This window comes from Hypomesus transpacificus, unplaced genomic scaffold, assembly GCF_021917145.1.
Source record: "Hypomesus transpacificus isolate Combined female unplaced genomic scaffold, fHypTra1 scaffold_88, whole genome shotgun sequence".
Taxonomy (NCBI): Eukaryota; Metazoa; Chordata; class Actinopteri; order Osmeriformes; family Osmeridae; genus Hypomesus; species Hypomesus transpacificus.
Window position 1 is genome coordinate 121959 of NW_025814039.1, and position 72089 is coordinate 194047.

Below are 72089 nucleotides of genomic sequence, written 5' to 3' on the forward strand. Positions count from 1 at the left end.
AAGTATCTTGCCTAAAGTGTTTGAGAGAATTATTTGATTGAAATTGGAAATGTATATTCTGACTGCAGAAAATCAGTTTGGTTTTAAAAGAAAACATGGTACTGATCTCTGTATCTATGCTCTGAAGGAGATTGTCTCAGGTACACAAGTCTTAATTCATCTGTATTTTTATGCTTTATTGATGCTAACAAAGCTTTGGATCGAATTTGTCATGAAAAACTGTTTATGAAGCTAATAGCGAGAGGTGTCCCTAAACCTCTTGTGAGGATTTTGGTGTTCTGGTATGCCAATCAAACTTTTCATGTTCAATGGGACAATGTTGTATCAGCTCCTTTCCATGTTGGTAACGGAGTTCGACAAGGAGGAATTTGATTTCCCTTTTTGTTTAATATGGATATGGACGACTTATCAAGCCAGCTGAATAAGACAAATACAGGCTGTCTTGTTGGTGAATCTATTGTCAATCATCTGATGTACGCAGATGATCTGGTTCCACTCAGCCTGTTGCAACAGATGCTATGGGTGTGCTCTCAGTATGGCTTAGATCATGATATAAAATATAATGCAAAGAAAAGCCACATAATGATAGTCAGAAGTAATCAGGACAGGAAATTAACCTTCCCTACCTTTTATTTATCTGGCAGTCCCCTTGGTGTTTGTGAGGAAATAAAATATCTGGGCCATGTCATTTCTGATGATTGGACAGATGACAACGATATGTATCAACAGCGCTGTAAAATATATTCTCAGGCCAGTATGTTATTAAGGACGTTTTCTATGTGCTCAGATTCAGTTTAATGTTCCCTGTTTAGAACCTACATAACACCATTGTACACTGCTCATTTGTGGTCTATGTACAGGAAAAGGAGTATACAGATACTGAAAGTAGCCTACAATGATGCTTTTAGATTGCTACTTAATGTGCCAAGGTGGCATAGTGCTAGTCAGTTGTTTGTGTCTAAGCACGTACCAACCTGTAAGGCAATCCTGAGACAACTGATGTATGGTTTCAATGATGCTTTTAGATTGCTACTTAATGTGCCTAGGTGGCATAGTGCTGGTCAGTTGTTTCTGTCTAAGCACGTACCAACCTGTAGGGCACTCCTGAGACAACTGATGTATGGTTTCATGTGTCGACTGGACAAGTCTGAGAACTGAATAGTAGAGGCTCTGGTCAACCCTCTAAAGAGCTGCTATCGATTACTTGGAACTTAAGACTACATTGGCACAAAAGTCTTCATACTTTTTATGCACTGTATTATCTATTTTCTATGTTTTTGTTTTACTCTCTTTTTTATAGCTCTATGTCTGTTATTTTATGTGGAACTTGGCATCTGAAATAAAGATTTATATATATAAATACATATATATATATCAATGTTTCAGGATTTGTATAACTTTTTACCATTGCATACAAAATCGGAAATGCAATACCAAAAAGATCATCTTTTGTTAAGAGATCCAAGATTACAAGATCCACAAGGCCTTTGCTAGAGACTAAGGAATGAGTGGGGGCTTGGTCAGCCCACACTCTCCTGAAATGTTGCGTGTGCGTCTTGCCAAGCCCGCGCGTGTGTAAGTTAAGGCTGAGTGTGTGAGGATGTGGAGCACGCGCGGGCAGGAGGAGGGGAGACATTCATTGGAAATTTGGCTAGAAATTAGCCAAGCAAGCATGTTTCAAATATTCACCAAAAATCGACCTTTGATCTTACAGTCAACTTTTTCAAAGATTTGTGTTATAAACATTCTCAAGAGTCTTCATATGAACTTGTGATTGAATCAGAGTATCATTTTTTGACTGGCTGATGTGTAAAGCATTATTTTAGCGTTAGCGATAAGTTCAATTTGCTTTATATCAATCATTTTTGGAGATATGAAGTTGCCTTTGCACACGGTAACATGTTGTAGTGTCTTCCATCGATATACCAAGTTTCGTGTTGATATCTCAAAGATTTGCTGAGACATGACTTCACATCCTGTTTGGCGGCTTTTCTGATGAATTTGATTGGCTGTACCGGACAAACGGTTGCGAGGATCAAAATTATTTTCGATAACTTTTGTGAGGCTTGGTCTGAAGATCATCTCTGGTAACTTTGAAGAAGATATGACAAAAATTGTAGGAGTAGGCTTTCAAAGGTTTTTGATAAAACCGGAAATAGCGGAAAATCTATATAACCGGAAATTGACGCCATGGGGTGCGTTGAACTCGGCTTGATCCAGGGAATCCAATGGTACCTCATTTTTGAAAATGGGTCATACGTTTCAAAAGTTGCGTGTGTAAACACAAGTCCAACTTTGACCCGTTGGTGGCGCTGGAGTGGTCTAATGGGAGACATGAAACTTGGTGTAGGTATAGAATCAACTGTCCTTAATGAGTGTGCCAAATTTCACAAAAAGTTGTCGAAGGGTTCTAGGGGCTGCCATTGACTTCCATGGAACAAGAATAATAATAAAACTAACAATAACAATAGGTTTCCTCCTGACGGAGGAATCCTAATAATAATAATAAGAAGAAGAATACGTAGAAACACTTAAGGTGGCTTCGCGGCTTGGCCACCAATTAATGTGAAGGATATATGTAGGAACAACATTACACATGCAATAATGCAAGTGTCCCCTAGGGTGGTCCTCCTTTCATCCCTTTACTTATCTCCTGCTGGTCTATAATCTCACAATGCATTTGGTTGTGAACTTGTATTTTAATTGAAATCCAACTTATTCTGACATGAACGAGAACATGCTGAAAATGTTGTAGATACCTGTCCAACACTTTGTGAACACAGTCCTTGATGTTCCGCCCACCAACTCTTGGAATTTGCAGCACCTGTTGGAATAAGTCCATAATAAAGTTGACTGACACAAGGGTTGAACGATTATTGGAAAATAATATCATTTCAATTATTTTGACTAATATTGCAATTGCGATTTAATATGCGATTATTATATGATTTGTTATGAATATATTTATATATAATGAAAACCAAACAAACAATGCATGGTTTTAACCTTAAACAAATTAAACGAAGGAAGGCATCACAAGTATATATATATGTATTTATGCTGCCTTCCTTCGTTTAGTTTGTTTTAGGTTGAAACCATACATTGTTTGGTTTACATTGACTTACATTGTGTGTGTCGCCCCCTATGGGATATATTTGGTACCTAGGATGCACAGGCGGATTTCTGATCCTGTGTCAGTAGCCTGCACAGTATGTTGCACACTAATACTGTTTGAGTCATTTTGTACATGACTATTTAGTTAGGCTTTGAAACATTTCGATCAGTGATCCTTGACACACTGGGGGCTTATTTGACACACTGGTGTTCAGCATTTTAGCTATGCATCGTACATGGCTTTGTGGTGTTTTTTTCAGGGCCGAATTAGGTTGGTGGTGTTGCCCCGTGCTATCCATTACTTCCAGACTTGTACAACCTACTAGAGTATCAAAGGCCTGTGCATCAGAGAGGTGTTGCTCCTTTAACTCAAAGTCCTCCATGGTCTCAATCCTCTATATGGACGGCTGAAGAGGCAGGCTGCGTTTCCTTCAGGAAATGACGGATGTCGACCAGTAGGCTCAGGACCTTTTTCTGGAACACTGAAATAACACATTTGTTGATGATTCCAATGCTCCAATTAGAATAGCAAGGTTAGCTAGCTTACAATTGGTGTTGTAATCAGCTTCAGTGTTTGTTATTAGTACAGCAGTGTTGGAGAAAAAAACAAAAGTCCAAAGAAATATCATCATCTGACATGCCAACGCTATAATTGAAAAGCAGTTTCTGCAGACAGAGAGAAAAGTACAGGAAGAGAGAAGGTGGTACTATAGTAAAAAAAAATCTCCACTGCCAATAGATCAATACTTGCCACCACAAGGCAATGGGAAGGCCCATCTCCCAGTCTCTGCATCACAAAAATATGTTTTAGAAGTTATAATGGGTGAACCACCTGCTGCAATAAGGTATTTTAAATTACTTGGTTTCTTTCTCAAAGCAGGGGGGCTGCTGAGATCACTGTGCCGTGATCGGGCATCATGTCTGGACCTGGCCTGGGGACTGGGAGCCTCCCGGGATCGGGCATCATGTCTGGACCTGGCCTGGGGACTGGGGTCCTCATGTCTGGACCTCGCCTGGGGACTGGGGGCCTCCCGGGATCGGGCATCATGTCTGGACCTGGCCTGGGGACTGGGGGCCTCCCGGGATCGGGCATTATGTCTGGACCTGAAGGTGTGCCTCGAAAATTCACTGTGCCAGGACCTGATACTGGATCCACTGCTGGAACTACTGCTGGACCTAGTAACATTTAAATAGATTCACTTAGCCACTTGGCCATAACATGCCATATTTTAACACTGAAACAGTCTAACTCTACTGGTTGACCAAAAATAAGGGCTGGAGACCAACCAATAGAAGCCAGCCACTACTGATGCTGTGCCCTGTTCTGCTACTTTACCTGGAGCGATAGCCATCCCTCGCATGACTTCTTGCTGCATGACGAGATCCTGAAAAACACAGAATATTTTTACATTTCACAACGCCTGACAAAATACAAAAGTGACGGTTTCAAGTCTGATGCAATGAATACTCACTGGGTGTCGACAGGTCCCTGCTCCGAGGTGCTGTGCTTGCATCTTGAGAGCAAAGAAAACAAAGAATATTCAAAGATTTACAATTATTGAAATGAAATAAAAGTAATTGGCCCTCCGCTCTTCTAAGCTAGACAAGTCTGAAACATTTCATTAAGCCTGTAAAATTAATAATGACCAAATTTGATTCTCAAGCAGTGAGTAACACCTTGTCCTGAATAGACCTTTGGTTGGTGCAATGGATAAAGTGAATACTCAATTGACATTTCCTTGCGCTGAGATCTGGCAGCACATTTCTCTGGGCCAGAGAAGGCTTCCACAAGGCCATACAAGGTTTGACTTACGGAGTCTGAAACACATGAGCCTGTAAGTACGGCCATTTCGCATATACTAAATTAATAATGAAATACTTGAGTCATAACAACGCATAATTCACAAGCAGGGAAAAACTACTCGTCTTGAATTAGGGAGGACAAACGTTCTGCTCTCAATGTAATCACAACGGAGAGTTCCAAGCGTCAACAAATGCCAAACTGAACTTACTCCTCATTTAACATTGTGATAAAAAACACAATTGTGATATTTAATGTACAGTACGATGTACGCTGATATTATCAGTACATTTACTTTCGAAAACAGTAGTCAATTTTCGTTTGATGACTGAGTCGTTAGCGTAATTAGCCTCTGTTTAACGACATATACGATAGCGGTCTGTGATACATCCGTTTTCGATCGTTAAAATAATAAACATGCCTCACATATCGATGAACCTTTTATGATTTATTATGACATTATATTACTAGTAAACAATTCATGGGTACAATTGTCCTTATATACCTGTAGTTTTAAACCAGTGTAGCTCACTGTAATGCTGTACGCGACGCGGTTTAGAAAAACTTGTAATTCTACTGCTGTTTAGGAAGCCAAACGGCGACAGTAAAATCTCGGCACTCCCCTTACAAAAATCAAAATTCCCAGATGAGTTTTTCAATTGGTGAATCAACCTGTCACTCAAATTAGAGCCAATCCCTGTGTGAATACCATCCCGTATGTGGCACAGAGGTTTTCCCATTTTAAGAGGTCTGTAAATGGCTGAGAGCACTTTGAGCCATTGCCTACTAACCTGAACTTCAATGCCACAGCCTCAATTTGATGTCATTGTGTTCATGAAGGTCTCCTCTACAGGACTGTGAAAACCGCGAACATTTCCCAGCTGGGGGATTTTTTATAATCGAGCTTATGTCCTAGGAGTGCCCCTGTTTAAGAGCTACATTTTGAGTGCTAACAAACTCCCTATCGCTCTACCCAGCCAGTTAGCTTGCCACGAGCATTCCTCTCCCTGCTTCACTAACAAAATATGGACAGATGTGCCTTGTTTTCGCTCATTTAATCCGATCGCCCTTAAAATCGGTTAACATATAGTGGAAACGTACATCTACGAATCTGTGGTCTCAAATATACATAAAGATGAACATTTTTTTATTCCAGCGCGTTCAAACAGTCCCCTCAGTAAAGGTTGGCTAGCAACTTACAGCAGCAGCCTGGCCCAGACAGGTGGGGGGAGGGGCGCAAAGGGCACACTTAATAGTGGTATTTTGTTCCAACTCATTTTTTAGACAACTCATTCATTTGTAGCAGATAAACATCTAAAAACATTCGAGCTAGTAGGCCCGAAAACTAGGATTGATCCAATGCCTGTGTGAATACCGTCCCGAATGTGGCACTGGCGTTTTAACAGTTTAAGACGTCTGTAATTAGCCGAGTGGTCTTTACACCCTTGGCTACTAACCTGAACTTTAATGCCACAACCTTAACTTGATGTCAATCTGTTCAGAAAAATGTCCTCTACAGGACTGTGAAACCGCAACATTTTTCCAGTTGGGACATTTGAGTTATTTGAGTTTAAGTCCGATGAGTGCCTGCAACCATTCACTGCAACGCTTCATGGAACTCGACTCGGAATCTGAGCTTCAGGGACGCTTGTCAAAAAAAGACAACATTTGGCGTGTCAAGCATTTTAGAATTGTTAATGTGATGTGTTCCCTTCGTATTTAAGACAAAATACTTCACAAGCAAGAGGTTTGTTAATGTAACTGTATACATATCTCACTCATATTGGCTAATCAGCTAACATGTTAAAGTAGTTTACATTCAAAGTCGCTGTTGTAAAACTAGCCTCTTTTTCACAAACTGCTGATTAACGGAAGTAGCTTCGAGGTAAAATTCAAAACCTTTAAAAACGTCTACATTTAGCAAATATTGTTGATATTATTGTGCACACGTATTTTAATATCGTAAATATGTCATTTAATTCCATAATTTCACCAGGAATAACTAATAAAAACGTATTTCAGGAAAAACGCTCAAACGGGTTTGTCCTCCCTACTTGAATGGACAATGACAATGATGGTTGGTGCGAGGAGAAAATCAAATACTCACAAGGAGTGGACATTTCATTGCCCCCGGGACTCTCTGCACACTCCACTTGGCCAGACATGGCTCCATCTTCATGGGCTAAAACACATGAATGAGCCTCGTCAGTAACATCGTTACTGATGTTACATCGTAGTTACAACTGGCCCTTTGACGGCAACCATAATGCTGATGTGGCCCTCGGTGAAAATGAGTTTGACACCCCTGCTATATACAGTACACGTTAGCATTGCTAATAACTGTTAGCACAACATCATACTGTCCTTATAGCTTGCGGTTGCAATGAGCATACGGTCGGAACAGCACCTCTTTCCAGGTTCAGCTTCCTAGCAAATCCTGCGTGAAATTTTCCAAGGTTGTCCAAACTGTCTTGGGTGAAATGTTTCGAGCGAATGAATGATTGAGCGTCGAACTTCGCAGAGATCTTCTCATAGACAACAGCAGCCATGCCTGTCGAATGTTTGGCTCCTTGGGAAGACTGAGTGTTAGCCTTCCCTGTACAGCCTGGAACACAGCATTTACGACCGTGGTCCATTTTCAATATCCTTGTTATAATTCAAAACGTTCTTCTTTGTAATTCCTTATAAGTAGCCTACACAGAGCAGCGCGCAGCTAAACTAGTATCGGAGATAGACGCTACCTCGGGCTGGTCTGGATGTACATTTTGGGGCGTGACAAAGATACAGACCAGAGCCAAAAAGGGCGGTCCTACGTCAAACCGGTGGCTTTGTTGAAAAGCTAGCGTTTTACAGCCACATTTTTCTTTTTGAGATTTGCATAGGAAAGAGGTGTCCATGGACTTTGATATTCACTGCATGTTCATTTTACCCACCGAACTGTCGTTATTCAACTATGACAAGGTAAAATCGGTTTCGCAATCAATCGCCCCTTTAACTTAATGTCTGCACCTGTCTGTCGCCAACTGTCTCTGGAGTGGGGGGGGGGGGGGGGGGGGGGGGGGGGGGGGGGGGGGGGGGGGGGGGGGGGGGGGGGCTTCACAGGGTGTCTACAGGTGTTAACAAGTTACATGTAAGACTTTTTAAGACCTTTAATACCACTTCCAAATGAATTTAAAGACCAAACTTACGATGGAAATACAAATCAAAAGTGGAAATATACAGTAATCTTCCCAAACACTGATGTCTGTTCAATATGAACGATAAAGTGACAACAATCAGTTGAGTTTAAGAACATTGACTGAATGTGTGTAATGCGAAAGGATAACACAAAAATATAATTGCTGTCTTAAATTATATTTTTTATTACACAATGGTGGAGCAGAAACTAGCAATTCCATGAATCCCATATTCAGATGACTAATCATTGGATTCAGGTCAAAAGTTTATCACTTGAACTAGTTTCATCACTTATGACACTAAAAGTCAGCAGCATGGCATGCTGGGACATGGAAAGGATTAAACATGTTGACTTTCATCAAAGTAAAAAATGCTGGCTTTTTGATCAATGTCCTCAAAAAAGCAGTCTGCAGAACTACTGTGTCTGTGGGGTGACTGTCTGTCTCTGGAGGGCTGGCAGGCAGGGGCAAGCAGGGCCTGCAGGCAGTCAGTCAGGGCAGGCCAGCTGGATGTCGCTGTCCTGGGGTCAGGGCTGAAGAGAAGCTGTCCAGTAAAGAATATATTGTGCTTATTAAAGTTGTGCATTGTGCTTATTAAAGTTATGTCTTATGAACTTAGAAGTTTGCTTAAGCTTAAACATTGTGTATCACACAGGTTGTGGGGAACAGGCTGTATTTTGTGTCTTAATCTCTTCATTTCAGAAGCAACCTTGAAACCGGGCTAAGACGGCACCCGAGCAGGTGGGACGCGCCAGCAAGAACAACTCCCTGATGCATGAGAAAGCTCAACCCTCATTTCATCTTTTTATCTTACTGCACTGTATAATACATATGCTGGGGCAGGGGCGTCTTAATAGCACTTGAGGCCCCGCCGGCTAATCGCAAGTGTCAAAAGTTTCGTCTTGGTGGCGATTGAGTTGCTTGTATTTTTATTTACGTTCCGTTGCACGGTTTAGGCTGAAATTATGTTTCTGTGGCAAAAAGTGCCTTGTGTCATCAAAGGGAACTGTGCTAGCCTACGTCACAAAGTCAGCACACGTTAGCAACGAAGCATGGATACAACGTGCATTGCTGTTGCACTCACAGCAAGTAGTGTATCGTGCGTGACATGGTGTAGCAGCATTATACATTTAAGCAATTCAAGACTTGCATGTACAGTAAGTTATGTCACATTAAATAATGTATTTAAACTCAAGCGTGTGTGGTGTGTCACTGTCTTCAATGCCACAGTCTAAAATATATTTCAAAAGAAACGTTTTTAATTTCCAGCGCGTTCCAAAAATCCCCTTAGTGTAGTTTGGTTAGCTACAGCAGCTAGGCTAGCTTGCTCGTAGCACAATTCAGCTTCTCCACGCAGGGCTCTAGACTGACTGAGACCAAATAGTCGCGTTTAGGGGCATATTTTCAGTTAACAGATGGTAGCTACTGTTTGAAATGCGTGTCCATCTGAAAAATACTGCCGGTGGTGACAATGTTGTTAAAATAGCTTCAGGGCTCTCAAGTGTTGAAGACAGGCAAGAGTGACATTCCCCCGTCAGGGGATCAAAATAAATAAATAACTTATTACCTGACATCTTTGAAAGGTAGCAATGGTTAACGCATCCATGGCCAGGATATCATTATAAAATATGACATTTTTAAAGTGACCTATAACATCGACTATGCAAAACACTTAAATGTATTTAGTGCTATTAAAATGATTATGCCTATTTGGAAAGAGATGTTTATAATGTGACAAGTTGTCAGTCATCGTGTGCTAACGAAAATATGACTAGGCCTGTTACATACCTGAGGAGTGAGTTTCACCAATACACACCAGCAACATCTATGAACTACTTGTTCTGAGCAGGTGTAAAACTGTTGGTTAAGTTACAGACACTCATGAAAAACTGATGCTAATTATCTGGGATTTTTTTTTAACAGCAGTCAAGTTGTTATCGTTTGTGTCAAACAAGTTGTGAAGTTGTTGTATCATTAAACCAGGAGATCATGACTTAGCCTACTCTGTGCGCAAAGTGTAGCTCAAACTCCAGTGGTTTGCTCTGTAGGTGAACGAAACTTTCGGAAGACGTTGCAGAATCACGTGAAAAATTACAGGATATGCTTTTTTTCTATTGGTTGTTGAATTAAATCTTACCCAGATACAATGGTGCTACTTTCCGATTGGCTATTGTGTACATCCTTTTTTTTGATAGGCTGATAAGTGACTTAGAACTCCAGGGGAGACGATTGATTCCTGCCGGTTCCATAGTGAGAGTGGCGCGGCCAGAGGAATTTTGGTTGGGTGCTGCGGCATATTAGATATATTATATATTTTTTCGGCGTGAGAAATACAATGTGTGGCGGGAGGCCGTGACAAAAGACCGAAATGAGTGACTGTCACGCTCAATGCGTGACACTTGAGAGCCCTGTATCTTGTCTCAAAGGGGTTTCAGCTCGTTTCATAAATAGACCCATTTGCAACCGACGCAAGCAAGCACACTCTACCCTCTATAGGTTTTGATACATTCTGTTACATTTTGTTAAGATAAGGGTGAGGGGGGCCTCCCTCCACATCCACCACCGAATGCCACTGTAGAGCAGAGTAATGACACTGCGAATAGGGACGTTTATCATCATTATTATTTTGTATTATTATTAAGAGGCCCCTGATTGGTTGAGGCCCGGGCTTAAGCCCAGGTAAGCCCGTGCATTAATGCGCCACTGGGCAGGGACAGATAGTTAGTTGGACTTCGTGAACCAACCCAAACTCTGTTGCGGGTAGGGAAACTTAGAAAATCCCAGAGGTCTGTACTTGTTGATTTCCAACTGTTGCATTAAAGCTGATATTATCGGACCTCTGCACCTCCAGACCACTCTTTCTAGAACACAGATTTGTGTCAATGCATACCATCATTACATATTGGATTAGACACAACAATTAGAGTCCTTCACCAGCTAGTGGGGGGTAGTCCAGCAAGTGATCTGTTTTTCTCTCAGCATCCTCTGTTGAACTCTGTTGAGCAGGCCTCTGCATGACCCTCCAGACCTGTAAAAGTGAAGTAAGGATCCATGTCAGTTGTGAAAAATTAAGCTTTTTACATCTACACTTGACATAAACTACAGTTTTGACTGTGAAATGCAGTGGCATTACTTGAACTGGAATCCAAATGTGTTGACCTGATAGAGACCCGGCCATGCAAAGTCACTCAAAACATGGGTTCGATTCCAGGCTCTGGCAAGAGTATTTAGCTCTAAACTGGTCAATATACACATCTGACCAAAGACCAGCTCGACCTTTGCCTGTAAACAGTGATTTTGACTGTCATACCCCCTTTCCACCAAAGTGAACCGGGAGCTAGTTCGGAGCTGGTGCTAGAGCCAGTTCGGAGCTGGTTCAAGAACGGAGCTTACTAAGAACCGGTTTGCTTTTCCACGGGCGAGAGCCACCACAGAGCCACGTCATTACGTCACTGTATACGTCTCATATTTCCCAGCAACGCTAGCGCGGTAGTGCCAAACACAACATCAACAATGGCGGACGTTTCGTTGCTGCTCATGGTTTTGCGAACCTACATCGGCATCCAAACACGGCGCATCCGCCGTGTTTGTTCAACTCGCCATTTGTATAGACCAATTATAACCCTACGTCACACAACTGTCCCGCAGTCTCAACTGCGCATGTCGGTTGCAAAAGACGTACTTCGGTGTATTAAAATTGGAGTGTCGATCAGGTCATCATATATCTCTGGCCACTGGATTGCAGGGCTTGATATTAAGTTTTTAAAGTTCTTTGCCTTTGGACAAATACATTTACGTTTCACTTGTCTATACACAAAATTCACTTGACCCCGATACCCTTAAATAGCCTGACCAAGTGATCGGGCAAAACTAGCCTGGCTAACGGAGGTCGCTTTCTCAGGCAAATGACGAATTAAACAGGCTTGGTTAAAGAAATCCGAGATGCTGGCTATCTTCATCAGGCTCATATCTACATTAGGCAGTCCTCCCTGACGTTTCTGGTGTAAAATTGAGTGAATCACAACATTGTGCACACTGCCAGTGAGCGAGTCTGACTGAGGCTATGGTCAAAACAGTGTAACGGGGACGCAGTCTCACTCATGGCCAGTTTGAACAAATCAGAAAAACAATCGGACCAGCTGGCAAAAAGCAGAATTCCCATATCTCTTGAAAGCTGTCCTTCTCGACTTTTAAAATGTAAAATTGACTGTAAAACTGTAAAATTATGAACTTAGTGACATGACGAAGACATGGTTACCACTCGACTATGCGGTCTGTACCGGGCGACATTCTCACTCAAATTTCAAGACTTTCGTGACCCAAATTAAAATTCTGATGCGACAGATCAATGGGTAATCGCTTTCTCTTTTAAAGGCTGTCCTTCTCGACTTTTTTGGTGTTTTTAAATTTAACTATTTGTATTATCCGTGTGGTCCTTTTGCCATTAAAAATTCTATCCTTTCCCGGTTTTCTGCAGCCACATTGCACGCGCATCCCGAATGTTTACGTTACAATCGAGAATAATAAAAGTCAGAGCAAATTTACAAAGTAGCAGTTTCATCAATAAAATAAGAACATTTTCAGCCACTACACTGCCCACTTCTCGATACATTTTCATTCAGATTCTGATTTACAAGTACCGTTTAGCTGAAATATGAATTGTAAAAACTTTGCAATGGCGGCCAAAGCGTTTTGTTGGTCACGGTAACCCCGCCCCAAGCGGTTCTTTGTTGGTTCGTAAACTAGACCAGCTCCGAAGTGGTGCTCGTTAGGAACCACGTACGAACCACTTTTCCGGTTCCCAGTCTGTCGAAAGAGGAAGAACTGGTTCGCGATTAAGCACCGGCTCCGAACCGGCACCCAAAATGCGTTAGTGGAAAAGGGGTATCAGAGACCTTTAAATAGGCTGACGAGTGAAACTAGCTTGGCTAACGTAGGTTGCTTGTTTTGAAAGATCCTATATACTGGCCATCTTCAGCAGGCTCTTGTCTACAAAAAGCAGCCCTACCTGACGTTTTAGGAGTATAATTGAGTGAAATACAGTATTGTTTACACACTGCCAGTGAGCGAGCCGAGTCTGTCTCTGAGGCTAAGTCAAAACAATGTACCCCCGGGACGCAGTCTCACTCCACTTGCAAGTTTTCCACAAATCCCAAAAATAATCGGAGCATCTGGCTGAAATCTGGCTGATTTTTGGTGTCGACCGAACTGTAAAATGGTGAACTTATGAACATGACGCAACCAAAACATGGTTGCCGCCTAAGCCTATGCGGTCTCCCTGGCGCATAGGCTTATTACAAAGACTTTCACGACCCAAATCACAATTCTGAGCCTACAGGTCTGTGGGGAATCGCTTGTTCTCCTAAAAGCTGCCCTCGTCTACCTTTTTGATGAATTCGCCGAGATGCTAAATGATTCACTAATTACACAGAGGGAAAAAGCTAGCTACTTTTCACTTCAAACTCGCGATCTAAAGGTCACACAGTGCTCAAACCTTCACCATAATTCAAGAGTAGTGTACTTTTAAGAACCCAATCATTGATTATAGCTAAATGTGTAAAAATAGGACTTACCGAACGTGGCTGCCTCCAACATGGCTATCAGGCAATTCCAGTTGAAAACAACAATGGCCGCCGAAAAATAATATATATTCTTAACGGCGAGCTGCGATTGGAAGAGAAATGAAACAGGAGCTTAAAACCGAGGGTGGGAGCTGTCAAGTAGGGTGAGCACCTGTCCCGCTTTTTGTCAAGGAGCAGGATGAGCCTCTGAGAATTGAGCGCGTGCTGTGGAGCAATTCAATAGACGAATTTACATTCATGCATTTTTTTGCAGACGCTTTTATCCAAAGCCACTTTACATTACATTTATTCATTTAGCAGACACTTTTATCCAAAGCGACTTCCAAGAGAGAGCTTTACAAAGTGCATAGGTCACTGATAATAACAACAAGATAGCCCCAAAGCATGCGGGTAGCCAAAACAAGCACACATTGTGAACAACCCAAAAATAAGTGCCAAAGGGAAAAACCATCAGAGCATGTAGTTAAGCAAGTTACAATTTAAACAACATGAATCTGTAAGTGCAAGTGTACCTGTAGAAAAAACAAGCAACAGTAAAATAAAATAAAAATATAAGATTAACTAAAAATAGAATACAACAGTTTAAATCAGCTACCACTGAGCAACAAGACTTCCAAGAGAGAGCTTTACAATTGTTTGTAAACATTCGGATGCGTGCACAATGTGGTTGCAGAAACCCGGGAAAGGATAGCATTTAAAACGGCAAAAGGACCACACAGATTATACAAATAGTTTGATTTAAAAAGGCCAAAAAGGTCGAGGAGGACAGCCTTTAAGAGAGAAAGCGATTCCCCATTGATCTGTCACATCAGAATCTTAATTTGGATCACGAAAGTCTTGAAATTTGAGTGAGAATGTCACCCGGTAGACCGCATAGTCGGGCGGCAGCCATATCTTCACGTCATGTCACAAGTTCATAATTTTACAGTTTTACAGTCAATTCTACGTCTAAAAAGTTGAACAGGGCAGTTTTCAAGAGATATGGGAATTCAGCTTTTAGCCAGCTGGTCCGATTAGTTTTGTGATTTGTTTAAAACTGGCAATCTGAGTGAGACTGTGTCCCCGTTTTGACGTTAGCAAAACAGACTCGGGTTGTTCACTGGCAGTGTGCACAATGTTGTATTTCACTCCATTATACACCAGAAACGTCAGGGAGGACTGCCTATTGTAGATACAAGCCTGCTAGCCAGCATTTCGGATTTCTTTAACCAAACCTGTTTCTTTCATCATTTGCCTGTGAAAGCGACCTCCGTTAGCCAGGCTAGTTTTGCCCGAGCCTAGTTTTGCCAGTTCACTCCATTCTACCCCAAAAACGTCGGGGAGGACTGTCTGTTGTAGATACGAGCCTGCTGAAGATAGCCAACATCTCGGATTTCTTTAACCAAGCCTGTTTCATTCGTCATTTGCCTGAGAAAGCGACCTCCGTTAGCCAGGCTAGTTTTGCCCGATCACTTGGTCAGGCTATTTAAAAGTATTGGGGTCAAGTTACTTTTGTGCATAGACAAGTGAAACGTAAATGTACGTGTCCAAAGGACAAGTGCCTCAAAAAGTTTAAGTCAAGCCTTGCAATCCAGTGGGCAGAGATATATGATGACCTGATTGACACTCCAAGTGTAATAGACCCGGGAGAAGTTCGTCTTTTGCAACCGACATGTGCAGTTGAGCCTGCTTGACAGTCGTGTGACGTAGGGTGATAATTGGTCTAATGCCTCAAGACAACCCCAAATAGGCCTAGGTGATTAGCCTACACATTCTGGTATTTTCTGGTGTGCCCACGATAACCAGCTGTTTTCAATGAACCCAGGCCGTCCAAAATGTCGCTTAAATGCCAATAGATTTGTGACTACAAGCTCCTTTCATCCATGAGCCTGAATAGCTTCAACGGACCAACAATCATGTATTTTTGCTCTAGTGCGATCGAATTCCACTTCATGCCAGCTTGCATCTGTTTTATTTTCTTAGCCTACAGCAGCAAATATGGATGCAACATGAAATTCGCCAATAATGTTGAATGTTGTGTGAATTTGTGACAAATCTGGTGATAGAGGCCAATGGCAGCTGCTGCTGTTCGGTGAATGCACAGCTTGCATGCTTACAGAAACCAGGTAGTCTGGAAACCAGGGCGATAATACCGCCAGCACCTGTGCAGAGGGGATTGCTGTAGAGCTACCTGTATGGGGGGGTGACAGTGGCATCGCACTGCCGAAAAGCATACAATGTAGACAAGCTTTGCCCACAATGTCTGTGTCGTCTCTGCCTTTTTATCATTGGTTCCCAATGGGAGTTATGGCGGTGACCTATAGTAACCTACGTGTGAGGACTTTTGTCTTTGATAGCTGCGACGTAGCGCTAAAGTTACCTTTGTAAACATTGCTTTAGCTCGTGTGACGTGTAACTCGTTTGCAAAGCTACAATCACTGCCACCACTACGTCTTCCTAGGTGGTATTTAAGTCTTCAATATCTATGTTCTGTGTAGAGCACTTATCCGCCCAAGTACCTCTACAAAATCTACAATGTGTGCCAAAATAATACATCCTGACAAGCCATGCTGATCAATTTGATCTATAAGGCCAGCATACGATCTCTGACACGACAAATGTCTTCGATAATCTACAGAATCTAGGTGTCCCTGTCTGCCTTCGATCTTAAGTGGAGCTGCATTGGTCTGAAGATAACCACGCCCCTCTCGTTTGCATGTGAGATCGGAAATAAATACAGCACAGAAATAAATGTGGTGTGGAAATATATGTGGAAATAAATGTGGTGTGTAAAAGTCTCAAAAAATAAATAAATGTGGCATTAGGAAATAAAAGTCCCATGAAATAAATAAATGTTGTCTTTACAAAAACGTCATTTTGAAATAAAGAAATGTATTTATTTATTGATGTCGGTAAATGGATTCAGCTATATAATTATATAATGCTATGTTTATATATTTATTGCCATCTTTTTTTTATTTCAGAATTTTTTTCATAGCCATATTTATTTAAGTATGTATTTATCGACCTATTTATTTAATTTTGACTAACTCGGCGATCCATATACATGTACTAGTTGGTTGGATTAAACGTGTGCCATTAGCCTAAGTAAAGTGACCTATTTTGGGACTTTGAATTTTTTCACCCATGCAGACTTACATTTACATTTAGTCATTTAGCAGACGGTCTTATCCAGAGCGACTTACAGTAACTGCAGGGACATTCCCCCGAGGCAAGTAGGGTGAAGTGTCTTGCCCAAGGACACAACGTCATATGACACGGCCGGGAATCTAACTGGCAACCTTCAGATTACTAGCCCGACTCCCTAACCGCTTAGCCACCTGACTCCCTAACGAAAGACTTACAAACAAGTCCCAAGGACTTCATAGTGAAGATGTCCTTGGGACAATTGGGCCCTTCAAAATCTTTCTTTGGAGGCCCTTTTAGACCCATTTGAACTTCCAGATGAGGTTAGATTTATTTTACAAAATTATCCTCTTCCCCTTCTTGGCTATATAACTGTGTCAGTCTTTCACTTCACCTTGACTTTATTGTGATTTATTGCCGTTTATATATATTTATGTATTACTTACCCAGGTAATGGATGCCCAGTTTCTCATTCCTTCCAACAAATTGCAAATGCGTTTGGACATGCATCAATTGCTTTCATACAACTCTCTGCTGTTTTGTAACATTATACTTTGCTCATGTCATGTCAGTCAAAATTAACTATAGTATGGAATAGTCATTCCATATAAAACGAATATTCATTATTTCATTGCTTGAGTCATTATATACAAAAATGTTGTCCCCAGTTTTTTTAAATCTTTTTTTTTCTTTCTGAAAATGTTTCCTAAATTAAACTATTTCTCTCTGGTGAATCTCAGCTTTCACTGATGAGAAGGGGTGTGTGAAGCATCCGTTGCAACCAAAATTAGCCACTTCTCTACAATCATTGTCAGAGTTGAATCCCATAAACCCCCACTTTACAAGCACATATGAACCAAGCAGGACATAGTGTGTACCATTTCTACAATACTGTGACACAGAAATGGAAGGTCAGCCTTGTGAAAGAGGGGTGAGGGGAAGAAGGGGACAAAACAGGGGAAGAGGAAGAAAAGGCCAAGTACAGGCGGATCCCTGATGAAATCAGGGCTACATTTGTGGATCATGTTGTCAATCACGACCTCACAATGGCTGAGGCTGGTTGTAGGGTGCAGCCAAATGTTGGTAGAACCACTGTAAATTCAATTATTCAAACATTTCGTCGGGAGAACAGGTGTGTAAATAAATTGACAGTTATTCACTTCTAAACAATCTACACTGCACTACTGTGATTGTGTCATACATGAAGCTTGCAGTGGGACAATAACTTGTCACTGTACATTTTACATTTAGATGTACAGCTTTACTGTGTCACACATTTAATGTATTGTAGTGTTACAGTAAAGATTTGCCATATTTATTGTAATTTTACTCTGCACCACACAGGATTGCAAGATAACCTTGCAGAGGTGGAAGAGGGTGTATTTTTACTCCGTAACAAGAGGAAGCCATTTGTGCAATGGTGGTTGCAAACAATGCCATAAGGTTGAGAGAGATATAAAGTGCTGCTATAGAGGATGACAACGTCTTTGGGAATATTGAATCAGTTTCAGTCGCTACAATTGACAGAGTGCTCAGGAGGAATGAAATGCGCATGAAAAAATTGTACAATGTGCCATTTGAACGGAACAGCGACAGAGTGAAGGAGATCCGTCACCAGTATGTAAAGGTAAACATGTATGTGTTCTATGCATATTCTAATGTTCAGTGACCTAGGGGAGTCAGATGGCTGAGCGGTGAGGGAGTCGGGCTAGTAGTCAGAAGGTTACCGGATCGATTCCCCGCCGTGTCAAATGATGTTGTGTCTTTGGGCAAGGCACTTCACCCTACTTGTCTCGGGGGGAATGTCCCTGTACTTACTGTAAGTCGCTCTGGTGGGGAGCGTCTGCGAAATGACTAAATGTATACTGTTTACTTTGTGTAGTGTCATGCACTACACTTACATGACAGTTCTGTGTATGTGTATGTGTATTCACAGTGCATACTAGGGGTGAAAAACCGAACCGTTCAACACTAAACTGTTCTACACTGCCAGTATGGTACTAAGGCCGAATCCCAATACTCCCCCTTACCCCTTCCCCCTTCCCCTTAACTTACCCCTTCCCCTTGGCCCTCGAAAGTAAAGGGTAAGGGCTACATAGCCCTAGGAAATGGGACGCCACTTGGTTACAGGTACGTCATCTAGCACGTATCGATATCTTCAAAGCAAGTAGCGTTATGCACTGATATTAAACGAAATTCGCTGCTAATGGAGTTTACTTAGAACTGTAGACATGCTAGTCAAAGAAATGCGGGACTGTTGTGCAATTCAGAACTGTAACATTAACGAACTAGCGATTTTTAGAAACGTTTCAATTAGGAAAATGGTTGCAAATATATATGTTCATGACTGTATATAACACAAAACAAGACTGGCATAATTTTTTTATCAATTAATTAAGCAGATAACATAACATTTATCGGACTCTCTGGATGATTTGGTCGCCATTGTTGCCGGTCGCGCAGTTTTCACATAGCCCTAGGTTTCAAGTAAGCAAGTAAGCTCCCGATCTTACTTGGTTTTAAGGGGTGTATACCCCTTAGTCTTAGCCCTTCCCCTAGCTCCAAAAGAGTATTGGGACACCACTAGCTCTCACGGGAACGCGCAAAACTAAGGGGAAGGGGTAAGGGGAAGGGGGAGTATTGGGATTTGGCCTCAGACTCCGTTAGGGATGGGCGGGCAGCCGGATAGGACGGATTAATTAGCATTTCTGTTGCCTTTATGGTTCTCCGAAGGCTGGGGGTGCTGAAAACAATTTATTTGTCTTGCCCTTACCTCTCCCATTGACTCCCATTAAAAATTGACTTATGTTTAGGCACAGTGCCCGTGCCCCTGGGCATCTTTCTCCCATAGACCAGAGTTCGGGGGGTAATTTTGTTCAGTGTCCATGCTTTGTGTCATAGTGACGTTTCACGTTAGCTCTATCACTTTTGACAAGGGCAACCATCTCATTGCAGATTAAACACATCGGTTTTGTGCTCCCCACCGGCAACTTAAATGCGTTCTTGTCGGTCCATTCTGTCTGAAATTTGCGATTTTTCGGAATCAACTTTTTGCTGGGATTTGTCACGCCATTAATTTTGCTAAGGAAGAACAGGTAGGCTAGCTACCATTAGCAAATCGATTAGCCTGCGTTGTTGCGAGTGACACACATCCTGCGTGACCCACAGAGGTTGTGGCCAACGTTGAGTGAGTGAGTGAGTTTTCATGGTGATTGCTATTACAGCTCCTGATTGGATCTTTGGATTGGACACAGAAGATAGAAACCACATCTAGTAGGAAAACTATAGACATAATAAATAGCGTACAGGCTATAAAAAATGTGCCTGTTAAAATGGAAACGTTCTGTCAAAATGAATCAACTCTATATGCTAATAATATATCGGCTAAAGGTCCGGGTCCGGATAGGAAGCCGCCTGGGTCCGGACTCGGACCGCGGTCCGCCATTTAGTGACCCCTGCACTATAGAAACTATTAAAAAACGATTCCATGAAATGAATTCGTTCTTATTTTCTTGGTATTTTTGTGATTAGCAATGATGATTGCTGGGTAATATGTATGTTGTTGTGCAATGGCAAGTCTCTATTTGATCATGTGACGAGACGATACGATATAGCACAGGTGTCAAACTCAAGGCCCGCGGAAGCTTAATGGGCTATTGAAATAAGTCTACGCTGCTTTACAGCGTGCATTGACCATAAACGACATCTCTCACCATGCATTTTGATTGTGTTACGGCAAAGTGACGAGAACAAAAGGGGGCTCACGTTCAGGAGCCGACCACGAGCACTCGCGGCATATCTGGCATATCCGGGGAGCGACATTTGCAGGTACCATCGTGAATCACGTTCAGGTTTTCTCGGTGCACAGACCTGTTGGACAGGCGTCTGATCGAGTGTGGGGTGTAGGGTTGGACATATCGTGCAAGGACAATGCAATGTGCACGCTTCTCAGTTTACAATAATAGGGGCATTAATGCTTTGCTGCACAAGCCCGCATTCGAAGAAGCAGCCAGAGTTCGATAAGTAGCTGCTAGCCATTAGTAGTGTTACTGTTACTAAGACGCCCTGTTTGTCACTGCTTGACCAAGCCGAACAGAAGTGCTTGCTGAATTTGCGCCGTTTAAATTGATTGTTAGAATCGTGGAGCAGATCCAATCTACTCGCTCGTTTGATGACGTCCTTCAAATCCGTGCAGCGGTATTATGAATACAGCAGAAGCACTGGAGTACATCGTCCTAGTGACATTTTAAGTAACCTAACAATGGAGACAGCAAACGTTGTCGGTTAATAGCTGTAATTTACTAGGATGCGTCCTGTAAAGGAATGAATACACAATGCTAATCCTGCTGCAATTCCATATACTACTAGTTATGTCTCTTACTTATTGAGACGCATATTAAGTCCCATGACATGCTGTTTTGAATGCTTTATGCAGGCCGTAGCGGTCCCCTAATATTGTAGCCTATCTGCATGTTGTCTTGTGACATCCTAAAAGGAACATGTTCATTTGGTGCATTGAGCTGTGTTTTCTCAAGGCAGAGAAGAATACCCTGTCCGGTTACACCTTTAAATATACCAATGTGTACTGACAATGTTGAACATGTTTCTGATGTAACCATTCGTCAGAAAATGAGCAACGATAATGATGAACCGAGAAGCTTGCGAGACGGTCTACATGAAGCCGTATCTGCATGCTGCAGTTAGCCTGCTGCAGGGCCCCGATCTGTGCCCTTGTCAAAGGGCAAGTGAAGGCAACCCCTGCGTAGCTTTGATATTCTTATACATACCATGATGCATTCTCTATGAGCCCTCTGCTTGTAAACATGTCTGTGCTGTGCCCTTTGCAGGGTGCACCATTTTGAGTCCCGCAAGCTACAACCGTGTCCATCAAAGCATTGGTGGCAGGTGTCCAGTTGTACGTTCGGTGTGCAGATCCTTCATCATGCAGCCTTCTGGGGAGCCCGTCTCTCCGTCTTGTAATGAGTGGTGCACGGAAGCAGCGGGCTGAAAGCAGACAAACGTCTTCCTAACACTCCAACTTTACTGCACAAACTACCACTGAGACAGGGGTGCTTCGTGCTAAGTCGACACCCTGCTCGATAGTGTTTCTCGGGTTATGCGGTGTAAAGGTACCCCCACAATGATGGTCCACACTAACTACCTTTTGTCCCCTCGTGTCCCCTCTCCTTCATGCGACACATGATGAGCCCCTGTTTACCAGTGACGCAGCCGGCAAGGCCACGACCAGATGGTGGCTCATGCAACTCCACTAAGTTCTGTGCCAGTGCTATGGCCTGTACCCGGAGCCGTGTACGGCATATTCCTTCCGGATCGGGGCGGCTGCTTCTGGTGTCCACGTCCGCGCTGGACATTGTGGAAGCGCAGAACTCATGAGCGCTTGAGAACAGAGACCGGGACCGTGTCGGGCGATGCTTGCAGCCAGTACACAAGAGGCTTGCATTGGATAGCGCTCTGCGACTATCTACTCTAGGCCGAGCAGCTGAGCAGGCGCTCAAGAAGAAATCGAGCAGGCGCTCAAGAAGAAGCCAAGCAGGCCTCCAAGCTGAGCAGAAGCTCAGGAAGCTGAGCAGGCCCTCAGGAAGCTGAGCAGGCGCTCAGGAAGCTGAGCAGGCCTCCAAGCTGAGCAGGCCTCCAAGCTGAGCAGGCGCTCAGGAAGCTGAGCAGGCGCTCAGGAAGCTAAGCAGGCCTCCAAGCTGAGCAGGCCTCCAAGCTGAGCAGGAGCTCGAGAAGCCGCCGAGCAGGAGCTCGAGAAGCCGCCGAGCAGGAGCTCGAGAAGCCGCCGAGCAGGAGCTCGAGAAGAAGCCGCCGAGCAGGAGCTCGAGAAGAAGCCGCCGAGCAGGAGCTCGAGAAGAAGCAGCCGAGCAGGAGCTCGAGAAGAAGCCGCCGAGCAGGAGCTCGAGAAGAAGCCGAGAAGGAGCTCGAGAAGAAGCCGAGCAGGAGCTCGAGAAGAACCCGAGCAGGAGCTCGAGAAGCAGCCGAGCAGGAGCTCGAGAAGAAGCCGAGCAGGAGCTCGAAAAGTAGCCGAGCAGGAGCTCGAGAAGAAGCCGAGCAGGAGCTCGAGAAGAAGCCGAGCAGGAGCTCGAGAAGAAGCCGCCGAGCAGGAGCTCGAGAAGAAGCCGCCGAGCAGGAGCTCGAGAAGAAGCCGAGAAGGAGCTCGAGAAGAAGCCGAGCAGGAGCTCGAGAAGAAGCCGAGCAGGAGCTCGAGAAGAAGCCGAGCAAGAGCTCGAGAAGAAGCCGAGCAGGAGCTCGAGAAGAAGCCGAGCAGGAGCTCGAGAAGAAGCCGAGCAGGAGCTCGAGAAGTAGCCGAGCAGGAGCTCGAGAAGAAGCCGAGCAGGAGCTCGAGAAGAAGCCGAGCAGGAGCTCGAGAAGAAGCCGAGCAGGAGCTCGAGAAGAAGCCGAGCAGGAGCTCGAGAAGAAGCCGAGCAGGAGCTCGAGAAGAAGCCGAGCAAGGCACTCAGGCTGAGCAGGGCGCTCAGGCTGAGCAGGGCGCTCAAGCTGAGCAGGGCGCTCAAGCTGAGCAGGGCGCTCAAGCTGCGCAGGGCGCTCAAGCTGAGCAGGGCGCTCAAGCTGAGCGGGTCTGAGACCTCCGGTGACCAATGTGGTCCGCATGTATCTTGTGGTTGGGTGGCTTCATACATTGCAATGGTAGTATGTCTACATGGGGACGTCCGTCCAGATGCCCTGGGAACAGCGGATGCACCGCTGATTTGTCTCACACATAGTTTTGTTGCTAGTAACACTGGGATGTCACGTGGTCCTCCTGAGGCTCAGGAGGCGCGACGCTCCGCTCTACACATAGTATAGACTGGTGGAGTGTCTGTGTTTTGGGGATTTAACTTGTTGCTCCCTGCCTCATGTCATGCATGCTGCAGTGAAGGCAGGGAGCGCTTCCCCATGTACATCCATTCCGCCAATGTTAAACCATTTGTCATGTGTATGAATAAATGGTGAAATCAATCACGTGAGTGTCTTGACTGAAATAAGCGGAGCTAGTTCAGGCATGGAACTCGGGCAGCGCGCGCCATATCACCCTTGCCGTGTTCTCAGCCCATAGGCTTAGCTTGATAGGCAGCGCTATAAAGTCGCACACATACACGCACGCGTCCTCGATTACCTTTGTGTTCTGCGCTGCTGCCACCCGCCACCATCCCCTTCGCCCCCATGTGGTCTGTCTGTTTTCCCCGTGGGGGATTTAACTTGTTCCTCCCTACCTCATGTCATGCATGCTGCAGTGAAGGGATGGAGCGCTTCCCCATGTACATCCATTCCGCCAATGTTAAACCATTTGTCATGTGTATGAATAAATGGTGAAATCAATCACGTGAGTGTCTTGACTGAAGTATGTTTTATTATATTTTATTCCATAATCTCCACAGGAATAACTATGAAACTGTATATCAGAAATACACCACTACCAAAGTCACTTTCTACCAAGAAGGTTATCAACTGATCGAGACTGGTTGGGTTTACACTGGTTGGGTTTACACAAAATTCACCCAATAAGATATTCTTTATATAACCAAATTGTTAGGTGTGAGGTTCATTCTCATTTGACTAGGTCAGCTGATGATGCTACCAATGCTATAAAGAAAACAGTTATTTATTGTGCCATCAATCATTGGAATAATTGCCCACTGAATATACGTCAAATGAAGAGCAAACTCTTTCTGGTACCTTATTTCATTTTGAAATAAATAAATACTGAAATAAATGATCAAATATGGACACAAATTATTATATGTTTAACATTATTTAATTATTTAAGGTAACATTTCACTTTTAAATTATTTAATTACTTAATGATATAATTTCGGCACCAATCTTTCTTTATAACCGTAAATAGTGATTAGTCCAAATTATGCAAATAAATTGTTGCATTGATGACAATCTTTCAACAGGGCATAACATGGAAGAAATTGGACTTGTTTCATTCACAACAAAACAAACTACTGAACAAAGCAGACAAGTAGTATTAATTGGAATTTATAAATACTGCTCTTGAAAACCTGTACACAGAAGTTCAAACTAACAACAACTTGTGCAAGTTAGATTTACACCCAATATTCCCTTTCCAACTCCAGAGTGGGACACTTTATGCAATCTTGTTATTGTCCTCATTCTCCACAATCTTGGGCTGTTTTTCTTCCATTTGTGCTTTGAAAATATTTGCTCTGTAGAACTGCAGCTCCTTAATACTTTCTTCAATGTCATCCAGTGCTCTGGAGAAAAAACAAAAACATTCCAGCCTCAAACTGATTCTGTATAAATTAGGAATATTATTATGATATATTTTTTTCTGTGTATATTTGTATTCTTTATGGCACTTGCACTAATGTTTATGGTCTACTTATATGATTATAACCTAACCTTTATTCACCACTTCAAATTTGGCCACAATACATTAGCCTTCCTATGACCTAAATCTTTATCGATTGGTTAAAATAAATTAAAAGGTGTGTGAGGGCACCAACCCGCTGCTCATTCTCCCAAAACAATTGAAAAACAGCAAGGTTGAAATGAGGTGAGCAGTGCTAGCATTACTCTGGGGCTCTGCTCCACACACAGAACTAGAGTTATTTCCATAACCATCTTTCTATATCGTGGAGCTCTGCCCTAAAGGGGAGAAGTAACACTACCGGTTTAAGCTTAATATTCCCACAGCACAGAATAATTAAACTTTAAAAGAGCAGTATAACTGGTTTTTCTTATGCCCAGGAAAATGTAATGTCAAAATTCAGGGTGCAAATAAAGACCTATGTACAATGCCTTTAAAAAGTATTGAAAATCATGGTCAATATAATTTGCTTTTTTATATATATATATATTGACCATGATTTTCAATACTTTTTAAAGGCATTGTACATAGGTCTTTATTTGCACCCTGAATTTTGACATTACATTTTCCTGGGCATAAGAAAAACCAGTTCTACTATATATATATATATATATATATATATATATATATATATATATATATATATATACACACACGTTAATTTGCACACAAAAAAACTTAGAAAGTGAAAAAAGATTTTTACAAAATATTGTCAACTGTCATAAGAAATATATAATCTAAAGTGATTGCATAAATATTCACCCCCTTCAGGTCAGTATTTAGTAGATGCACCTTTGGCTGCAATCACAGCACTAGGGCTGTCCCCACTTGGTCGACTGGTCGATTTTCTGGTCGATATGCTCTTGGTCGACTTGGATTGTTTCAGTCGAGCTGCCATATCAGTGTGAGATCTGATTTCCGCTTGTGTCATCATTGCTGAATTAACGAAATGTTCAACAGAAATTGTAGATAATTTTATTTAGGACAAATAAACCAACTCTAAAAATATATAATTTAAAAGAAAAGGTGTAACTGTTTTCCCTTTCGTTAATTTGCGCTTTGTTTTGGTTAGGTATTTTGCACACGGCACGAGCACAATTGGCTGCAGAACTACAAACTCTGCCATAGCCTACTTTGTCGGTGTTATTAGTAAAAATTGCAAAGACATCTGTGGTATGGCGGCATTTCATCAAAGTACATACATTGTACTTTAGTGGAATTTAATTAAAACTAAAATATATTTAGTACAAAATTAGTTGTTCCAAAATTGCACATTTCAAATGAACTAATCATTCAATAACTTGAAGTATTCTGATGATTAATCAGTCTTTAAGTATACTCAAGTATGCTAACATTTAGTATACTTAGCATTTTTTTTTTTAATTGGGTATGCCCACGTTTACCCTATCTCAGGATCCAATCAATATCCAAAATATTAGACTTTTAGATTTACATTTACATTTTACATTTATTCATTTAGCAGACGCTTTTATCCAAAGCGACTTCCAAGAGAGAACTTTACAAAGTGCATAGGTCACTGATAATAACAACAAGATAGCCCCACAGCATTGCGGGTAGTCAAAAACAAGAAGTACATATTGTGAACAACCAAAAAAAAATTGTGCTAAAGGGAAGAAACCATAAGAGCATGTAGTTAAACAAGTTAAAATAACACAACATTAATCTCTAAGTGCAGGTGTACCTGTAGGAAAGCAATAAAATTGGATTAACTAAAATAGAATACAACAGTTTAAATCAGCTACCACTAACCAACAAGAGCAACAGTCTAAGCAAGAGTCATTGTGATCCTTGAGGAAACTAGCGTTGGGTTCAGCAAACCATTCCTAAGTACCATTGTAATCCCGGAACAAGTGCGTCTTGAGCCTTCTCTTGAAGGTGGAGAGACAGTCCGTGTCTCTGATGGAGGTGGGGAGTTGATTCCACCACTGGGGTGCCAGGCAGGAGAAGAGCTTGTGCTGGGACCGGGCGGTCTTGAGAGGTGGGACCACCAGGCGGTTGTCTGAAGAAGACCGTAGGTGGCGGGTGGGGGTGTAAGGCTGCAGGAGAAACTTGTTGTAGTCGGGCGCAGTCCCGTTCACTGCTCGGAAGGTCAGTACCAGGGTCTTGAATCTGATGCGGGCCGTTATGGGTAGCCAGTGGAGGGAGATGAGGAGCGGGGTAACGTGGGAGCGTCTGGGTAGATTGTAGACCAGGCGGGCCGCTGCGTTCTGAATCCTCTGAAGAGGGCGGGTTGCGCATGCTGGGAGACCGGCGAGCAGCGAGTTGCAGTAGTCCAACTTGGAGAGGACCATTGCTTGGACAAGCAGCTGGGTGGAGTGCTCAGACAGGTATCTCCTGATCTTCCGGATGTTGTAGAGGGTGAATCTACACGACCGGGAGACCGCAGCAATGTGGGCCGTGAGGGAGAGCTCGTCATCCATGGTAACCCCAAGGTTAAAGGAGGAGGATGAGGGGGTCACCGTCGCAGATGCCAGGGTGAGATTTCTTGAATTTCTTTTGGATGTTTCAAACGCAAATGTTTTCACAGTGGAGATGTTGTGTATTGTTTAGGGTCCTTGCCACTACGAGACAAATCGGCATTGCAAATTGAACTTGTAGCTCTACTTGAATCACGTTCTTTTGACTGAAAGTAATGCAAAACAACTTTTTCTGCTCACAAGTTTTATTTTCACTTTCTCTTAGCTTTACGTTGACCGGCGTAGCGCGCCTAGTGCAAGCGTAGGGTCAAAGAATGTCTAATATGGGGAGAACTGTCACTCTCTGGAAACTAACGGGTTCTGAACTGGTTGCAGTTCCACTCTGGTTCCATATGAGGGCACTCACCAGTGAGTGCAGAATGAATGGAGGTCTATGGCGCTATACCCCTCAAAATCCACTTCTCAGGATAAAATATTTTGTCTAGTAATTTGAATGCTGCATTTGAAAGGGAAGGCAAAGAAAATACACACTGCTGGGTGTTAGAAGTCGCTTTTTTGTTCTAAAGAGCCTTTTATAATGTTAGTGACGTCATACAATCAGCATTCATTAGCAAAATGCTAGCATGTTATGGGCAACAACAACTCACCCTGTAAGAAATAGAAATTACATAAATTCTCTTTCATTCAACTTTCGACCTATAATCCATGTTGAACTTGTAAAATCTACAATCAAATCTGAGATTTCTCAACAACAATCAGGTGAAAGAGATACATTTAGCCGTCTAGCTCCATAGACTCCCATTCATTTTGCACTCATGCCAGTGATCACCCCCAGTGGAACTCTGGTGGATCTGCAACCAAATTCGGTACAATTGGGCTAGGGAGTGGACAGGCTCTCCGGAGACAGGCTCTGGTAGGGTTCGGTTCCAAAAAATTCTAAGGTTCGGCAGAAACCGAACCCCATCAAAAAGCCCAATATTTGCCGAATCCGAATCCTGGATCCGGTGCATCCATATTCAAGATAGTTAAGGTTAGGGTTGCTAAGCTGTAACGTTACCCACCTAAGTCGATCCCGTTTGCTTCGACAACAGACGTGGAAACTAACGTTATCATTTCAAATGATATCTAGTAGTGATGTCAATTTAACCGGAAACTAAATAACAGGCCGGGCACGCTGCACACACTTGTTTGGGATTGCGAGCCGGTTAAAGAGTAGTAGGCTAACGTTACGTTTTAAGTGGATGGCGAGCGCGAGACGCCGAAATGGATGCCAACAAAATTCTGATTGGAACATTTACTTTAAAAAAGTTGCCAAATGGTTCCATTGACAAGACCAAAGAGATCTTTGTGTTTTGTCGTTGTGAACTGAGCTATCATCGCAGCACGTCCAGTCTGAAATACCACTTGATGGCCAAGCACACAGCTGATGCAAATTCTCTGCCCCCTCCTCAAAGCCAGGCGATTGCAATGTTGTTTTCAATAAAAAAAAAAAAAGCAGTCTGTTCCACTTTTACATGTTGATAAGAGCATCAAAATGAGAACTAAATTAATGGGACAAAAATAAATCAAAGGACATTTAGAATATATATAACATTTGCGATTTTACATGCACTACGGCCCTTGCGTAACCCGCCATCAACACTTGAAACCGGAGTCCCAATGTTACAGTAATACAATAGCTTACATTAAACCAAAATACACATTCTCAACCAGTTTGATATTATTTCTGACATTATCCACTGTGTCTTGTCATTCCAAAAGTTGTTCAATTGAATAGGCTAAGCATCAACAGGCTAACATCAAGTAAGCCCTATAGCCTAGAATTTCCAAACAATAATACATCTCTCAAATTTTTGCAATACTTGGACCATGTTTTGACAATAAATGAAGGACATCACATGTTTTGCCAGTATAACTGGATCTAATTAGACCATTGAATGTTTATAATGTCCCTGTGCGTTTGTTTATACTTTTGACTGGGGACAACAATGCGATCTTGTCGGCCAACTATAAAATGTTGATATGTTGGGCTACTAGACCAGGGGTGGACAACCCTGGTCCTCGAGAGCCGCTGTCCTGCATGTTTTAGATGTTTCCCTGCTCCAGCACACCTGTTTCAAATTAATGGGTTGTTATCAAGCTCTGTGGAAGCCGGGTAATGACCATTCATTTGAATCAGGTCATCGCCATTTATATATGACAATGTGTTTGATACATAATAGTATTTATTAAGAGCACAAAACTGTTTACTAGACCAAAAAGATTAATGCTTTCAATTTATAATACAATCAAATGTATTCCAGGGGTGTATGTCCCCAGAACCACTAGAGGGTCTGAGATTCACCCCCCATAGTCACACAAAATCTGACGAGCAAACGAGTTTTCCGCTCATATGGACCAGTTTAATAAATGTAATGTCATTTTGATCATAGTTCTCAGACTTGCCTGTGAGATGCTTTCTTCTGTGGTGCAAGCATGTATTCTTCAGGAAACCACCGTCTTTAAGCACAGAAACACATTGTTATCCTACACAGAACTCTGCTGCTATAGATTAGGGTTCACTGAAAAAATTTAAAGTTTGCTACTGTCAGTAAAAAACATTTTTTCACTTGCATCCGAAATCTCCTTTTATTTATTTTTGAAGCAGAGCGCGTCTATCCTTAGAAATACTTAAGTAAAAAACATTGACCAACAGAGCCACTGATACTGACAAGTTCATTAACGACATAACATTAATGATAATCAATGATCATGGCAGATATATGTTAAAAGTCGTGAACACGATAAAAAATGCTTCAAAGCGATGATATAATTTTGCATGCACAGACATTCGCCGCGTTTCCCAGATTCGTTAAGAAGCTCTTAACGCTAAGAGCTTCTTAGGAGCGTTTTAAGAGCAGAACGCTCCTAAAGGCCGATTTATACTTCTGCGTCTCCGTTAACGGACAGACGCATGCACAGAGTCGGACGGAGTCGGACGGATTGGTTGAATTTATACTACTCCGACGGCTCCGCGTGCTGAAAGCAATTCACAGCCTGAACAGTAGATAGGCGCTGCACTGCGATGCTAGCAAGGTTATCGAAAAGTTGGAGCAAATTTACAAATGAACCGTTTCATCAATAAAATAAGCACATTTTCAGCAACTACACTGCCCATTTCTCGTCACATTTTAATTCAGATGTACTGTTTAGCTGAAATAAGAGTTGTAAAAACGTACAACAATGGCGGTCAAAGGATTCTGTTCTCTTGTTGGTCACAGCAACCCTGCCCCCACCCCTGACGCAAGCGGTTCTTAATACGGACCAATTATAGCCAAGGGGTATCCGTAAAAAGACGCACGGACAGACGGATAGTCAGGAAAATCAGGAGGCGCACGCAGAGCTCTGCGAGGGCTCTGCGAGGACATGCAGAGGGCGTTTATTGACGGAGAGGGCGTTCCCCGTGTGCGTAAAAACGCAGAAGTATAAATCGGCCTTAAGAAGCTCTTAGCTTCTTAACGAATCTAGGAAACGCGGCCATTAACTGCAACTCACACAAGTCCTTGGGCACAAATTCAACAACTTGAATGTTGTGCAGGCAGCTGCAAGCAAGAAACAAAGTAAAAAGTCGAAAGTCTCTGTCTGGCGAACACTGGCAAGTTCTCACGTCACTCCGCTTGTGCAATTGATCAAGTCTACATGACTTGGCAATTTAAATTTAGTCATTTAGCAGACGCTCTTATCCAGAGTGACTTACAGTAAGTACAGGGACATTCTCCCCGAGGCAAGTAGGGTGAAGTGCCTTGCCCAAGGACACAACATAAATAACCGGCAACCTTCTGATTAATAGCCCAATTCTCTAACCGCTCAGCCATCTGACCACCAATTTGGGGACGGAAACCAAGGGAGGCACTAGCCCTCTTATGATTGGTCACTTTCAAGGTGATCACACCCACAGGGACCTTGATTGACAGCTTCTGTTACAGGGAGCCCATGACAACTATTATTGTATCGAATACGTGGTAAGAAAGAATAACCAGTCTGGTATTGAGACTTTATACAGTGGGAAATAAACACAAACAAACACACCTGCAGAGCTCCTTGATGGTGCTCACGTCAATTATTCTGTAGTGTAGATGGTGCATGAACTGCGGCATGTATTTATCCAAAAACTTCTTGTCAGCATGCACAGAGTTGCCTATGTGGAGAGAGAAACATCAAAACTGTTCATAGCTAATAGAAAGTTTCTGCAAAATGAATTAATTTTTATAAAAATGATGTTTAAATTCTGACAACCACCAAGTGTCTTTTGTCTTTGCTTTAAAATTCATTGTTGAGTTCAAAAAGAAAGAACAAACATAACGAAAGAACACTGGAGGAGGAAAGAGAGATAAGGTGCTATAAGAATATTTACCAGCAAGGGGACAATGGCCAGGTGGGGTGTGTTGTCTGATGAAGGAGAGGAACTCGTACTCTGCCTGCAGCAGGGAGACCTTACTGTCCCTAACAGCCTGTGTAAGCCCTGACTGGGGGAGACAGAAACACACTGCAATACCTGCAACACATACGTAGGTCAAATTCCATGAGACTCATAAAGAGATTCTATCTCTTCTGAATACAGTCCTTATCCAGCTCTGCAGAAGCCTGTTAACGACCATTCATAAGAATCAGGTGTGTTGGAGCAGGGAAACATCTAAAACATGCAGAACAGGGGGTCCCGGGGACCAGGGTTGGGAACCACTGATTTAGAGGACCACAGTTTTTCCTGCATTATGAGCCGGTCGCCTTCGTCAAATTCTGTGCTGCCTCTAGCTCTCGACAAAACTCTGATGGGTGTCTTTATTTCCTTACAAATGTCGCTATCAGTAAATTTCTGTTGTTTATAACTGCAATTGCGGCACAACGCTGATGTGGTGGAACTGTATCGTAATAAGAACAGTGCACTGGAAAAAGCGCTGTGAAAACTGCCAGAATGTTTCAGGCGGCCCCCTGATATTTTATGGTAGTCCATACAGGTGAATATTGTGTCTTTTGGATCCAAGCCAGTCCGATTTCATAAAAAGGTTTCTGTTGTATCCCATCAGTGTAGTGTATTCAGCTTTGCTTTGTTTAAAAAGGTTAGATAGCTAGCAGCATAAAATGAAAAACATTAGTCCATTGATTTAAAGACGCCAACTAGTTTCATTAACATCTTCCCATCATCAATATTTCTGCACTCAAGATAGTAATGAATGATTGAGAACACTCACAATTAATGTACAGTATGTATCAGAATTCTACAGAGTTTCTTAAGGTATGAATGTTTAAAAAAAGAAAAGGGCAAGACACTTGTTCACAACAGATAGACCTACTTTTTATAAAGATACTTGATGCAATGTGGCCATCGATGGACCAGACCAGGAGGCCTTGGACTACAAGGGTTACAAGAGTTTAGGAAGAGGTTTTACAAAAACGACAAATAAAGTTCAGGAGGCAAAAATGTTCTGCCTCTGGTTGTGAACTGTAGGGGAAAACAATGGTTTTAAAACCAGATAGTGATCCAATGGGCCGCCGGCGGATTGGAGCTTGTTAAGTTGTCTAAATCGTCTATACCAAAATAATATTTTAGACTGCTACACATGCCAAATATTGTTGGAAAGCTACGATTCTTGTGATTCTATTGATATAAACCATTTTCACAATGAAAGTCTTTGTCCACCCACGAGCATGTCAGCAATGTGAAACAAAAAATTGACTTCTTATCTATTACGGCTCAGAGTTGTCCAGTTATGCAAAACATCTTAACAAAAATGGTCTGGTTACATTCCCAAAGGTCCAAACTATCTAAGCCAGTGGTTCTCGAACTTTTTACACCCCGTACCACCTCAGAATTTTTACTCTCCAAGTACCACCATTATGACCAAAGTTAATATACAGTAGCATAGCCTACCCTATTGCAGGGCTCCAGACTAACTTTTTTTACACAGTACAGTAGCAGTACAGAGCACAGTAGCCGCTAACTGAATTATTTTGGAGCGCAAGCAGAACATTTAGGGGTACACCGTATATCACCCTGCAATGCAATTATTAAAGTATAGAGGGTACAATTTCTGGGGACATTTCTGGGGAAATTGTACAATTTCGGGGAAAATTGTGGAGTGTGCTTGCGTCGGTGGCAGATGGGTCAGTTTTTTCACTGACATTTTTACAACTGATATACAGCGACGCACCACAAAAACTTGAGTTTAAATACATTATTTAATGTGACATTACATACTAGGGCTGGGCGATATGGGTAAAAAATGATCAATATAGATATTTATATTTACATTTGATAACAATAATTAAACGATAGACCACAGATCTGTAGTAGAAGCTAAATAAGTTTCCTCCTCAACTGTTTCCCTACACTCGGCATAAAGTTTAGGCAGAGCGGTGTGACAGAAATGTTTGAGGCCAGGGAGCATGTACCTGTGGTCAAGTGACATAAGCTTTTTAAACCTTGCTTTTTATCAATAGCCTACCTATCAATACCTTGGCGCAAACTCACACTTTCTGCATGTTCCAACGAGTGATTTTGCTTCAGGTGGTAAAAAAGGTTTCTTATATATTAGTATTATAATTGAACCAACACGCTGTTCTTATTGGTCCAGAGACGTTCTAAGAAATCCGCAAAACCGTTTGCGGACCTCTCCAGAGGTCCGTAAACGATTTACGGACCTAGCAAGTGGTTCCCTTGGAGATGTTGACAAGATGGCGTCTGCTTCAGATTTGTCGTGTTTGATTTGGGATTTTCCTACGTGTTGTTATATTATATAAAAAAACAAATATGGACTTTGACAGATCTACCAACACCTTTGTAAGCAGAGATTTGTTCAAACATTTGTTTACCAAGACCGTAGGTCGAGGTCAACAAGAAGTCCACATTTGCAGTTTGTCATATTACCAGACTTGGTAGCCACCTGTTTGTTTACTACACCAATTTGCACCGAGCATTGCTCTGCTCTTTGTCGGATTTCAAAAAGCCAAACAACTTCCAAATAACTGAAGAAGACAAACCCTTTTGATCAATAATTTCTTCATTGGAAGTTGCTCCCTCCCCATGGCTATCGCTGGCACTGTTTTCAGCAATAAGACTAATTTTCCGTGGTTAACATTAGCTACATTAGCGAGGTGCTCAGTATATTTTAGTGAGAGTAGGCTACCATTTCTCCGCAACTTCCTGCTGCATCACAAAAATTAAATGGACTGCTGTTCCTAATTATTCTCTAACGACATTATCGATATTATTGAAAATGAATTAATGTTACGATATCTTTATAGAGGGAAGTCATTACTTTGATTTATCGCCCAGCCCTATTACGTAATGTATATGCAAGTCTTAGCTAGCTAAATGATGCGGCACTTTTCGAACAGTCCTCCTACACCACGACATGATACTTGCTGATTATAACAGCGCAAACACAGATACAGTAGCTAACAACATTAATGCTAAATAAGTATTTAGCTGCTCAGCTAGATGAGAAGGGCTCGTGAGACTGCTCACAAAAGAACGAAGGGAAACCCACTAGTTTGGCAAAATAAGACATGTTCTTAAGAACCTAGCAAAAAATTGCCTCAACTTTCCTAGACTTTTAGCTAGGTTTATAGGTACCTATAGAAAAATAGCCTCAACTTTCCAAGACTTTTAGCTACGGTACTTATGCTGAGGGCTTGCTGATATCGCTGTCTTACTTGGATGTCTTATCTATGCGTCGTTGCAAAGGTGTGCTGACATTGTGCACACCCAATAAAATCTAAATTTGTAGGTCGCACTTGCATGAGTGCTTGCATTTGGTCGCAGTCTGGAGCCCTGCCTTATTGAGCAACACATAGTTCACGCAGTAACTATTGTGGATGTTTGCATGCCCAACTTCCCGAGAAACGCCAGGTAGTAGCTTGTGTCAACATTTGTTTGTTTCGAAACAAAAATATTATAGGGAAAGCAAAACTTTTTAAAATCACATTTCAATTATATTATGGCTAAGGTATTTAAATATTTCTGAGATTCCTCCTGCGTACCACTAGAGGGGGCTTGCGTACCACCACTGGTACGCGTACCATAGTTTGAGGACCACTGATCTAAGCATCTAAAGTATTTCGTCCAAAACAATGTATCCCATCCATCAATAGCCATGATCTCTGGTTGCATCATTTCACATTTGCCAACTGAAGCATCCTTTCACTCACATTCATTTGGTCATAGCTCTGGTTCTGGTTCTAATATTTACGATAGCTTGTCAAAAAGGCCACTGCACTCTGACCTTTCGATTGACACTTCATTTGACCCAATAGGAGCTTCCTGCCCTGTCCATAGCCTTCTAAAGCCAACCAGGTGGATCCCAAAATCTGTGTGTCCTGCCCCCCTGCTCCCCCCCTGCACACACACACACACTTTCTTTGTTAACAACTCAAACTGGCTTCAGCTGGCTCTCAAATAAGCTTGTTAGCCTTATAGCCAATGCAATTCTGCAAACGTCAATAGCCAACATTATGGGTATCTTTGGAGTTTTCAAAATAAAAGTCCAGGCGCAATATGGCTGACAAAAGCAAAGTTCTTTCTGCATCAATACTGGTAAATCAGATAAAGCACTCCAATGTGTTCATGCTTCAGTTTTTGTGTTTCAGCCTTTCATTAGAGATAACAATTACGAAAAATAATACCTTTTTATCCCAAGTATTTTACCTTGGTTACCAAGGGTCCTTTTGGAGTCTCCACAAGGCCCTTTTTAGAAAAACATGTGTCAAATATGAATATATATCATAACTTGTATGGACAGAATTTCTAGGCGCATCCAGGTCATTGAGGTGGTCCGGTTTGGTGACCTCAAGATCGGTTTGCTGCTTTTAGCGGTTGATGTGGTCCTGATGGCTTCATAGGGCCGTGACTGGAGCGGTTCGCAACCGAATGCGAAGCGGCTGGGAATCAGCACCTCCAAATCTGAGGCCATGGTTATCGACCGGAAAAGGGTGGAGTGCAATCTCCAGGTCGGGGAGGAGATCTTGACCCAAGCGGAGGAGTTCAAGTATCTCGGGGTCTCGTTGACGAATGAGGGAAGAATAGAGCGCGAGATCGACAGGCGGATCGTTGCGGCGTCCACAGTGATGCGGGCTCTGCATCGGTCCGTCGTGGTGAAGAAGGAGCTGAGTCGAAAGGCGAAGCTCTCTATTTACCAGTCGATATACGTTCCTACCCTCACCTATGGTCACGAACTGTGGGTAGTGACCGAAAGAATGAGAATGCGAATACAAGCAGCCGAAATGAGCTTTCTCCGCAGGGTCTCCGGGCTCTCCCTTACCCTACATTCACACTGCAGCGACGCGAATCGCTTGCCTTCCTACAGTTCACCTCGCTCGGGGGCGTTTCAAACTAATTCATGTAGAATGTAGTTCTCTTACGTCACTGTTGTAGTTGTAATGGCCAAGTGTGCAGACTTGGGTTTACGTACTCGCAACATCGATCAAAATACAACTTGTATACAAAATACAAAACAGTTTAATAGACATACACGTTGACATGTGTAAACACGTTTTATTATATTACTCGAAGTGTCTGCTAATTTGTCGATACAACTAGCCTAGGGAATCCCAGCCTGCCTAATTAGCTAGCTCTAGTTACCACAGAACGAAGTTACGTAATGTGACTAGACTGGATTTTAACGTACAAATACCCACCAGGAGCACCAACACTTTCGGCAACCTTGCGCCATGCATAATTTTTTATATTAACATCTCTGTACAAATACAGAGAAGTGTCATACAGTACTGGGTACCAAGCCACACAAACAATCAGTTTCTCCTCCATCTTGAAAGCTAGAAATGTACACCATGGTTGCTACGTTACGAGAAACAAGCAAACACTCCGTTTGGACATCGCTAGCGAAAATCGCTCTTCATTTGCATAAAGTTGAGAAAATCTCAACTCTGTTGCGTCGCTTCCCTACCCACAATACACCACGAAAGCGATTCGCCTGGCTCCATAGAAAATGAATGTAAAACATGTTGTCGCTCGCATCGCGTCGCTGCAGTGTGAACGCACTGTTAGAGATAGGGTGAGAAGTTCGGTCATCCGGGAGGGGCTCAGAGTAGGACCGCTGCTCCTCCGCGTTGAGAGGGGCCATTTGAGGTGGCTCGGGCATCTGATAAGGATGCCTCCTGGACGCCTCCCTGCTGATGTGTTCTGGGCACGTTCCACTGGGAAGAGGCCCCGGGGAAGACCCAGGACACGCTGGAGGGACTATGTCTCTCGGCTGACCTGGGAACGCATCGGGGTCCCCCAGGAAGAGCTGGTGGAAGTGGCCGGGGAGAGGGATGTCTGGGCCTCCCTGCTTCGATTGCTGCCCCCGCGACCCGACCCCCGGAAAAGTGGCAGATGATGGATGGATGGAATTTAAGACCTTTTTAAGACCATTAAGATAGAAATTTAAGACCTACACGACACATTACCAAAATTCAATTCAAAGAAATTCTGAAAAAATACTTTTATTTAAATGAATTCAGTCTTTGAAAAAGCATTAATTTTACACAGGATAATCACATTAGTAACCTTCCACACCCAACAATGTGCCAAATCCCCAAAACCTTACCCTCAAAATGAAAATAGGGTAAAACAAACTTGCCCTCAAATAGAGAGAAAGTGTGCGAGTCAGTGTATGACTCCAGTGCCTTCACACCCAATTGAATATTTTTGAGCAAAGTTTGCAGCGAGCCTCGTACCTGGTGCAAAAAAAACGCTTGTAACCAACAGCGGAAATCGCTGTGATCTAGCAATGTCTCGTTAAAAGTACACTTTCCCATTTTCCACACGTAGCCGAACTTTAACAATCTGTGAGGAGACGCAGATGTATTTCGCGGGCAGGTATTGCATTTATCACAGGATTTGTAGTTTTATCACTGCATAGGTACCAACGCCAAGATCCCACAGAAAGAACTACAAAACATCGAACCAACATTCTGAGGGCAGCGTTCTGCTGGTTTTGTAGCAACGACTCTAGAGTTCCGCTCTGTAGGCTACGACTCAATAATTTTAGCTAATTTATAATAACTTTCTGCGGCCAGCGTTTTCTGGAAATGAACGAGGGTAAAACTTTTTTTAGACCTGATCTAGCCGTTTTAACGAATTTTTAAGGCCTTAAATTTCAGAAGTTCAGAATTTAAGACTTTTTATGACTTTTTAAGACCCCGCGGAAACCCTGCACACATGATCAGGATGTTACCACTTCCGCCTCATTTAGAGCTAGGAAAAACCCTGAGGACCACATTGTCTGGGAGTATACTTTGTCAATGTTAGATGTTACTGCCTTAAAAAAAAAAAAAAATATCTTGAGATCTGACTGTGCAGGATGCAGTTTTTCCTTACCTGCCCATGGTGCTCTTTACACCAATCTGACATTCTGTCCAGCAGCTCACTTGATTGGTTGATTATCAAATTAGGACCCTGTCATAATAAGAGCAACATTATTATGCATCCTTATATCTGTGCAAACTGTAACCAACCTTATTGCAATTATGCAGATGTTTTACCTCAGCCAAAATGTTCAAATCTGAGTCAGTAATGATGCATGCCATCTCAATAATCTGGTCCCTCTCAATGTCAAGACCTGTCATCTGTAATTGGGTGAGAGACATGGGATTAGAAATCCAATCCCATTCCCACAAATATTTTACAAGCATAGGATGTAAGAATACCAGTGCAGACTTATATTCTTCGTGAAACCACAGCCATATAACACATTTTAAAATAAATTGTGTTGGAGGGTTTGCCACAATGGTTTTGGTTTTTGTATTTGATTAACAGAAAACACTGTGGTTGATGACTGAATTAATCAATATATACTTCCAACAGGAACAGGAACACAAATGCTAACGGAATTTCACACTGAAATTCGTGTGCATCATTCCCAGTTCCACGGGTTTAGTGTTCTCCACCTTTCTCAGTCAAAGCAACAAGAGTGACACAGACGGGAATTTCAGCAAGAAACTGATTTTATGGGCTGTCAAACTAGCTATATGCTACTGCTAAATTAGCAAGGTGAACTGTTTCAGTGTGACAAGTGGCTCCAGCTAATTTCCAAACTAATGATTACAATTTACCTCTAAATCCACCCAGACCATTCTTTGAGACATCCCGGCGTCAGATTCTGAAGACGACATTACCTTGCTAATTGTGGACATACAGTACCTAGATCTCGTTTATTTCCAAGTCAGTCTTGGAAACAGTCTTGTTTCTAAGTCTCCGAACAGTGGTATTTGTGCAATACCGCGCACTATTTCTTTGCGAACGTGTTGTTCTCCAAAGTAAGAAAATACTAACTTCAATGCTGATAGGTCTAGTTGAAAAGAACTTCACAACACTAAACAAACATTCCAACCAACCAACCGTGCACAGTGCATAGAGTTCTATTACTAAAGACAGCAACTTCTTCCAATATGGCGTCCCCATTCATAAAAGTGCTCAGTGGCGCAGTGAGGCAAACGAGACCACGCCAGATTCTCTGACTGCGCCATCTTTCCAGACCGACTTGTCCGCTCTTGCGCATAAGCTTGTTCCTAGCTCCGAAACTCATGCATGCTTGCAACTAGCTGTATACGTCATACTTTGCGACAACCAGTCGCGAGCTTGTGAACTGGAGCTAAGGCATGGCAGAAAACTGTCTGAATGTGGTACAAGTAAGTTCAATCAAGAAGCAGATATATGTGAACGTTACGAAGATCAATACTATTAGTACTACATTGTTATACGTGCAGGGCCTATACGTTATTCTTTTTGCTTCGTGTTTATAGTTTGACTGCTGTATTGTGTCGGATAAATAAACTGAACTTGAATATCTGGCTCCGTCGTTGTTCTTGCTTTCCAAAGCAAGTTAAATTAAGCCTATAGCCTACCTATGTTGCTATTATAATGATGATGAGTGTTGTTTACTATTACTAGCTTATTGTTAATGCCATCGTTGTAGTGTTGACATAAAGTTATAACACTATAGGCCTAACGACCATACAGTGGCTATCAGACATGATTTATTCATATTCGTCTTTGCTCCAGAATAACATGTCAACAATCAATAATGACGCCGTTACATGCCATGATATTACAACTAATTATATTATGCTATTAGGCTACGTTTGTCATGCCTTGAGTAGGCTATAATAGCGTTCATTACGAAATGGTTAAATCTACTTTAAAATAAAGGACAAACTCTCAAACAACCCTCATGTATGTGTGCAACCATTTGTAAAACGTGCTACAACTAGAAAAGGCATTTCCTGCTGAAAATGCGTTGGAATGATGAAATCTGAAATTATTTTTAAATGGCTGAAAAGAACTGAGAAAATATACCTGCAAGCTGAAATTAATTTTAAAAATGCGTGACTCACTCTAAAGAGGCAGTGTGGTAGCTGAACTGCATCATCTAACAAAGCTAAGTGCTTAAATACAATGCGGGAGAATAAGTTTGAACGTTGTGAAGCAATCAAAGAAAAAGTTGAATTTCAAGAGGCAGTGTGGAAGCTGAACTGCATCATCTAACAAAGCTAAGAGCTTAAAGCCTACACTAGTGCGGGAGAAGCTGAAAGTTGAACTGTTAAACAGAAGAAGTAGGCCTAGGCTAGCTAGTTGTAAAAAGAATATTATAGTTTTAACAGCTGAAATTAGTTGGGATAGTAATATCAGTAGCAGATGTAGCTTATCATTGAGTGCGTTTACTCGCTTTCTTAGTGGGATTCAATGTGTTGATTGAATGAAACATACAACATACAGGAAGACACGGCAACACTTTTTTGCAGAATGATAGTGCGAGTAATCGCATAACTAATTACACATGTAAACGGAGTAATTGTATTATTGGCATAAACCGACGATGGCTATCGGGTTTCTCATGGTCAAGTGAACGCACTCAGTGGCGTGGTAGAACAAAACAGTAGGCCTACCATTAGCATAGTAGTTAGTAAAAGAGATATTAGCAGCATCTGCAGAATTAGTAGTTGTAGTGTGGCATAAGATATAGCAGAATCGGTAGTAGTTGTGTTGTGGTGCTCTAACCGTGCGTGTCCACTACAGTGGAGCGGAGCAGCGCGGAGCGTCGGCTTCCAATCCATTTTCAATGAAACCGGGCGTTGACACTCGTGTAGGGCATTGTGGGAAGGCGAGCGGAGCGTTGCAAGTTGAATTTTCTTAACTTTATGTAAATGAGGAGTTTCAAATATTCAACAGTTATTAGCCAAAACACATTTATGCTTCCGGCCACGCCCCCTTTTAGTCACATGACACAATTTTTGGAGGACATCCTTAAAATAAAGTTCTGAGTAGGCGTACCAACTTTGGTGTCCCTGCCTTGAAGAACTGCTGAGATATGATTTCACTTCCTGTTTGGCAGCTTTTCTGCTGAATTTGATTGGCTGTACCGGACAAACGAATGTGAGCATCAAAATTATTTTCGATGACTTTTGTGACGCTTGGTCTGAAGATCATCTCTGGTAATTCTGAAGAAGATTTGACAAATATTGTAGGAGGAGTAGGCTTACAGAGGTTTTTGATAAAACCGGAAATAGCGGAAACTCTATATAACCGGAAATTGACGCCATGGTGTGCATTGAACTCGGCTTGATCCAGGGAATCCAATGGTACCTCATTTTTGAAAATCGGTCATACGGTTCAAAAGTTGCGTGTGTAAACACAAGTCCAACTTTGACCCGTTGGTGGCGCTAGAGTGCCCAAGTATGGGACATGAAACTTTGTGTATTGGACCAGGGGACTGTCCCCAATGAGTGTGCCAAATTTCACAACTTTCGACCAAGCGCTTATGGGGGCTGCCATAGACACCCAGTCCTAAGAAGAAGAATAATAATAATACTAACAATAACAATAGGTGCCTCGCAGCTTCGCTGCTTGGCCCCTAAATATAGCTGCAAGCAGCAATGGAGGGGCCAAGCAGTCCAGAGCGAGACATGGCCTCCATAGCACTTGCGCAACAATTAAGTTACAACAACCTGTTGCACTCATGCAACACACGAAGTTTGGTTGAAATATCTGTTTGCGTTCCAAAGTAGTGAGTGTTCAAAGTGTTTTTTTCTGGTATAACACCACAGGCCTCTTCTGCTCCTCGTGGGAACGATGGAACCCAAGTTTGGTGACAATCGCACAAATGGTTGCTGAGTTACGCTCTCACGTGTCTTTTGCGGCTTCGCCGCCGCCTTTGATCGTCTCTACCGAACAAACGGTTTTGAAAATGGAAAATCCATCTGACACCTTTGTGAAGCTTGGTCTGAAGATCATCTGTGCCAAATTTAGTAAACATTGGACAACATTTGGGGCTTTTAAAAGGTTTTTACACTTTTCCATAAAATCCAAAATGGCGGCCGCGTCAATTCGATTGTTATGAAATATTATCGATGGTCAAGCATTATATCTCACAAGACATCAACAGACAATGAAATTACTTTATTAAGGTAAACACTTCAACAGTTATTAGCCAAAACAAGTTTATGCTTCCGACCACGCCCCCTTTTAGTCACATGACATAATCTTTGGAGGACATACTCAGAATAAGGTTCCGAGTAGGCATATCAAATTTGGTGTCACTGCCTCAAACAACTGCTGAGATATGACTTCACTTCCTGTTTGGTGTCTATTCTGCTGATTTTGATTGGCTCTCACGGACAAACGGTTGTGGGGATCAAAATGCTCTACCATAACTTTTGTGCGGCTTGGTCTGAAGAGCATATCTGGTAATTTTGAAGAAGATTTGACAAAAATTGTAGGAGGAGTAGGCTTTCAGAGGTTTTTGATAAAACCGGAAATAGCGGAAAATCTATATAACCGGAAATTGACGCCATGGTGTGCATTGAACTCGGCTTGATCCAGGGAATCCAATGGTACCTCATTTTTGAAAATGGGTCATACGGTTCAAAAGTTGCGTGTGTAAACACAAGTCCAACTTTGACCCGTTGGTGGCGCTAGAGTGCCCAAGTATGGGACATGAAACTTTGTGAATTGGACCAGGGGACTGTCCCCAATGAGTGTGCCAAATTTCACAACTTTCGACCAAGCGCTTATGGGGGCTGCCCTAGACACTCGCAGCTTCGCTGCTTGGCCCCTAATAATAATAATAATAATACTAACAATAACAATAGGTGCCTCGCAGCTTCGCTGCTTGGCCCCTAATAATAATAATAATAATACTAACAATAACAATAGGTGCTTCGCCGCTTCGCGGCTTGGCCACCAATAATAAGAAAAGGTAGAATCACTTATGTGGCTTCGCCGCTTCTCGGCTTGGCCACCAATAATAATATATATGTGAGATAACAATGGTTTGTGCTCGCCGAAGGCAAGCACACCCCAATAATCGTAAAACTAACAATAACAATAGGTTTCCTCCTGACGGAGGAATCCTAAATATAGCTGCAGGCAGCAATGGCGGGTTCCTCCTTAACATTGCAAACTATTACCAAATTGACATGACACGGACATGTATTTCACTCATGTACACAACATTTCAAGACAATTGGATCAATGGCTGATTTTAAGTCATTTTCTGAAATTCTTCACAAATTGTCACTGTAGAGAAATATCCATGATGCCGATATTATGGGTTCTTGATACTCTTTTGTTCCCCATGAGCAATATAAGCGTACCAATTTTTAGACATTTTGGACAAACAGGGTTAAAATGGCAACCTTTTGAAAGTGACAACTTTGAAGTGTGTTCTGTCAGGCCACCTGTGCTCTGGTCAGGCCCATCATGCAGAGATCCATTCTTTAAAAGCTTTGATTACAACAATAACTTTATGAAAGGGAAGATACACTTTAGTAAAGGACGGCCCATAAACACATGGATGAGCGAGTTTGGTGTGGATGAACTTGAGTGGCCTGACCTCAACCCAATACAAGACCTTTGGGATGAATTACAGCAGTCTGTAATTACAATTACAGACTGCGAGCCAGGCGCTTGTTCAACATCAGTGTTTAAACTCACAATTGTGGATCTTGTGATCTTGGATCTTGTGGATCTTGTGATCTTGGATCTTGTGGATCCAAGATCTCCTGACGGAGGAATCCTAATAAAACTAACAATAACAATAGGTTACCATTGTGCTCTAGGGGCTGCCATTGACTCCCATGGGTAAAACATAATAATAATACCACCAATAACAATAGGGTTACTACCGGAGGAACCCTAATAAAAAAAATAAAACTAACAATAACAACAACTCGCAGCTTCGCTGCTTGGCCCCTAATAAGAAAAGGTCACGCTGCGGCTTGGCCACCAAATATAAGTAACCATAATTTACAATCTAACCTAAAAATACAGATAGTGCAAAGAGAAGGATACAATAGTGCAAAGAGAAGGAAACAATAGTGCAGGAGAAGGAAATAGTGCAAAGAGAAGGATACAATAGTGCAGGAGAAGGATACAATAGTGCTAAGAGAAGGATACAATAGTGCACCTCCTCACATCCGCTGCCTCTCCAGGAACAAAACGTTTGTCTCTTCTTTGACAGAACTCACACTCATGGTTGGATCTTATCGTTATCTAAACTAATCAGAGACAGAGATGGTGCGGGTCTTTGCCTTTGATTGAATGTGGTCCAGATATTCCTGTAGGCCTACACTGCTCCGTGCTGTGTGATTGAAATTACGACCTGAGCACCAGGGAATCAGTTATGGCAGAACTGAGCATTCTACGGCCCGCAGGCCACAACCGGCCCACAGGCTGTCACAATCCGGCCGCACGTGAGGTCAATCAAAAATAAATACATGTGATGAGCGCTAGTAAATATGTAGTCCTCAAAGACTAGTGATCAGGCGATTTACATATGTGCGCTTGCGCAACCTCACCTACAGGAGAGTTAGCTGTTAGCCCCCTTGAAAAACGAAAGGTTGATACAGAATGTAGAGTTTTTAACAAGACATGGACATCTAAATATCTGTTTACTGATGTCAAAGTCAAAGCTGTGTCCTTAATTTGCTAAGGTCGCTGTGTTGAAGGATTATAATTTGAATCGGCACTAAGGGACTAAAGAAAAAAACGAACGCAGACATAATAAGAACTTGACTGATTCAGTGGGCGCGGGCTGATGGTTTGCAAGTTAAAATGCAGACCCCGATCATCACCTGTCAGCTGTCCTTCGCATATCCACCTCAGACATTCAGTCAGATTTCGATGCACTTGTTCAAGCCCACTGGATTCCTCTCACAGAACAAAATGAACTGAAAAAAAGTATTGCTTTTTGTATAAAGTTGATCAATTTCATATCTTTAACATAACGCAAAACAACTTTTCAGTGTTTGTGAAGATTAACTATTACAAGTAAAATGAAACACTGATGTAATGATTATTTTAGTTTTTACTGTTACTTCAATAGTCTTTTCCTAGTTGACCAACATGTAAAATATTTATATAACTATTTTCAGAATATCCTTATTATTCTGATAACCAGTAGCAGCTAATCAAAATATATACTTTACTGCTTTTTACAATGGGAGAAAATGAATAGTGAGCAGAATAAAGTTCAAGTTATTGTTGATGCGGCCCTCCAACACATTTCAAGTTTCTCATGTGGCACCTTGTCAAAAGTAATTGTCCACCCCTGAGTTACGGAGCTGGGCCATGGAGCTAACCCATGGAACAAGGATTTTGATGCTAGGGAGAGTGTGGCAAGCTGGTTTAGCCAAGGCCAAAGGGAATCTGAATGGCATGCAACAGCAAGGGGGGACCCGCTATAAGACTTTGAGCCATGAAATGTTAGGTCAGTAGCACTTTCTATTTAGAATGCAATGGTTGCAATGTTTTAGTTTGGCAGCTCAGTGAAGCACTTAAGTAAGTAAGTAAGTAAGAATTTATTTATATAGCATATTTCACGTTTCCACACACATAACAACCCAGACAAGCCGCACTCTATCTGCGGACTCTCGAATCTGTCTTAGACCCGAGCTGCCACTTGCAGTTTCCACACACATAACAACCCAGACAATCCGCACTCTATCTGCGGTCTCTCGAATCCGTCTTGGATCCGAGCTGCCACTTGCAGTTTCCACACATAACAACCCAGACAAGCCGCACTCTATCTGCGGTCTCTCGAATCCGTCTTAGATCCGAGCTTCACTTGCAGTTTCCAACCATACACATGCACTCTTGCACAGTCTTTGTGGTTTTTCAATTAAAATAAAAAACTAAAATAAAGTAAAATTATAATAATAATAACTAGAGAATGTACAATTTCTGGGGAAATTGTAGGGTGTGCTTGCTTGCGTCGGTTGCAGGTGGGTCCGTTTTCCCATCTAGTGATATTTTCAAGCATTTAGCATACTCATATAGGCTCTGAGCACAATCGTACTGACGAACTTCCGCTGTAGCCAAAATTCGGGCTATCCGGTTATATTAGGCTATCATGTTTCAAAGAAAAACAATTATGGATAGAGAGGGGCAGAAATACAAATGATAATACATAACAATGGACAGTTAGCGTTTCAAATAAAGAAAAACAAGCTTCTATACTACACTAAAATGAACACATCGCTAACTAGCTTAAACGCTAGCCGACCGGAACACCACATTATACTACTTACGCTCATAGTTGTGCAGATAACTGGATATGTACAGTTTGAATCCCTTGTCCCGCTTGCTTGTTGGAGCAGGGGAAAAAAGCATTTACGATGCAATGGACGCCACTGACGCTTATTTAAGGCAGGTCTGGGAGACATCTACTAAAGCTGAGCATTTTGGAAACTCAGGTGATGGTCTCCAGTAAACCGGAAACTGATTTCCCGAATTTCGGCTACAGCGGAAGTTCGTCAGTACGATTGTGCACAGAGCCTATTGCATAATTCATTAAGAACACCCTTTGAAACAAGAAACCCCCTTTGAAACAAGCTACTGTAACAACGTTGTCACTGGCAGTATTTCAGATGGAATTGTACCGTCTGCTAACTGAAAATAAGCCCCCCAAAACGTAAATAAGTTCAAAATTAATTTAGGGGGACATGGCTAATTCAAAAGCAGTTTGCTAGAGGCAAGCTAGCTGCCGTTGCTAGCCACACTTCACTGATTGTTTGAAAGCGCCGGAAATGAGAATGTTTCTTTTGTAAGGGATAATGTATAGAGCGCCGGTCATTATAGGGAAATTAAGCCCCGACAGGGCGAACAGCACCGCGACACAAAGCGGAGGAGTTTTGTTTCGCCCTGAAGGGCCTTATTTTCCCAATAATGACCGGCGTTCTATAGCCTACATTATCCCGCTTATTACACGGCTACTTGCCAACAAAAATAACTTAACACAGTGATTCTTTTTACAATGTATTTGTTACCATTCGTATTGTTGATTAGCAGACAAATAGTTCGCCAAAGACGTTGAACTTCATAGACTTTGAACATTCTTTAGGCTTCAAATCAGCTGACATCGCTAAGCAACAGAGTAAACTGGGGTTGAAAAGTTAGATTAGATGCAATTTCCCGCATTCTGGTGCATTTACCACAACTATTTACCATAGTTGTTATACATATACTGAGGGGCTGGACATCAAAATATTTTGACAATTAAACTTCCCGATAAGCAATGGGACATCTTCAACTACCTGTCACCTTTCAGCACTCACCTCAGCAACAGATCTGTCTCCACTGGCCCTGCATGCTGCCCCTGCCTCTGACTCACTCTCTACCACCTACAGTGCCCTCCAAAAGTATTGGAACAGTGAGGCGAATTCCTTTATTTTTGCTGTAGACTGAAAACATTTGGGCTTGACATCAAATAATGAACGTGAGACCAGAGATCAACGTTTCAGCTTTTATTTCCAGGTATTTACATCAGGATCTGATGCACAACTAAGAAATTATCATATTTTGTTTGAATCCACCCATTTGTCATGTGATCAAAAGTATTGGAACAGATATACTTAAAACATATTTAAGTGAATAAGACTTAATATTTAGTTGCAAATCCTTTGCTTTCAATAACTGCAGCAAGTCTGTGACCCATTGACGTCACCAAACTTTTGCATTCTTCCTTTTTGATGCTTTCCCAGGCTTTCACTGCAGCCTCTTTCAGTTGTTGTTTGTTTTGTGGGGTTCCTCCCTTCAGTCTCCTCTTAAGCAGGTAAAATGCATGCTCTATAGGGTTTAAGTCTGGAGATTGACTTGGCCAGTCTAATACCTTCCATTTCTTGCCCCTGATGAACTCCTTTGTTGTTTTGGCAGTGTGTTTTGGGTCGTTATCTTGCTGCATGATGAAGGCTCTGCCAATCAGTTTGGTTGCATCTTTCCTTAAATTGGCAGACAAAATGTTTCTGTAGACTTCCGAGTTCATTTTGCTGCTGCCATCATGTGTTACATCCTCAATGAAGATTAATGAGCCCGTCCCAGAAGAAGCCATGCAAGCCCAAGCCATGACATTACCTCCACCGTGTTTCACAGATGAGCTTGTGTGTTTGGGATCATGAGCAGTTCCTTTCTTTCTCCAAACTTTAGCCTTTCCATCACTTTGGTAAAAGTTAATCTTTGTCTCATCAGTCCATAAAACTTTGTCCCAGAATTTTTGAGGTTCATCTCTGTACTTTTTGGCAAATTCCAGCCTGGCCTTCCTATTCTTCTTGCTAATGAGTGGTTTGCATCTTCTGGTGTAGCCCTTGTACTTTTGTTCATGAAGTCTTCTGCGAACAGTAGATAGTGATACCTTCACTCCTGCCATCTGGAGGTTGTTGCTGATCTCACTAACAGTTGTTTTAGGGTCTTTCTTTACAGCTCTCACAATGTTTCTGTCATCAACTGCTGATGTTTTCCTTGGTCTACCTGTTCGACGTCTGTTACTTAGTACACCAGTAGTTTTCTTCTTCTTCAGGACATTCCAAATGGTTGTACTGGCTATGGCCAATGTTTCTGCAATGGCTCTGATTGATTTTCCATCTTCTCTAAGACTCACAATTGCTTGTTTTTCACCCAAAGACAGCGCTCTGGTTTTCATGTTGTTTTCACCTCTGAATACAGTCTGCATAGACAAAACCTATCTTACCCAATCTGAACCTGAGTGTAGACATTCAGTGGTATTTATTGATTGAATAATGTATGTAATAGGACACACCTGGGCAACAAAACACACCTGTCAGTCACATGTTCCAATACTTTTGCTCACGTGACAAATGGGTGGGTTCGAACAAAAAGGTGATATTTTCTAATTTGTGCATCAGATCCTGATGTAAATACCTGGAAATAAAAGCTGAAACGTTGATCTCTGGTTTCACATTCATCGTTTGATGTCAAGCCCAAATGTTTTCAGTCTACAGCAAAAATAAAGGAATTGGCCTCACTGTTCCAATACTTTTGGAGGGCACTGTATATCAGGAGACATGGAGATGCATTGAGCATTCTTTCCTAATTGATAATAATAAGCTTAATGTCGATTTTTCATATGAAGACTTCTGAGATGTAAATTATGTTATCAGCATTTGAAATTCACAATTGGTATAGGTTTAGTAGCCTAATAATTATGTAGGCTACATAAAAAAAATAGCATCTCCCTAAAGCATGACTGGACAGTTCAGAAATGATCAAATTTGTGTTCAAACCTGTAGTCTTTTCCACAGATCACATCCTAAGGATGTAAGCTTTCAGAAAAAACATATAGCCTACTCCATTTACCAATACCGAATTTATTATGCATGGGCAGCATACTAATATGGAGAGATGGACGTGTCTCTTGTCTCATTAGATAACATCCTGAGAGGGTATAAACTTTCAGATGATATGGTTTTAATGGTTGAATCAGTTTTGCCTTCGTGTTACAGACTAACATGTAGCAATTCAATTCTGCCAAAATTACAAGTTGAGCAACCTTATTTAAATTGGAAGACAATTCTAAAATAAAGGTTTTTTTCTTCTTTTTTTTCAGTCGTTATAAAAACTAGCATGTTAGCTAAGGTTAACTCCAGTTTAGCTCACGGTTGTTATGGCAGACCATAATACCATATAACACCAGCAATTTATTTTGTAGCTACTTGGAAAAAACATCCTCTTTCTGCCTGAAACAGACGCCTAGGTCTGAACACGGCCAAAAGCACAACATATTTCAGACCCAGATTAAGAAATCAACAAATGCTGTTCCACTTGTAATGGGTAAATAAAGTATGGTATTGTCTAGTGCTAGATGTAGGTAAAAAGCTTGCTTATCTAGCTAGCAATAATCATAATGTTTGCAGAAGGATCTTTGTGACTTAACTAATGCTATTATAGTCAGAGAATGTCTTATAAGGGTGCTTTGGCCACTGAAGGGAAAACTGGGCAACTTTGACTTACTTTCCTCTTCCTCGAAAAAACCCTCCTTGTGTCCATCTCGTCATGTCTGAAGTGCTACTAGCTACAAGCGCGATGCGTCGATCAAAGAGTATGGGAATTGAATCTGCGTGCTTAATGCTGTTTTTCTAGAAAACGTGGAGTGGAATTCTATTGCTATGGGTATTTTCCCTACTTATAAAGTGGAACGGATTTGATTGTGAAGCAATGGAAAGACCGCTGGACTAGTAGACCAGTCATGCACTAATATTTTGATCGCAAATGTGGGGGGGTCCAAACGTTACATTATGGCGATGCCCATGACTGTAGCCTACTAGTAGTAGTAGGCTATGCCAGTGGGCGAGTAGAGTCTGTGACTCTGAGGCTAATGTCAAAACGAGACGCGGTCTCACTCAAATTGCAAGTTTTACACAAATCACAAAAATATGCTGACCCGCTGGCTGTCTTCACAATCGCCATATCTGTAAAACAATGCTCTCCGTTTGGATGTAGAATTGACCCTGGTACGAAATTAAGAAAAAACATCAGACGCAGATCGACAACAAATCAAAGTTTTGACAGCAACCTACATTAAAATCTCACCACCTGGATATCTTCACAATAGTCATATCGTCATAACATTTCCCTCTTTCAGTTTTTTCGTGTAAAATTTAACTACAAAATTAGCTACGAAAATACTACTATGACGCTTGCATGGCTACCGCCTAAAAGACTAGGCGGTCTCACGGGCGATCCGCACTCGCTCAATTTCGGTTTTTCACTCGTAATCCAAGCTCCAATTTGCCTGCTAGAACGCCTCTATCACGTTGTATCCATGCGGCGTTGCTAACTTGTGTTGACGTGGTGACGTAGCTAGCAGAGAGGACCCTTTGTCGACTAAAGGCACTTTGGCGCCACAATAACTCAACAAAATGGATAAAATGTAACACATAAGCAATAGTGCAAGTCAAACACAAGCCGCAATCTTCGCGGAAATACAAAGCAAATCTATAAAAACAATAATATAACTACTACCAGTTGTAAGGCCCTTCTGAGAAATTTTTTTGTTAAATGCTTTGGTAAAAAGGTAGGTTTTAAGCTGTCTTTTAAAAATGTCTAGCGTATTTGCTTCTCTGATATTTATGGATAATTTGTTCCATAGTTTTGGGGCGTAATTGGCAAAGGCAGCACCACCAATCTTCTTATGGCTGCTTCCGGCGACCTCTAATAGGCCTGCATTTGATGATCGCAGTGTTCTAGCTGGTGTGTAGTTTATAAGAGAGTTAGCAATGAAGCTAGGTCCTTGTCCATGTAGAGCTTTGTATGTGAGGAATAGGACCTTAAGGTCAATTCTGAAGGTAACAGGGAGCCAGTGTAAAGTAGCTAGGACAGGACTAATGTGTTCTCTCCTTTCAGTTTTGGTTAATAATCTAGCTGTAGAATTTTGAATGAGCTGTAGTCTTTCAGTGTTTTTTTTGGGAAGACCAGCGAAAAGTGCGTTACAGTAGTCCAGCCGGCTGGATATAAAAGCATGAATTACCTTCTCTGCATCATTTTGGTTTATGAATGGTCGTACCTTTGCTATATTCCTCAGGTGAAAGAAAGCAGTTTTGGTCACTTTAATAATGTGGGAGTTGAAATTCAAATCTGAGTCCAGGATTACACCGAGACTTGTCACCTCTGGTTTAAGCCAGGGGGTTAAACTTCCTAGATTCTTAGTAAGCATCTCTCTTTTGGATTGCCACATAGTAAGACTTCAGTTTTGTCTTCATTTAATTTAAGAAAGTTCTCATTCATCCATTTGTTTATTGCCGACAGGCAGCTGGTAATGGAATTGATGGCCGTTGCATCGTTGGGTTCAGTGGATATATATAGTTGTGTGTCGTCCGCATAGCTATGGTAATTCATGTTATGTTCTCTGTCACCGAGTGGTAACATATAAAGAGAAAAAAGTAATGGACCTAGGCAGCTTCCTTGATTAACCCCGTAACAGTTCTCATGTTTCTTAGACCTATGGTCTTCTAAACTAACATAAAACTTTCTTCCTGTGATATATGATTTCATCCAGTTCGATCCACTATCCGTGAACACAATAAGCTTTTCCAGTCTATTGATTAGGATGTTGTGATCAATGGTATCAAATGCTGCACTGAGATCTAAAAGGATAAGGATAGAGACTTTATTTGCATCAGAGTTTAGTCTGAGGTCGCTAATTATTTTGGTGAGAGCAGTTTCAGTACTGTGATATTTCCTGAAACCTGACTGCGATTTTTCTTCAAGAAAATAATTTAGTTGGATTGAAACTATCTTTTCCAGTACTTTACTAATAAATGGAAGGCTTGATATTGGTTTGTAATTTGCAAGTAGACTGTTATCCAATTTGGGTTTGTTTAATAGGGGCTTTACAACAGCTGTTTTGAAGGACTCTGGGAAGACGCCAGTTCCAAGGGATGTGTTTATAATCTCTAGCACCGGACCTGAGACACTATCAAACACTCGCTTAAAGAATGTTGTGGGTATAGGATCAATATCTGAGGTTGTGGAGTTAGATTCACTGACAATTTTTGAAAGTTCACTAAGTGTGATACAGGTAAAAGTGCTCATGGTTATGTTGCAGAATCTACTGATGTCAGTTTCGACCCCACTATTGCTAGTACTAGCTCTGATCAAAGTTATTTTGTTCTTGAAGAACAAAGCAAGCTATTCACATTTAACTGCTGAGGATGGCGGGTATGGAGGATTATAGGGGCCAAAACTAAATAAATAAATACTTGGATAAATAAATAATTATATAACACAAAGCTTAAATAAATGACACAATATATAAATGTTACATGTATTTGTGTGTATATATATATATGTTTTACATTTATTCATTTATACTTACATTTATTTATTTATACTTACATTTATGTATTTATACTTACATTTATCCACGGTGAAACTTCCTGCAGCAAAATAAATCTGTCGTCCCCCCGTCACAATGTCAGGGGGCGGGTCAAAGCCTCTGATTGGTGGTTCAACTTGAATCGACTGCTTTTGACTATTCCAAGGTGGCAGCACCTTGTGCGGATTCAATGAATGAAATATTGAATGCTACAGTGGTCGAAATGTTGGCGGAAGCTGAAGAGATGGAGGCACCTGCCAGTTCACTTTTTTTTTACATCATATTGAGAGCTTCGCTGAAATTATAGGAATGATATTGGCCCTAACCGACACAGACATCAATGAAAATGTGTTCACGATCCTCAGCGAGATGATACAGCATAGGGGTGGGCATATCGATCTTAAGACCGACAGTGGCCGGGTTGGGAAACCCGGCAACTATCGATACCAACGTTGGTATCAATAGCCCGATTGATAGCGTGATAAGATCGATACTTAAGTTTCATTCCACACTGAGTACACAACTCCCTTTACATCATAGTGGTTGTGCAAACACCGTCTAACTTCGCTCAAACTCACTTTGCCCCTCCACTGCTTTTCCAAGCCCAAAGTATCGGTATTGGCAATACTGGCCCTGTATTTACTCCTTGGTATCGGATCTATACCACATCGTGCAGTGTCGCACACCCCTAGCAGCTGTAGAGTGAGGCGATAGAGGATCCCTCTAGCTTGAAGAGAGCTTGATCGACTGGTTGAGCCTGCCTGGTGTGTAATACTGTTCATTCACCAATCAGAGGCTTTGACCCGCCCCCTGACTTGGTGACGGCAGATTTATTTTGCTGCAGGAAGTTTCACCGTGGATAAATGTAAGTATAAATACATAAATGTAAGTATAAATACATAAATGTAAGTATAAATAAATAAATGTAAGTATAAATAAATAAAATGTAAGTATAAATGAATAAATGTAAGTATAAATGAATAAATGTAAACACATGAAAACGTAAACGTATATATATATATACACACAAATACATGTAACATTTATATATTTTGTGTCATTTATTTAAGCTTTGTGTTATATAATTATTTATTTATCCAAGTATTTATTTAGTTTTGGCCCCTATAATCCTCCATAGGCGGGGGAGCAGGGACAGCAGTGTTTAGCAGCTGGTCAATGGTGGAGAAAAGAACTGGAGTTTCTGGCATTTTCTGTAATAATGTTGTAGAAATATTCTCTCCTCACTAGACGGATGGTTTTGTTGTAGGTGGTTAGTGTATCTTTACAGATATTGTAGTGAATAGTGATCTTTGTTTTCCTCCATTTTCTCTCTGCTGCACGGCATTTTCTTTTAGTTTCACTAACATTTTTATTTCTCAACCACGGGGAGGTTCTGCTTGTGGACTTCTTTTTGGTTTTTCAGTGGTGCAACTGAGTCTAACACAGATAATAGTGCATCATTGAGGTTCTCTACCATTTCATTCAGAGAGCAATCATGATTAGTTGGTTCATATAGAGCAAATTGTTCAGAAAATGTCATCATAGCTGTATCGTCTAAATATCTTCTTTGGACTAAGAATTATTTTCTGTTTTTTGTTAGGATAATTTCCACATTAAAAAGTATACAATGATGGTCTGAGAGGGGTAGATCAGTTATTGAGATATTATTGATATTTAGTCCAGTTGTTATCACTAGATCTAGTGTGTTTCCGTGCCGGTGTGTTGGGTCTTTTATGTGTTGAGTTTGATTGAGACTGTCTAGGAGATTTAAGAGCTCAATAGTTCTTGGGTCGGCTTTTTTATTTACTTGGATATTTAAGTCTCCGTTTAAAACTACTTTGTCATATCAAGTGACACATAGTGATTGTGGTTCAGAGAATTCTTGTATGAATATTGGCGAGTGCTTAGGTGGCCGATATATAATGACAAAAAGTATTGATTCGGTTTTGAGCTCTATAGCAGGATATTCTTATGAGGTGAATTCACCTAGCTCAGTGATTTTGAACAATAGTTCAGAGGAGAAAATAGCTGCGTCTCTTCCACCTTTTTTGGATTTCCTAGAAACTTGGTGGAAGCTGTAATCTGGCGGACACGCTTCTATCAAAGTTGCTGTTGCCGTGTCGTTGTTTAGCCAGGTTTCTGTTAAACAGATGCAGTCTAATTTGTTTTCTTTGACCAGATCATTAACTAGAAATGTTTTGTTATTTATTGATCTAACATTTAGAAGGGCCAGTTTCATTTGTGGGGTATTAACAGATAAAACAGGAGTTGATAAATCTGTTTGAAGAATTTGGATAGTTCTGTGACTTCTAACACTAGTTTCAGGTTTGTAACCATGCATTTTACCATGCAATTTTCTGTTTGTGATGATGACCGGTATGTCTAATGAAATAGCATGGTGGCTGTCCTAGCTTAACTTTTCTTTGGGAAAGTCTATGTCACTGAGCTGTTCCATCACAAGGGAATTCATCCGGGGGGTGCAGATCTGTGCAAGGCCCATGTCCTTGCAGGAGGCTGTTTGAATGTTCTGTTCCATGGGAGGTTGTTTGGGATGTGTCAGTCAGCTTAGACACAACAGGGATAAGGGGAGCAACTTGATTTGTGGTCAAGAGCACGTGACTGATGTTTGCTGTTAGTAGTTGAGATCCTCTACGGTTTGGGTGGAGTCCGTCAGCTTGAAAACGGTCTGCACAGTTCCAGAACACATTGAAATTATCGATAAATCTCAGTTTGTGTGCCAGACAGACAGATGCCAACCATGTGTTGAAAGATAGTAGTCGACTGAAGGCTTCTTTTCCTCTTCGAAAGCATGCAATTGGTCCACTGATGAATACATCTTGATATCTGTTGAGTGTGTTCAGTAGCTGGGTGAAATGTTTTTAAGTATCTCAGTGCCAGTTTTCTTGTGTAGGATATCAAACGAGCCAGTGTGGATGATAATCTTAGGGTTGTTTGGTTTATTGTTGAGGATTGTTTGTACCTCTGACGACAGTTCCTTGACAGATGTGTTGCTAAGACAAATATTTTCTGTCTTTGCCAGTTTAACATGTGCTGTCATGGCATCTCCAATCAAGATAGTGGCAATATGTGGTGTTGTGTTTGCATTTCTAACGTTTGCCTTATTTGTAGTTGCGGAGCTAGTTCTTATCTTATTTGGGTTAGCAATGATAGGTCCTTGTGCTAGACCAAGGTTAGCCACTGTGTCAGTGCTAGCAATAGATTCTATAGTGCTAGCAGCGTTAGCTCTTCTAAGAGCTGATGGGCTGTGGATAGTCTTAGCATACCTTGGATCTTTATATCATGTGATATTGTTGTCTGATTAGACTTGATAGGGGGTCGAACAGCACCCCGAGAGGGGCTTGGAGTAAAATGGGGGACTCCCGGTCGTAGCAGAGTATGTTGGATTTGCATGTGTGTTATAGCTACCATCTAATCAAATCAAATGTATTTGTATAGCCCTTTTTACACGCAAGCATGTCACAGAGGGCTTCACATACGCCCATAGAACTGCCCCTCAACCAACCTAAACCCTCAAGGAGAAAAAATGGAAGAAACCTTGGGAGGAGCAATTCAGAGAGGGATCCCCTCCTCCAGAGACGGTTGGTAGGAGAGAGGAGCAGAACACAAGCTAAACATAGTCATACAGTGTCAATGGGTTTTGAAACACCAAAACTCATTGTTCGCCTTTATAGACGTTGGATGGGACCGGGAAACTCGCTGTTGGCCGTCATGGAGACTGGATTCCGGGTGACGACCTGGTCCAACGTTGGCAGACCGACGACCAAGCAGGTCCTGACAGCTCCAACCCCCCACACCACAGGGAATGTGTGGGGGGGGGGACAGAGAGAGGAGAGCAGGGATTGCCGACAGTGTCGGCAATCCGGGCACTTCATGTTGGTTAGCTGCGTGGCTAGCACTCCTGTGCCTCTTCGCCTTGGATTCCACACACAAGGGAGAGAAAGTTCCCAGTGGTTCAAATCTGTTTCTGAGTGGGACAGGAGGAGAGGTGATGCGGGAAGAGTTTCTGCCTCGCCTTTTTATCCTTGGTGCCAGTCCCATCTCCGATGAAGGTAGAAGCAGCGCTAGGCCTCTTTGGTTTAGCGCCGAGAGCAGGCCATGACTCATCTGGTCGATCGGCCGGTGGAGAGAAAGCTGGTTCCAAGGGTGGCTCATTAGCCGGTAGCTTAGTCTCCGGGCTAGGTAGCATGGAATCTATAAAGTCTTCGGTCTCTCTGATATCTAAGAGGGTTCTGACTCTTAACTCCAGTTCGACTATCCTCTGAGTAAGTTGTTTGCAGTCATTGCAAGCCATAGTTCTACAGGGAACACGCTTTACCTTGCTTGTCTGTGGTCAGTCTGGGAGAGCAGCCCAAAATACTTCTGTTCTCCTTGGGCTTCAGTCCCTCAGGTTGTTCCTTTTAGTGGTTGTAGTCAATTCACTTGATTTTGAATAATATCATCGAAAACTATCCAAATTACTGAAACTTCAGAGCATTTCTCCGTGAAGCCAAGCAGGGAAGGTCAGGGGGAGGAGAGGGAAAGAAAATGCACTTAAAAGAGTTTTATTTTTATATACAGTTTAATAGTGCTTCAAATATTACCAATATGTATCTACACCTTATTCTTGTTTAAGATCATTTACATAACATATATTAATGTATATGGAGCGTGATAAAAAGGTGACCTTGAAATTGTGGCGACACAATTACAATGTCAAAATTGTTATAAATTGATTAGCATTGTGGCAAAACGTACAAAATCAGCAGGGGATCAAATCATTTTTTCCCTCACTGTTAATGTCAGTGTGACATCATGTTTATTTTTTGTATCCTGACACAGCTGCATTATAATGCATTTTTACTTTTGCACATGTTGTATATGCTTATTGTTCTAACAATATATAGAAGGTTTCATAAAAGGTGATATAAGGTATGTTTGAATATATGCAAAACCTGCTCAATAATCCCAAATTATTTCATTAGGTGCTGAGTGCCTGAAATCATTTTGGACCTGTGAAAGGAAGAGTGAACTGGTTATGGTGTTCAGGAACTCAAAAAGAATATGCGTGGCTGGTAAATGTTAATTTATGAGACCGTAAGAATAGATAAACAGATAATGGGCCTACTAGAATGCAACAGGTTATCTGTTTTAATAATGTGAGGTATTTGTTGTATTTCAGGTGGACGTTCCATCAACAAGGCAAGGGTTTATGTAAACCCAGAAATCGAAATTAGTTTCTTGCGCTGCCTTGTGGGGCAGCTTGTCAGACAACATGGTGATTTCCTACTATTATTATTATGTTAAATTTTACTCTACAATACTCTACGATACTCTACAAACTAATACATAGCAAGGCATGTCAAATGTAAATAACTGTTCGACCTCCTATCAAGCCTGATCAGACAACAATACCACAGGATTATCAAGATCAAAGGTATGCTAAGACTACCCACAGCCTATCAGCACTAAGAAGAGCTAACGCTGCTAGCAATATAGATTCTACTGCTAGCACTGACACAGTGGTGAAACTTGGTCTAGCACAAGGTCCTATCTTTGCTAACCCAAATAAGCTAAGAACCGGCTCCGCAGCTACTGATTAGACAAACATTAGAAATACTAACACAACACCGCATATTTACATTTATGCATTTAGCAGACGCTTTTATCCAAAGCGACTTCCAAGAGAGAGCTTTACAAAAGAGCATAGGTCACTGATCATAACAACGAGGTAGTCCCAAACATTGCAAGCAGCCAAAACATGAAGCATACATTATGAAAAAACTAAACAAGTGCCAAAAGGGAAGACCCATAAGAGCATGCAGTTATACAAGTTACAAATTAAAACAACATGAACCACAAAAAGTGCAGGACTGTACCTGTAGAAGAACAATCAACAGTAAAATATTTCACAGCGAGTACAAGACTTAACTTCATTATAACTAACCTACAAGAGCAACAAGTCACTCAATAAGTCATTGTGATCCTGGAGGAAACTAACATCAGGTCCAGCCAAGCATTCCTAAGTGCCGTTGTACTCCCGGAACAAGTGTGTCTTGAGCCTTTTCTTGAAGGTGGGGAGACAGTCAGTGTCCCTGATGGAGGTGGGGAGCTGGTTCCACCATTGGGGGGCCAGGCAGGAGAAGAGCTTGTGTTGGGACCGGACACTATCTTGATTGGAGATGCCATGACAGCACATGTTAAACTGGCAAAGACAGAAAATATTTGTCTTAGCAACACCTGTCGAGGAACTGTCTTCAGAGGTACAAACAATCCTCAACAATAAACCAAACAACCCTAAGATTATCATCCACACTGGCTTGTTTGATATCCTACACAAGAAAACTGGCACTAAGATATTTAAAAACATTTCACCCAGCTACTGAACACACTCAACAGATATCAAGATGTATTCATCAGTGGACAGATTGCATGCTTCCGCAGAGGAAAAGAAGCATTCAGTCGACTACTATCTTTCAACACATGGTTGGCATCTGTCTGTCTGGCACATAAACTGAGATTTATCAATAATTTCAATGTGTTCTGGAACTGTGCAGACCGTTTTCAAGCTGACGGACTCCACCCAAACCGTAGAAGATCTCGACTACTAACAGCAAACATCAGTCACGTGCTCCTGACCACAAATCAAGTTTCTCTCCCTATCCCTGTTGTGCAAGCTGACTGACGTATCCCAAACAACCTCCCATGGAACAGAACATTCAAACAGCCTCCTGCAAGGACATGGGCCCTGCACAGATCTGCAGCCCTGGATGAATTCCCTTGTGATGGAACAGCTCAGTGACATAGACTTTCCCAAAGATAAGCTACGCTAGGACAGCCACCATGCTATTTCATTAGACATACCGGTCATCATCACAAACAGAAAATGGCATGGTAAAATGCCCAGAACACCTCACCAGGGAAGCGTCCAGGAGGCATCCTAATCAGCTGGTTCTTCTCGACGCAGAGGAGCAGCGGTTATCAATGGTCAGGCTGGATAACTCGCAAGACATCAATAGACAAAGAAATTACTTTATTAAGGTAAACACTTCAACAGTTAGTAGCCAAAACACGTTTATGCTTCCGGCCACGCCCCCTTTTACTCACATGACACAATTTTTGGAGGACATACTCAGAATATGGTTCCGACTAGGAATACACCCCATCACGTAGCTAACCCCTGTTAAACACCCTAGGTAAGGAGCGGGTGCTACCCATGTCTGTTTTATTAGCACAGGGATGTCTTTGGTTAGGTAGAGTAGGACTCTTTTGTTGATTACTTTTCTTTGGCAACGCTCGTAGTTCCACTGCACCCTGTCGGCTGTGTTTTCCCTTTTTGTGTTATTGTGTTTAAGATTAAACGCTTGTTTGCTTTCACCCCCGTGTGTATAGGCTCCTGGGGTAGTGTTACGACTTTCCCCTAGACAGGGTCCGTAACAGTCTTGCATGTATTGCTCCGAGTCATTACATACCTTTTAAGTGAAGAAGGGATAGATAATAAAAGTAGATAACATATTAATAAAAAGAAGATAAAAGTATGAAACTATATATCCTTGAAGTGTAGTCTAAATGGGCGCATGCATGCAGTCATTCATCTCCACACACGTTGCATAATACATGTTTACCTCAAAGTTTTGTAATGACTTTGCATGATCTGTGCCACAGGAAGAGCATCAGATGCCTGATGAAGTTTTCCCTGTTCATGTAGGACAGTTGTCCTTTCATCTTCTTCAAGAGCGAGTTATACAGTGCCCTCCAAAAGTATTGGAACAGTGAGGCCAATTCCTTTATTTTTGCTGTAGACTGAAAACATTTGGGCTTGACATCAAACGATGAATGTGAAACCAGAGATCAACGTTTCAGCTTTTATTTCCAGGTATTTACATCAGGATCTGATGCACAAATTAGAAAATATCACCTTTTTGTTCGAACCCACCCATTTGTCACGTGAGCAAAAGTATTGGAACATGTGACTGACAGGTGTGTTTTGTTGCCCAGGTGTGTCCTATTACATACATTATTCAATCAATAAATACCACTGAATGTCTACACTCAGGTTCAGATTGGGTAAGATAGGTTTTGTCTATGCAGACTGTATTCAGAGGTGAAAACAACATGAAAACCAGAGCGCTGTCTTTGGGTGAAAAACAAGCAATTGTGAGTCTTAGAGAAGATGGAAAATCAATCAGAGCCATTGCAGAAACATTGGCCATAGCCAGTACAACCATTTGGAATGTCCTGAAGAAGAAGAAAACTACTGGTGTACTAAGTAACAGACGTCGAACAGGTAGACCAAGGAAAACATCAGCAGTTGATGACAGAAACATTGTGAGAGCTGTAAAGAAAGACCCTAAAACAACTGTTAGTGAGATCAGCAACAACCTCCAGATGGCAGGAGTGAAGGTATCACTATCTACTGTTCGCAGAAGACTTCATGAACAAAAGTACAAGGGCTACACCAGAAGATGCAAACCACTCATTAGCAAGAAGAATAGGAAGGCCAGGCTGGAATTTGCCAAAAAGTACAGAGATGAACCTCAAAAATTCTGGGACAAAGTTTTATGGACTGATGAGACAAAGATTAACTTTTACCAAAGTGATGGAAAGGCTAAAGTTTGGAGAAAGAAAGGAACTGCTCATGATCCCAAACACACAAGCTCATCTGTGAAACACGGTGGAGGTAATGTCATGGCTTGGGCTTGCATGGCTTCTTCTGGGACGGGCTCATTAATCTTCATTGAGGATGTAACACATGATGGCAGCAGCAAAATGAACTCGGAAGTCTACAGAAACATTTTGTCTGCCAATTTAAGGAAAGATGCAACCAAACTGATTGGCAGAGCCTTCATCATGCAGCAAGATAACGACCCAAAACACACTGCCAAAACAACAAAGGAGTTCATCAGGGGCAAGAAATGAAAGGTATTAGACTGGCCAAGTCAATCTCCAGACTTAAACCCTATAGAGCATGCATTTTACCTGCTTAAGAGGAGACTGAAGGGAGGAACCCCACAAAACAAACAACAACTGAAAGAGGCTGCAGTGAAAGCCTGGGAAAGCATCAAAAAGGAAGAATGCAAAAGTTTGGTGACGTCAATGGGTCACAGACTTGCTGCAGTTATTGAAAGCAAAGGATTTGCAACTAAATATTAAGTCTTATTCACTTAAATATGTTTTAAGTATATCTGTTCCAATACTTTTGATCACATGACAAATGGGTGGATTCAAACAAAATGTGATATTTTCTTAGTTGTGCATCAGATCCTGATGTAAATACCTGGAAATAAAAGCTGAAACGTTGATCTCTGGTCTCACGTTCATTATTTGATGTCAAGCCCAAATGTTTTCAGTCTACAGCAAAAATAAAGGAATTCGCCTCACTGTTCCAATACTTTTGGAGGGCACTGTATATTATAGCTGTCCAGATTGTATCCAATGTTACACCCATAAATAATAATTTAAAAAAAGATGTATTAGCTTAATGGTGTTGGTTTGATCATAATAACAAGATTTTAACAAGATATTACACATTATACATGTGTAACCAACACAACAGTTTCATTGACTAGCATTTGCAATATAAAAAGGCAAGTACCCGGTATAAAAAGCACTGCATATCACCTGAATGGTTGCGCCAGTGCAAACGATCCACAAGAAACCAAGTCTCTCTAAAAAAAAAACTGGGTCCCTCCGCAAGCAGTATGTTTGCAGCTGACAGGCATTGTCATATATGACTATCTTGGGGCCTGAATGGGGACACACAGATGATTACTGTTAGGGAAGAATTCGAGTGGCACTGTGTCGATCTGAATAGTCAAGGGATATGGTTTTAATACAATTTATTTAGACTATACAATTACATAAACAAAGCTTTGTTGATCAATCACAGCGAAGGAGGCGTCATCCACACAGGTCGTTCGCAGGAGTGATGGCCAACCATCACACATGCACTGCCTTATATAAACTTAAGATCAAATGGCATTCTATAAGGTCAATCAATCAATGTAGCAAACTCTGTGATTGGCTAACTCAACTTAGTGACAGTTTGAAACAATACATCTCCGGTGTGTCCCAAAGTTCTTTGATGTCACAGCTCTCTCCAGAGCAGTAGATAATAAAGCCACAGGGTTGACCAGTCAAATGGTCAACTGTCCTTTGTGTGACCATCTTCAAACAATACATTTAATTAACACAAACAATGAAACAGGACACAGTCCTTCTAGCCAAAGTTCAGAGCAACTGTCTCATTGACCCCTTACAGTAACCAGAGGACAGAAGGCCATATAAAATGCTTCACCCCTCCCCCAGGGCAAGCTGCCCACAGAGCCATCAGCACCTCACATTCCTTTGAACAACTTAATTATTTTCCCTTCCTGTCTCTTACCAATGAACATAGAAGATTATAGATTCCATACACATACATCTATGCATATGACCAACATTTCCATTACATTACGGCCAACAAATAAATTCACAGATAATTAGTCATGCCAATGCTAAGCAAAACCTGAACTTACATTGTCGAAAACGTGTGCAGAGTATGGTAAACGGCACGTTCACTGACTCCACTTGCTCCATTATTGAAAACCTAAGACAAACACCTAAAGTACAAAAAACATTCCATTGTGTAACAAAACAGTAAAACAAGACCTCATAAACCTGACCAGCAATATTCATTACTTTCAATAGGGTAATGTCAATGTTCAAGTAAAGTAACCTCACCTTGTGTGCAGAACAGGGTGAAAATGCCAGGGATCAGGTAAGGGTGTCTGCCTGCTGTCTTCCTACAGTCACTGGCCTCCTTTTTACACCTGTCTGTAGTGTACGTGCCTCTGTCCCTCACAGGAGGCAGATTGGGGAAGTAATGCCCAGGATCCTCTGGGGAAGTTAGGGGTATCGAGACCAGAGGTGTGGACACTGTTTCCAGTGCCTTTTTATAGAGGCACTGAAAGATGGGTACCACCTCCTGAAGAAAAGTCCCTTCCATCCCAACCAAGCTAAAAAACAAAGGGCATTCCTTGGCAAGTTTCCCCAATGTAATATTTGTAGGTAAAGAAAGGGTACACGGAGACAGAGAAAAGGTGTGTCTCTTTGTTCTTTACTTCAGACCAGTGTTAATTTTGGCAGCTATTTTTGATTTAGTCTTAGTCTTTAGATGAAAATGCTTATTAGTTTTAGTCACATTTAGTCATTTTAATCCTTCTTAGTTTTAGTCTAGTTTTCGTCGATGAAAACTCAAAACATTTTAGTCTAGTTTTAGTCTAGTTTTAGTCACATTTAATAGCCATATTAGACTCCTTTTTTTCCCTTCTCAGTAGAGATGTGCATCTCCATCACTGAGGACGATGAAATACACATCTCGGTGCACTGCCAACAATCCGATACATTAAAGATACATAAAAGCAACTAATGCGATACGATTCACCCCTATTGCGATGCAGTGCGATTTGACAAGATGTGATTCAATCAGATGCGATGCAGAAGAATATGATGATGCTATGCAATTTAATATGGTAGCCTACATAATGATGTATTTCTCTGTCAGACAGCAAATAATCAATTAACAAGTGAAAGTTTTACTTCACATATTAAACAAAGTCTCTGAAGACATAACATCAGGCCTGGACCTTGCCTTAAACTAGTCCTTTTTTCCTGTTGTAGGCTATGTGTTCTCTGAAAGTAAAAAATTGTAAACTATATTAGGCTACTGGCAGTCACAAGTTGCTGTAAACACTCATTTAACACCACACACTAAATTGAACTCATGTCCTACTTTAAGGTTTTTCTCAATGACTCAGCTATCTCTCGTCTTACTTTGTCGTACATTCCTACTATTGCTAGAGGTACCGGTGGAGCTAGCCACCGACTGTAGCCATAGCTGAATCCGAGGGGGAGGCAGACGTCTCCACACAAATACCATGTAGCCTCTTTAGATGACAACCTAAATTAGCCGTGCTGCCTGTGTACGTTATAGCAGCACCAGCACGACATATCTTGCCAATTGCATGGGTTGATAACACTCGCCCGAACACGCCTCTAACTCGTGCGAAACTTGGCCTAGAGACTTGACGAGAATCGTCCACTTACAGCAGTAGAGATGAGAGCGCGCTTAGTAAACAGAGAGGAGGAATCTATCTAAATATTAAATTCTTGGTAAAAAAAAGTATTGTGACTTCGTCAACCACCAACATTTTTGTGTCGTCTCGTCTCGTTAACGAAAGTTATAATATATTTAGTCATAGTTTTTATTTTCAAAGATCAGTTTTCGTCACGTCTTAGTCTCGTTTTAGTCATGGGAAAAAGGTCGTTAACGAACATTTTTCGTCATAGTTTTCGTCGACGAAATTAACACTGCTTCAGACTCAAATGCCCGCATACAGGAAGTCGAGTGGCCCATACGGATATCGTAGAACATGAAAACTACTACACTCCTCCCTCCTAGATTATAACCTAGATAGCCAGACTACATACTTCATTGCATTAGTCATTCCTTAAACTACATACGCAGGGTTCAATAAACAGTAGGGCTGTCCCCACTTGGTCGACGAGTCGATTTTCTGGTCGATACGCTCTTGGTCGACTGAGATTGTTTTAGTCGAGCTGCCATATGCCAGTGTGAAATCTGATTCCCGCTTGTGTCATCAAACTCTGCCAACAACGGTTTAGTTTTTCATAGTTCAACGTCGAAAATGATGTAGCCTACCACCAGAAAAACGTAAGTTGGTCTAGCCCTACTTCACTCATGCTAACGCGCTGGGTTGAAAAAGGAATATGCCTATTATAAGAATCACATCCAAATCGAATGACATTTTTTCCGGCCAAGACAAAGTCTTTCTCTGTTGCTACGTTCCCCACTCAGCTTCTACATAAGTTTGTATGCTGCAAGTTTTCAGGCAGTGATAAGCGCGCTCTGATGATTTGCATGTTAAACAAACAATATTTGTAATTTGTAGTACATTGTAAGAGATACTAAATACCATCGGCATTCGGTTACAACAGGACTGGTGATACGAGTCTTATTATTAGTAGGCTATTAGCGGCTGAATCTGCAATGTACAGCAGCCATTGAGTCAGATTACGAAAATGTTTCTAGTTTTTTTTTTCTTTTTAAGCGTTTCAAAGTTCGATTAGTCGATTTTCAGATGTTTTAGTCGAGTTTTGGTCGACCAAAGAAAATCTTAGTCGGGGACAGCCCTAATAAACAGTAACATACCCCTAACTTCATTAACACAGCAGTCAGCAGTCAGAACATAATTACTGACTTAACAATTAATTATCTCTACATGAACATTTAGAGATTCAGTCTTTCTGGTGCTTTTCGCTGTCTTCCAGGATAGCTCAGGTTGAGCTTCCGGAGCATCAGCAACTGCATCTTGTTGCTCCGCGCTTTCTGCTTGGTCCTGAGAGCATGCTGTGTAACATGGTGTGTCTGTGTGTAGCAGCTGGTGAAGTGGATGCAGTAATGTAGATACATTTGCCAAGAACTTGCCATAATAATTAAGCAATCCCAGGAATGCTCTTAGCTCTGTAACATTCTGTGGAGCAGGTGCCTTTACTATGGCTTCTACCTTGCTTGCTGTTGGGTGAAGTCCTTGTGCATCGATTCTGTATCCTAGGTACTCTACTGAATCTTGCAAGAATGCACACTTTGATTTATTGATTCTTATTCCATGCTTTTCCAGTCTTTTCATGACTTCATCTAATATTGCTAAATGTCTTTCCTTTGTAGGCTCTGAGACAAGGATGTCATCCATAAAGCACACTACATTCTTCATTCCATGAAGGATTTGGTCCATTGTGTGTTGGACCACTGCTGGAGCGGTGGAGACACCGTAGGCCAGACGGTGGTATCTGAAAAGGCCCTTGTGTGTGTGTTTCGTCAGATACTGCTCTGATTCTGGATCAAGCTGCAGTTGTTGATGGCGAAGGACAGATCAAGTTTGCTGAAAACTGTTCCGCCGGCCAAAGTAGCAAATAAGACGTTGGGTAGAGGATATTCCTCTAGGAGAATGCATCTATTCACAGTCACTTTGTAGTCACCGCACAACCTCACAGCCTTGTCTTTCTTGGGTACTACGATGATAGGTGCAGCCCAATCACTCCTTTCCACTTGTGTAATGATTCTGTTCTTCTGTAAGCGCTCAAGTTCTTTTTCCACTGCTTCCCTCAACGCATAAGGTACTGGTCGTGACTTGTGGAAGATTGGTTTGGCATTGCTCTGCACTCTAATCTTTGCTCAGAAGTCTTTAATCTTCCCATATCCATCCTTGAACAAGTCTTTGTGCTTTTCAAGCATGTCTTGCAGTGTGAGTGGTTCAGTTCTCTAAAGGCTGAAGATTTTTCCCCAGTTTAGCTTTATCTTCTGCCGCCAATTTCTTCCCAGCAATGGCGGTTTACTGCCTTTAACCACCACAAGTGGCAACCTCCACTCTTGATCCCCATACTTCACGGGCACCAGGACCTTCCCCAGCACAGGTATGATATCTCCCGTATATGAAGACAGCTGAATGGCAAAGGGACTCTGGAATCAAAGATACTGAAGCACCCGTATCCACTTGCATTTTCACTGGTTTCCCAGATATCTCCATGCTGACAAAAATGCCGTCCTTCTTTCCTTGTGCAGTGTATACTGTAAACAATTCCAGCTCATCGTCATCACCATCTTCTGAGTCAGCAGTTTCCCTGGTTGCTATGACCATTTGCTGTCCCTCTGTCTTATTTTCTTGCAGACTCTTTTCAAATGGCCAACTTTCCCGCATCCATGGCATGTTTCAGTGCGGTAGTAGCATGCAGTTGGTTGATGGTTATCCTTGCCACATCGATAGCACCGCCAGTTCTCTGAAACCCGTTGTTTCCCTCTAGAATCATCCTGCCAGTCGTAACGTGGTATTTGACCTTTCATGTGATGTTGTCTTTCACTTAAAGTTTTTGTCAACTGCACCTTGAAGGTTTCTCAGCATGTTCACTCAATTCTTCCGTGTCCTTGTAGGTCAGTTCTAAAGCTAGTGTGATTTTACAGGCCTTTTTGAAAGTGAGTTCTTTTTCAAGGAGTAGCCATTTGTGATACCGCTCCCCTAAGAGGCCACATATAAACTTATCCCTGAGTGCATCATTGAGAAATTGTCCAAAGTCACAAGTGCTCGCTAGTTTCTTCAGTGCAAGGATATATTCAGACACAGATTCATCTTGCTTTTGCTGTTGTTTGTAGAATCTGAACCGTTCTGCTATCAAGATAGGCGTCGGCCTGAAATGCAGTGACATGGCTTTCGGGAGGTTATCGTTAGACTCCTCACTGACCTTTTTCGGTGCAACCAGGTTTTTTAGTAATCCATATTCGGTCGGACCCAAAACACTCAGGAATACATCTGCATTCTTCCTTGCATCAATGTCATTTGCAGACAGCCCTCTTTCAAACCTTTCCAAATATGAATCAAAATCGTCTTTCTTACTATCAAATTCCGGAACTTTTCCAATATATGCCATTTCTGCAGTCGTAGTCGTATTCAAATGTCGCTGCGACTTTATAAGTCCTCCTCTTTCAAGACATTCTTCAGTTAGCTTCCCTTTCAGTTAATCTCTGTTTTTCGTTGTCAATTTAAACCACGTCCTTGCGCTCTTGCGCTTTCCAATGTGCCTTGCTTAGCATCTAAAACTATTTAGCAGCTAGCACTGACGGTTTATTCTAAACCAAACAACATGCGAAATTTTGCATTTCGGAGAAGTTACATTCATCAAACATCTTTAGTTTCCATTACTGATGTGGATTCACTTCGTCACCTCGTCGCCACTGTAATATTTGTAGGTAAAGAAAGGGTACACGGAGACAGAGAGAAGGTGCGTCTATTTGTTCTTTACTTCAGACTCAAATGTCCGCATACAGGTAGTCGAGTGGCCCATACGGATATCGTAGAACATGAAAACTACTACACCCAAAAGTGCTGGTTGCCGCTCGATCTGGCAGTACTGCAATCCCTCCATCTCTGACATCAACTCCCCGAGTTCTTTACTGGGATGTAGCAGAGCACAGGCAGGGGAGTTCTTGCTGACTTGTGTTAAGAGAGGGCGGTAGGGCTCACTTGCGTATGTGGGTGAAGTCAGGGCCAGCTTCTGCAAAAGGGGCAGGAGGAATGGGGCGCTTTTGGCACTCTGTAACATAATTTCCCTGTGTTCTCCAGGGAGGAGCCCGTCTGCACTGTAGCGCTGCAGCAGCTTACGGAGGTCTGGCTCAGGAATCAAAGTTCTCGTTCTCTGACTGGTGAATTGAATGAAAGAAAAACATATTTAGAAAGGTCATAATAACATGAGGCCTCAATCGTTTAAATGTACAAATTATAGGGGTAACATTGGCATGCACACACACTGAGACACACAATGATTTAAAAAGAAAATCATAGACTTATCTTCCACTGTTCATTACAGTTTGGTCAGGAACAAGCCTTTCTTTGAGGGCATACCGCTGCTGATACCCCAAAAAGGTGCCATCCATAATAACCTAACTATTGAGACAATGTACACATGCATCATATACTTAATTACAAGCTCCAAACATTGTTGTGATATACAACATGCAATCAATGTTAAGTGGTCTCTTAATTTTTTTCATGGCTGTATATCCAGACCATTTGCAACTTTGTTACAGAACTTACTTGAAGTTATCTTGGTAGATGGGACATTTGAATCCCCAGCAAAAGGCTATTACTGCATCCCTCAACTTGCGGTAGGACATCTGGAGAGAGTCCTGTGTCCCTGCATCTCGCAGCTGAGAGTTGTACACTTCTAAGAAGTTGTACATTGTTGTGCTGCAACAGATAAAGAACAAACATGTTGAGCACCAAAGATTTTATAATAGTCTGTGTTTCCACACATGATTACATATCATATTTGGTTAACTTGCCTTGAATTTAGGAAATGATAAACATAGTCCCTGAAGACTTCATGGTGCACCATGTATGTGCCCATGTTTAGAATGAAATCACATCCACCATCATAGTTTTGAGTTTTGGGACACATTGTGCATGTGCGTTGGTGGCCTTTGGAAAAAACAAACAAATTGTAATTGCATTCCATGTACAAAACCAATCATCATGTCAGAAATAAACCTTTGGAAAATCTTAATAGTTCTAGATTATTCTCAGTGAATACCTTTCACTTTGTACACATGACATCTGGTGTACAAATGTGTCTCTTTTTGAGGGGTCAAGGATAATGGCCTACCACAGTCACATTGTTCCTTGGGGGTGGGATACAGGAGGAACATTCCATCCTTCTCTTGGTGAAGATTAGGAACAGCAGTCCCATAACGAACCTGGAACAGAAATTGAGTCTGAATTGGATCATATACAGAGGGGAGAAATACCTAGACTTTATACACAACTACATGGTCAATAAACACATACCCTATCTGGTAAAGGAATGTGAAAGAGGACTGGTTTTGTGGAAACAGCCTCTTTCACAGTGTCAGGGTATATAGACCCCTCTTTTATTGCCTCCTTAATCCCTAACAATAAATATTTTTCAACAACAAAGTAACTGCTGGCAAACAGAATACGTTTGACATTGCTGTTCTACAGTGAGAAAGAACAATTAGTGCCATGAAGTTACATACTGTATGGCACAACTATTACCATTGCATGAACACATATATATCCACCTGCAGCCCTCTGGAAACTGCATTGCTCTTCTACTGATTGTGGCAAAATCATCATTCTGCCAATTCAAGAAAGACAAGAATAGAATCACATGCTTCATCACACAAAGGCACTTGCCGTCAAATAGATTATAAAGTATAAAGTGGGCTAAAAAAATAACTCACATTAAGACGCTTGGTGGAATGGTTGAATGTCTTGATGATGAACACTTTACCCTCCTCATCTACTAACATAACATTTTCTGTTTCCAACAGAAGGCAGATGTATTTGTCTAAATCGCTAGACAATGGTACCTGGGATGGAAAACATGGATACAGTGGGGCCAAAAAGTATTTAGTCAGCCACCAATTGTGCAAGTTCTCCCACTTAAAAAGATGAGAGAGGCCTGTAGTTTTCATCATAGGTATACCTCAACTATGAGACACAAAAAAAAATCCAGAAAATCACATTGTAGGATTTTTTATGAATTAATTGGTAAATTCCTTGGTAAAATAAGTATTTGGTCACCTACAAACAAGCAAGAATTCTGGCGCTCACAGACCTGTAATTTCTTCTTTAAAAGGCTCCTCTGTCCTCCACTCATGACCTGTATTAATGGCACCTGTTTGAACTCGTTATCAGTATAAAAGACACCTATCCACAACCTTAAACAGTCACACTCCAACCTCCACTATGGCCAAGACCAAAGAGCTGTCAAAGGACACCAGGAA

The 72089-nt window shown here is 41.7% G+C and overlaps 1 protein-coding gene and 1 long non-coding RNA gene across 13 annotated transcripts; both read right to left on the reverse strand.

The window, feature by feature from the left end:
- Positions 1 to 3144: 3144 nt before the first annotated feature.
- Positions 3145 to 40168, reverse strand: smfn (small fragment nuclease). Of its 12 annotated transcripts, XM_047018034.1 has the most exons (12): positions 39684 to 40157; positions 39114 to 39197; positions 38950 to 39027; positions 31987 to 32098; positions 31662 to 31770; positions 31128 to 31174; positions 30039 to 30092; positions 7023 to 7097; positions 4587 to 4628; positions 4451 to 4499; positions 3974 to 4290; positions 3145 to 3596 (listed from the first exon to the last, which is right to left on the reverse strand). In XM_047018034.1, the coding sequence occupies exons 1-12, from the start codon at positions 39762 to 39764 to the stop codon at positions 3502 to 3504; spliced, it is 1143 nt and encodes a 380-aa protein (XP_046873990.1). In that variant the 5' UTR covers positions 39765 to 40157; the 3' UTR covers positions 3145 to 3501. The 12 variants fall into 12 exon arrangements, 11 of the variants coding, with proteins under 11 accessions (XP_046873990.1, XP_046873993.1, XP_046873991.1 ...); XM_047018037.1 differs by having other exon boundaries at positions 3520 to 4290; positions 31987 to 32127; positions 39684 to 40168; XM_047018035.1 differs by having other exon boundaries at positions 3520 to 4290; positions 39772 to 40166.
- Positions 40169 to 63158: 22990 nt separating this feature from the next.
- On the reverse strand, positions 63159 to 64947 carry LOC124466259. Its single transcript, XR_006955902.1, has 3 exons — positions 64454 to 64947; positions 64249 to 64332; positions 63159 to 63477 (listed from the first exon to the last, which is right to left on the reverse strand). It is a non-coding gene; the product is annotated as an uncharacterized LOC124466259 (long non-coding RNA).
- Between the last annotated feature and the right edge of the window lie 7142 nt (positions 64948 to 72089).

What these genes read in the sequence shown, in the direction of transcription:
- smfn (XM_047018033.1), bottom strand. Translation starts at nt 39,764, where the DNA reads ATGTCCACAATTAGCAAGGTAATGTCGTCTTCAGAATCTGACGCCGGG. An exon ending in ATTTGTGCCCAAGGACTTGT is followed by an intron (nt 30,093 to 31,127) that starts GTGAGTTGCAGT and finishes CTGTGCTTAAAG; the next exon opens with ACGGTGGTTTCCTGAAGAAT. An exon ending in AGGGATGGCTATCGCTCCAG is followed by an intron (nt 4,291 to 4,450) that starts GTAAAGTAGCAG and finishes AAATGTTACTAG; the next exon opens with GTCCAGCAGTAGTTCCAGCA.